The sequence below is a fragment of the Ochotona princeps genome, chromosome 5, assembly GCF_030435755.1.
Source record: "Ochotona princeps isolate mOchPri1 chromosome 5, mOchPri1.hap1, whole genome shotgun sequence".
Classification (NCBI taxonomy): Eukaryota; Metazoa; Chordata; class Mammalia; order Lagomorpha; family Ochotonidae; genus Ochotona; species Ochotona princeps.
In genome coordinates, this window is record NC_080836.1 from 80,845,966 (window position 1) to 80,918,054 (window position 72,089).

Sequence of the window (72,089 nt, forward strand, 5' to 3'; positions counted from 1 at the left end):
TAGCCGCTAGGCTAAATCAATCTTAAAACAAATGAACAAATACCATCATTGTAGCCCAGGGGTGTGTGTGTGTGTGTGTGTTTTGTTGGCTGCTATTATTTTGGGGCTTGTGTTCAGTGGGGCTGGAGGTGGTTACAAAAGTCTCCGGGATGAGGCAGTGGTTTGGGATGTTCTTCCAGACACGGTGTTATTTCCGTGCCTTCTCCTTCGATGGTGACAGGAAGTCACTGCATTTTCCCTTTGTTGCCTACAGTTTTGAATGTGTGGCTGACACATTTCGGTGAAAGAGATCAGAAGATGCCTCCTAAGGAGTTTTTCTCTTGTTTCCCTTAGCCTTCAACGGGAATCGGTTGGTCAGAGATGCTAGAAAGTTCTCAAAAATGTTCTGTCTGACATTTTTGAATGAAAAGGAGGCACCTGCAGGTTCAGTCAGTAAATGGATGAGTTGATGCAGGGAAAGAAATCTCGCATGTTCCCAGAACAACCCTAAATTGGACAACACATTTGTCTTTACATTTCGAAAATGGTTAGCAACAGTTCCTGGTGATGGCTTGTCATTCAGACTCAGGTTTAAGTGCTTGTTTTTTCTTTAAATATGTATTTTATGTCTTTGAAAGATGAGGTTTGAGAGAGAAAAGGAAAGAGAGGGAGGGAGAGAGAGAGAGATCTTCCATCCATTGGCTCATTCTGCAAATGGTTGCAACGATCCAGGCTGGTCCAAGCTGAAGCCAGGGACTAGGAGCTTCATCTAGGTCTCTTTCATGTGTAGCCAGGGCACCAAACACTTGGGCCATCTTCCTCTGCTTTCCCAGACACATCACCAGGGATGTAGATTGCAAGAGGAAGAGCTGCTAGCACTTGAAGCGACCCTTGTGAGCTGCCCATGTAGCTGGGGAGCTGCTACAGGTGTGACCTGGGGTTCTACTACAGGAGCTGGGAGCCCATTGGGTAATCTTAGAGTTCCTGGTAGTTCTAGGGGATGTTTGGTAAGTGGAGGATGTTCTGGGAGAGAACAGTGCAGCAGAAAGCCGGGAGGAGGATTCAGAGGTGAATGTGAGGTGTTCGGGTTTCTGAAGACATAGTTTAAAAGCCTCCGCAGTTTGACTGAAGTTGGAATTATTTAGCTGGTTTTCAACTTGCTAGTACAAGTTGAAATAATCAGTCTTTTGTTCTTTTTTGCTCTACCGCTCCCCTTTCGTGGGTTAATTCGGGGATGTCAAAGGAACCCTGAAAGGGTGAATGTTACAAAGAGAGTTGAGTGAAGTTTTTTTGTGAGCGGGACAGAGAGCGGACAGTGTGGGACTGCAGCGGCGAAGGAGACTGGCATTTCAGATGACTGAGGAGTTCTCCAGACAGAACTGGATCAAACAGAATGATAAGTGCCTCACATGGAGCAGGGGACAGAAGTTTTCCCACTGAGGGGTCTTCAGTGAAACCTGCTCTAACAGGGTGTCAGGAAGCCCAAATTCCAGCCCCTCATCCCTCTAACCCTGTCTCAGAGATGGTGGTGCTAGGACGGGTGAGAATCCACGCGCTGAGCACATCTGTCCGGAGAACTGGACTGGGAGTGAGACTGACAGCTGGAGACTCGAGGAGAGAGGATGGGATGCCCCTCCCCCCCATCACTGGTCTCTATCCAGATCCCAGTCGTTGTTCCTGGTAAGAACCAAGCTGGGTGGAGCACGCATTGGCCAAGTCGGTGAGAACCAGTTCATTTTCTTCAGAAACTACGGACAGTTGGGTAAAGAATTGGGCGCTGCTCCAATTTGTAGAGAAGTAATCTGGTTTATGCTCAAGGAATCAAGAGGCACAGAAATGAAGGCATGCAAAGGGGAGGCGCCCAGTGGCTGAAGGTGGCAGGGCAGGGATGCTCTGTGCTCCCACCCTCAGACTTGGCCCCGTGCATCTCTTTCTTGTGGTTCGTGTGCAGCCTCTCTAATATCCTTTGTAATAAAGCAGTGACTGTACATTTGCAACAGTCACAAAAAGCTTCTCCCGAATCCACTTTTGATTGTTAGTGACAATTGCTCAGCTGCTTCGGCTTTAATTGTAAAAATGAGAAGGGAAAACATGATTCCCATATTAAGTGGATTGGGGAGACATTTGACAAGGTTTGGAAGCCATGAATTGCTTTGGGTGTGATTCATTTGAAAGAATATACAAAGCAAATGTCTTTTCTGTGCTTTCTCAGTCCTGTAGGTGATAAATTGATTTTTTTTGAAGGTTTATTTGTTTATTTGAAAGGCAGAGCTACAGAGAAAGTGGGAGATACAGGGAGAGATCCTCCATGTTCTGGTTCACTGCCCAGATGGTCACATTGTGCTGGGCAAAGCTAGGATGAAGTGAGGAGCCAGGAGCGTCATCTGAATATCCCATGCTTTTTTGTGCATATTACCAGGGAGCTAGAAAGTGGAGCAGTTGGGATTCTGACTGGGTGCCCATATGGGATGCCTGTGTCACAGGGTACAACTCAACACGCAGAGCCCTAGCACCAGCCCCCCGAACTCACTGTTGAAGCTCTTAGACATGTATATGTTAGAAGAAGTCCTCTGCCCAATTGGTGTGGAATTGAATGGCATGAAATTACTGTAAGGGGGTCTGAGAGCTATCCTGGAAGTCAGGCAACTAATGCAGTTGTTGGCAGCTACTTGTGCTGATTTGGGACTATTTAATCCAGGCTCGCTCAGATCTGATTGCATATGTCCAGTAGGGAATTTTATTTTGCAAGATTTTTGGGGGGCTGTCCTTTCCATGGTGGATCCAATTTAGCTGCTAGAGTAACAAGTACAGGCTGCTTGAAGCATGTGAAGATGATATTTACTCTGAATGGATATTTCCTCATGTCATTGATGTGGAATGTGGAGTTGATCCAGATGGTGTACAACTAAGACGCTGAACCTTTTTATAAAAGTTAAAGATTTATTCAATTATTTGAAAGGCAGAATGAGAGAGAGAGAGAGAGAGAGAGAGAGAGAGAGAGAGAGAGAGAGAATGAATTTCCCATTTACTGGTTTATTTGCAAATGACAGCAGTCGCCAAGACTGGGCAAGGTGCGTGCCAGGAACCACGCATTCCATCTAGGTTTTCCACCTGGGTAGCAGCAGCCCAAGTGCTTGCATCATCATCAGTTGTTTTTCCCAGATGCATAAGAAGAAAACTGGGTGGGAAGAGGAGTGGTTGAGACTCAGACCGGCACCAAGGCATGCCTGTGTCACAAGGAGCTAATACACTACACCATAACCCTGGTCCAGGAGACTTAATCTTAAGAGATACCTAACAGTTCAAGATAAAGCTTACAAATAAAGAACTTTTTACCTTCTGGGCAGGTGCTGTGGCGCAGCACGTTATGTTGCCACTTGGGTTGTCCACATTCCCTTTTAGAGACCAGGATCAAATTACCACTTCTTAGCTTTTGATCCAGCTTCCCGGTAACGCATACCCTGAGAAGGTAGCAGATGATGGCTCAAGTTCTTGAGTTCCTGCCAGCCGTGTGAGGGACCCAGATGGAATTCCTTGCTTCTGGCTTCTACCTGGCTTAATTGCAGCTGTTGCAGGCATTTGGGGAGTGAGCCAGCGAACAGAAGATAATCTTCGTCTTTTCCCCCTTCTTCCTCCCTTTCACTCTGTCTCTCCCTCTCTTTCTGTCATTCTGCCTTTTACATGAATAAGTAAATCTTTAAAAATTGCATGCTCTTTTATTAAAACATATTTTAAATGGAGACTGGTTAAATTGTGCAGAAAACGTATCCTCAAATATTTGGTATGGAAATGGCACAAATCTACAATAGTAATGAATTACATTGAATTGATAACATTTTTGCAGGGAAGGAATGAGTGTCTTCTAGGCCATTCAATGAGTTTAATTACTGCCACAAACAAATCTCCATCAATGACAGACTGAGGGAAAATCAGATAAAACATCAGCAGTAATTACAGCAGTCCCTTGCACAGAAGGACAGATTCGCCATATTTCTCAGAACATTCACATTAACTGAAGACTGCAAGCAGACAAAGGCTTAAGAATTTCCCCCAATTGGTGGTAATACATCTGAAAATTCTGATCCTGATTGAAAGGGTCAAGGCAAAAAAAAAAAAAGCCCCACCCCAAACCTGTCAAATTAATATACAATTTTAGCCTTGCCAAGTACAGTGATATTTTTTTTGTACTTTCTCAGGATTGATTTTAGGTCTACAGATATTTGCTCTAAATGTTCTTTTCATTTGATTTTGAGCAAAGTCATATCACTGTTGACTGTAGTGTGTTATGCAGGAAACAAATGCGAACACGTTTGTGATTTGAGTCAATACGTTTAATGTTTCCAGATGAAATGGCTTCCACATTCAGAAGTTAAAAAAGCAGCCAGGGCTTGGTCACCGAGATGTGGTTAGGTAGCTTTGCCTGCGGGCAGGCAGTTATCTAAGTTAGGATCCTAGGCTCGCTCAGAGGATAGACAAAGACTTATCTTTTTGATAGCATCTGTAGCCTTGAGACCTGTGCTAGAACTGGCTTCTGAGATACAGAAGTTGCCCATGGCTTCTGTGCAACTGGGAGCCCATTTTAGTAAATGCTCTAAGTGAGGGAGACCAGGGGCCAGGCACAGGGTGTGTGTGCGCGCGAGGACAAGTGGTAAACTTTCCTGGCAGCTTTGAGCCTTCTCAGGCAGGCACTTCAAGGGGGACAGAGGTCATTCAGGGACGCAGCTACGCTCGAGTTGGGCAGGTGTCTGAGCACAGGGATGCGGGTGGGGCTGGTACGTGCCAGGAGTTCTGTGGCTCTTACTCTGTGTACCTTCATTATGCACATGGCAAGTTCATTGCATCCTGCACAGCCTAGTGCTCTTGAAGGCCTTCTCCAGATATGTCTGGAAACCCATTGTTCTCCTGGAGCCCTTTAGCCCAAGGTATACTCCCAGAATGCTCTTTTCCTTCATTAAAAAAAATTGTATTTACAGAGCCAGAGCTGTGGTATGACAAGTAAACCTTCTGCCTATATTGTTGGCATCCTGAATGGGCATGCGTTTGGGTTCCGCTTGCTCCACCTCTGATCCAATTCCCTGTTACCGTATCTGGGAAAGCAACAGAGGATGGCTCAAGTCCTTGGACCTCAGCGTGCATGTAGGAGACTTGAAAAAAGCTCTGGATTTGATGTAGACCAGTCGTAGCTGTGTGTCTATTTGGGGAGTGTATATGTAGATAGAAGATCTCTCTCTCTCTTTCACTCCCCCTATTTTCTTTTAGATCTATTATATTTACTTGAAAGGGAGAGCTACAGAGGGATTGGGGGAAGAGAGAGAGATCTTCCATCACTCCCCCAAATAGCTGCAGTGGCCAGGGTTTAATAAGGTGGAAACCAAGAGACTGAAACTCCCTCTGGTTGCTGGTTCCAACCAACTCCCCACTAATGAATGCATTAATGCACTCCTCTCACTGGCTTGCTTGCTGCCACTCTGCCTTTCAAGCAAAATACACGTTTTTGTGTTTGTTTTTGTTTTTTTAAAGCCCCAGCATTGTCATCTCAAAACTGTTGCTCTCCTCCTCCCGCCCCATCCCTGCAACTTTCTCATCTGGAAATCGTTTGTGTTTTCCTGCCCCTGTCTCCAAACTCTTCCGGCCATACACCTCCTTGTCTTGGACCATTTGGTAGAACCGTGTGTGATGCTGTGTGCTGCTGCTCCGAGAGGACTCGGCTTGCCCAGCTCCTGAATTGCAGGTTGTGAGATCACAGCCATCCGGACAAAGGAATCCCACAGCGGTATCCATGGTGCAGCAGCAAGCAGGCACACTGCGGTGCCTTCTCAGACGGCAGCTTCTGTCAATCGGACCGCCACTGAGCCCCTGGCAGTCCGAGACTCATCACTCCCATCTGGGTATCCTGATATGCTGTCCTACTATCGGCACCCATCATACTCTCATGTGACCCAGACTTGTTCGGGCAGATATAGTGGGAAGGAAGGATTTTTGAAATATGGCCCATGTTCTCCTAGACACAGGAGCATAGCATCATGTACAGCTGCTCAGGGAAGTGCAGATGAGCAGGCAGTGAAGGGACCTTCAGGCGGGCAACTTACTGTGATTGCTTTTCTCAGGAAGGAACAAGCAAATCAGGAGCAACAGGTGTAAAAGTATAGGACTAGGTAGTTTGAGTCATTCCCATACACTCTGGGTTATAGACTAGGCGAACTGTCTGTTGCCTAGTGCTGCAATGATTAGGACAGGGGTTAGCAACATGGTTCAGTGAGGCTTGTGGTGGAGAAGGTTGGGGCTATGACCCAGGGATTGGTTGGTTTGCAAAGCAAAGGCATGCTGACTGATCAGTTTGATCCCTGTAGGAATTAGCTAGCCCGGGGTGAGGTGGTTCCTCAGCTCTCAAAGTCTCCAGTTGCAAAACGGATACAGACAGTATAGTTAATACCAGCGGCTCTGCGCAGCTCTGACATTACAAAAATGTCTTGAGCTCTTTCCATATCATAATGTTTGAATGTTACCAATTAATTTCCTGAAATAGGGTCTGTAAAATTCACATTAGCCTCTAATTTTTTCCTTGTAACTGCTCATACTCAAATGGAGTAATTGGCTCTTCTCCCTGTCGCCTCGGACGCAATCGGCTGCTTCAAGACAAGTCCAATGTCCCCTCCCCAGCTGCTGGCTGCCGAGACTCATTAAAGTGGACGATGAATGTCAACCTCGTGCTCGTTATGACGAGCGCACAGCCAGGGACGTTGCTGTGCACGTTCTCTGAGAAAAACGGAAAGGTTCGGCGGTCTCCATCAGCCCTGGAAACAGCCAACTAGGTTTCCCCATGAAGCCGCAGGGTGTCCTGAGCCCAGCCTTGGCTGTGTCTGCCTGCTGCCGAGTGGAGGGCGCCCCGGTTCCAGACCCAGGGGAACTGGAGAAAGAAACTGCAAATCTCTCCTGGTTGCATTCTGGATGACAATGGCAGCATTTTCAATTTTTTTTTTTTTTTTTATGAAAAGAGTGAGAGAGAATGGTATTTCTGGACAGATCAATATTATATCCAGTGACTCTGTCGCCTGGGGCCCCAAAGAACTATGAGGATCTACAACCTTTTAATCTCTCTCAAGATGTGATGTCTGCTAATGTATTGTAAGAAAGCTGTTGCAACAAAGAAAATAGAAACTTATGATCAGGGACCCAGGATTCAATTCCTGTTATTCGGCGTTGTTCTGTAGGACCAGTGCTGGTGAACTGCCCTGAGCAAAAAGGACACTAAAAAAATGGGGTGAAGAAGATGGGGCCCAGCTGCAGTTTGTGATGCTGGCAATTCCCTATCAGAACTCTGGTTTGAGTCCTAGCAGCTCTATTCTCGATCAGGCTCCCTGCTTCCCACTAATACGTCTGAGAAAGCACCGTCCACGTGCCTGGGTCGCTTCACTGCTTCACCCGAGTGGGAGCCATGGACTGAGTTTTGGGCTCCTGGTTTCTGTCTGGCCTAACCCCTTCTGTTGTGGGCATTTGTGGGACCATCTATCTACATTTGTCTCTGTTGTCCCGGATCCCTTCAAATAAATTAAAATGAAGGAATAAAATATTATTTTTTAAAAATTGATGTTTTCATACAGTGCATTCATTAAGCCTTTCCCTCTACTTAAAATTTCCACTTGTTCATTTGCAATAATATAGAATTAATTGCTTTTTCTGAGCCCTAGTCTTAATTTAATTCTTAGTCTTTTTTTTTTAAAGATTTATTAATTTTTATTGCAAAGTCAGATATACAGAGAGGAGGAGAGACAGAGAGGAAGATCTTCTGTTCGATGACCGCAAGTGACTGCAATGGCTGGTGCTGCGCCGATCCGATCCGAAGTCAGGGGCCAGGAACTTCCTCCAGGTCTCCCATGCGGGAGCAGGGTCTCAAGGGTCCCAAGGGTTTGGTCCGTCCTCGACTGCTTTCCCAGGCCTCAAGCAGGGAGCTGCAGGGATTAGAACTGGGGACCATATGGAATCCTGGCATGTTCAAGGCGAGGACTTTAGCCACTAGGATAGGGCATTGCGCCAGGCCCTTAATTCTTAGTCTTAACAGTTCTCAGTCTTCACTGGACTTAGTGCCGAGGACACACCTGCCCAAGGTGAGCATGAGCAGGGAGTTGAGCCCAGCAGTCTGACATCAGATGCCGGTGTCCCTGGGTAGCCTGTTCATGGTTGCATTAAGCAAACTCTCCAATGAAATTTTTTTTTTTCTTCAAGATTTTATGGGCTAGTGTTCTGCAGTAGGTTAAGTTTTTGTTTTCAACACTACATTCCATATGGGAGTCCCAAACTGCTTTGCTTCTAATCCAGCTCCCTGATAACATGCCTGGCTCTTGGCTTCAGCCTGTCCCAACTTTGGCTGTCGCAGCCATTTGGGAGGTTAACCCACAGATCTAAGTCTCTTTCTCTCTTTCTTCCCGTCTCGCCCCCTCGCTCTTGCTTTTGTTTCTTGCTCAGTCACTTTGCCTTACAAATAAGTCATATTAAAAAAAAGGAATTCCTTTGGAATGCGGGAAGATTGAAGACATTCGTAGGCGGCTCTGCAACTTTAACCTGTATACGGGGTGTTTTAAAAAGTATGAAAAATTGGGCCTGGCAGCGTGGCCTAACGGCTAAAGTCCTCTCCTTGAAAGCCCCGGGATCCCATATGGGCGCCGGTTTTAGTCCCGGCAGCTCCACTTCCCATACAGCTCCCTGCTTGTGGCAGTCGAGGACGGCCCAGTCGAGGACGGCCCAAAGCTTTGGGACCCTGCACCCGCGTGGGAGACCCGGAAGAGGTTCCTGGTCCCAGCATCGGATTGGCGCATACCGGCCCGTTGCGGCTCACTTGGGGAGTGAAACATCGGATGGAAGATTTTCCTCTCTCTCTCCTCTCTGTATATCTGGCTTTCCAATAACAAAAAATCTTTTAAAAAAAAGTATGAAAAATTAAATTGAGTGATAGATTTGTTTTGGTGCAAAAAAAAGTTGAAATCCTTGCAATTTTTCTGTAATACACATTTCCATGAACTTTTTGAAAACCGATCAAATGTGTGGATTTCAACTTTCGTTTTTTATTTGTTAATATCAGTTTGCTGTGAGAGCTTTTGAGTACCCTAGAGTTTTAACTTGCATTTTCATCAACCTTTTTGTTAATACCAGATGACTAAACTGTAAGATGAGCATTGTTTTCTCTTCTGCATGAGTGTGATTTTTTTGTTTCTATTACAGTAATCAGCAAGACAGAATGGAGCTGTTCTCTGATCCTTCTGAATGGAACCTATGATCGACTGCTGTGGCCTGAAAGACAATGTGTATTTTGTAAATGCAACATGTGTAACATGAAGTAACAGGTAAAGTCAAACAGGCACTTGCATTCAGAGAAAAACTGACCAGAGAAACTTGTATTCTCAATATTCTGTTGCTGTGAAGAATTGGGCTCAAACACAGGTATGGATGAAAGATTTGTACATTTCTTAGTATTTGTTGAATTCTACCTTCTACATAAACATTATGTTTGAAAAAGACTTGACTATCTCCAGATATACTTCATCGTTATTGATATTTTGCAGAGCAGCTGTCCAAAGGGAAGAAGCTGTGGCTCTGGCTCATGAAACAAGTAGGGAACCCATCCCACACATCAGGTGGGTGTGGGTACTTGTTTGTGGAGTGTTACTAGAAGAATTTGTCCAAGGAATAAATTTGCTTGTGGGCCATCCTGCTCATGCGCATCAGACAGGGAGAACTATAGTGTTTCCATCCCAGCAAGGCAATGACTTAACCGTAAAAGAAAATATCATACAGTTTAAAAATGTAAACATCTTAAAAGAGTGTGTCACCATTGAATTTTCAGGAATTTTCTTATAAGCAGTTGACCCCATCCCACAAGTTTTTTGTTGGCACTTGCTTTCTTTTTCTTTTCTTTTCTTTCTTTCTTTCTTTTTTTTTTTTGGAAAATTAATTTAAAGAAGGAGTGGGGAGAGAGAGGTGTCATGTGCTGATTCATCCCCCAAATGCCCATGCTAGTCAGGTCTTGGCCAGGAACTCCATCCAGGTCTCCCGCGTACCTGGCTGTCACTTGCTGCCTCCCAGAAGCCTTAGTGGGAAGTTGGAGCCTGAGTCGTGGTGAGTAGAAGCAGGAACTCCGTTTGGGTACACCGACATTCTGAGCAGCTTTTTTTTTTTTTTTTTTTTTTGCTCCCTCCCGCTTTCTCTTTTTCCGTTTTCTTTATTTTTAAATTTTCTGTTAGTTTGAGAGGAGGAGAGACCGTCAGGTATGGATCTTCCATCTGTGGGTTGCTCCCCAGATCCTCACACATGCAGGGCTGAACCTGACTGAAACAAGTAGTTAGGGGCTTTATCCTTCTGTCTCGCTGTTTCCCTCTCCCTTGGGACAAAAGGTGAGACCATCTCACGGCGTCTTCCAGGTGCATCAGCAGGAAGATAGGTCAGAAGCAGAGGTGACAGATGATCCCAGGCACACTGATTTGATGTGGGATTGGGTCGGGTGGACAGCATTCTACCCAGGGAACTAGAACTCCAACCCCTTGGCTGATATAAACAGATATCAATGGTGGGTGGCCAGCTGACACCTGGGACTCGTTTTTCTTGTTTAATGGTGTTTCTGACCATATCAATCAGTGGACCACCTCATCGAGCGAAACTGGCAGTGACTCATAACTGGAGAACTATTAACTCCACTTGAGCACATATCTCAGAGCATGCCCCACATATGGGACTTGGGGTGGGCGGGAAACCGGGTGGGGCTTCTCCCTCAATATCCCCTTTTACCTCAGATACATGATGGAAACAATATGGACATAATAGCATTGCCCACCTCCCTATCCCCCTGAACCTTTTTTTTTTTTTCCTTCTCTTTCTTGATTTTCCTTCAACTATAGTTAACTATGTAAAGATTGTCAACAACAATACAATAAAATGGATTATATATATAAAAAAAATGGTGTTTCTGACTAAATCATAAGGGAGTTGTAGCTGACTAGCCAGGATATCAGGAATAATAACCAAATCATAGAAGTATTTTGTGTATGTGTTTGTGTGTGGGGTGGATTAAGTTTATAGCTTAACTGTCCAGATACAAATTCCCCAAATGCATTAAAAATAAATGTACTTGCTGAGCAATTTAAAGCTCCTAGAAGTTAAATAGCTTTTAGCCATTCTTGTTTCTTTTCTGCGAACCAGGGCAGTCTCTTTGGTCAAGGAAAATCTTCCTCTTTTCTTAGGAAAATCTCTCTTCATGTTCGACAAAATCCTATCTTAATCTCCCCCTCTTATTATATATTTTTTTTAGGGCTGTGGACTTAGCTGAAAGGAAGCCAATTGCAACAGCAACATTCAAAATTTTTTGCTGTTTGCCCTTACAGAGAGCAGAGTTGATAAGAGTGTGAAAAAAAAAAGTGTGTTGCAGAAACAGTTCCCAGTTTACTGCAGTGTTTTTTCTTTCTTTTCTTTTTCTTTTTTTTTTTTTACAGCAGGCAAGAAATGGGAGCCAGCGAGGTGTCCGTGAACTGATGAATGGATAAAGGAATTTTTATATATCGACACACTGAAATGTCATCAAGCCATGAAAAGGAATGAAATCCTGTCGTTTGTGAACACTTGGATGGAACTGGAGGTTATGTTAAGTGAAATAAGGCAGGCACAGAAAGATACCGCACGAACTCTTACATGTAAAATCTGAATAAGTTGATCTTCTCTAAGTTGAGAGTAGAGGCTGGAGGAGGAGAGGACGGGGGAACGATGGATGAATGGGTACTCAGGAGAAGTTCTGATGTTCTGTGGAGCACACAGTAAGGGGACTCTAGATAACCATAATGTGTTGTATGCATATATGTTTTTAAATCTGGAGGAACATACCCAAATGTTTTTGCCATAAGGAAATGATGATTTAAGGAGACAGATCTGTCTTCTGGGCTTGAACGTTACACAGTGTATGCATGTATCAACACTCCAGCTCCACAAAGTATCCTATCAATATGTGGTTTTCTGTAGTGAAAAATTCGAAATGTACACAGAGTGTGTTTTAGCACTCTCAAATAGCATCATCGTGGCTGGCTTATTGCCATGAGGGAAGGAGCTTGCCTTTAAAGAAATCATTTTTCCCCCTTCTAGGTGTGTGAAACAGCTAAAGGGGGCTATGAATCATCAAACAATTACAATATCCTAGGGTTGCAAGTGAGAAAAATGTGCTGGGGAAAGCGGCAAGACCTAAGAAATACATAGAATGGAAATGATGGGTGTGTGTATAGTGGGCAAGTTTGTTTTTTAAGGGACAAAAGCTTATCAAATTATTGTAATAATCATTGGAACAACAGTCATAAAACAAGGTAGCTTTCTGGGATTGTTATGACATTAAATAGCTTTCCAACGGGGACTGTCTCCCTTTTTGATAGCAATCATTTTCCTGCGCACAGAGTAAAAATACATATTCGCCGTGTGATTGATACACGTTTGTGTGTCCCCATTATACATAAAATGTTTTTTGTTCACCATTTGCTGTTCCTCATAGTGGGTAGCGCAGTGAATCTAATTGAAGGACCGAGTGTCTGCTTGTTAATATTCGTAACCCTTTCATGGGCTGTGGAGGGCTTTGAAAACCCTAACCTCCTTAAAGGGGCCTCAGTTTTCTCATTTGTCCAAGGGGGCTCACAATGGGATGCATGTGAAAGAGTGACCCTGAGCCAAAGACTGCCAAGAATAGACTTAAACCTGAAGCCCAGTGCCCAGCTCATTGGACTGCAGCTTTTGTGAGACGAAGTCCGTTGTTGGGCACACACGGGGACAGCGCAGTCCCCTGGTCCCCGGAGCCAGGTTCTCGTCTCCGCCTTCGTGCGTTGCTGGGAACTGGCAAGCCATTTTGGCTGGGGGCCCTCCAAGGCTAAGACCTCGGGAGCCTCGCTCAAGTCCAGACTGCGGTAAGAGCCTCCTCCTTGCCGGCTCCAACGGGGACTTGTTTCCTAGGCTCGGAGAGTGGGGCCCTGACCAGGGAGGCAGTGTCCGCTTTAAGAGCTCCTGGCGGGGAGGTGGGGGGCTCCTGCGCCGGGGCGGGCGGGGGAGCGGGTGGGCGGGCTGGCGGGGGGCGGGCCGCTGCTCCTGCGTCAGAAGGGGCCCCATTTTCGCACCTTCCCTGACGTCAAACCTGCATCAGGGGCTGCAACGCCACATTGCCCGTGGATGCCTGCGTGAGCTGGCCAGTCGTGACTTGGAGCCTGCGTCCAGCGAGACGCGCTCCTGCCTCGCTCCCGCTCCTCCCGGCATGACTGGCCGGGGGCTCGGGCTTCTGGCTCCGAGGCGCGCTGGACGGCTCGGGGATCCAGGCTCCGCCACGGCACCGGCGTAAGCCGAGCGAGCCCCGAGCGCGATCCTCGGTCTCCCCGGCGATCCGGAAGGAATCGGGGCAGCGTCCCGCGGAGGTGAGTGCCGCGGCAGGGCGGGCCGGGGCGGCGCGCGGCTCGGGCGACGCCCGCGGGCGGGGCCTGGCTTGCCCGGCGCCCCGGGCGCCTGCCGCTTTCCCTCGGGGGACGCGTGGACCGCTCGCTGGGCTCCTGCACCCGCTTCCCGTAGCCGCCACGCAGGTCTTCGGCTTTCCCTCACCCCTTCCCGAGTCCCTTCTGCCCCTACTTGTGGGAGCGGGGCTGACGTTTACCGACCGGTTCGCGATGGCTCAGGCGAGGGGAGAGGATGGGAACCCCAGGTCGGAGGGGCCCCGCGGACGAGGCCTCTCTCTGGCCTGTGAGGAGGAAGGCGGCTGGCCAGGCGGGAGGTGGATTCAGGGTTCTGTCCCCTTGGGGACTCGCTAGGGCACCTGTGGGGCCGAGATCGCAGCCACCTGTCCGCGCACCCCCTTTACCCCGTGCCCCGCAGTGGCGTCGTCGTCGTCCGCTTTCCCCTCACACCCCCATCGACTTCGCGTCCCCAGAGTTAGGCCTCTGGCGGCCTTGGGCGATTCGAGTTTTCTTTTGGAAAGGTGCAATGTCTGTGAAAGATCGACTTGCCTCCAGTGTGCAACAGTTGTGTAGTCTGGGCAGGCTCCGCCATCCCTCAGGGGCCCCTCCGCCGAGGAGGCCCCTGGCAGCCCTCACGGTTGTCTGACTGACACGGTGCTTCTCGTTGGTGGCTCGGGGTGGAAATGCAGAACGCGGTTCTGGCTCTCGGAACTAAAACGCACCGTCCCCACCCTCCCGTGGCAGCATCTTGGCTGGGAGGGCAGACACGAAGGCAGTATGGCCATCTCCGAGGTGTATCTACTGCTGATCTAGTGAGTCCACAACTGTGTATGGGAGCGTGTGTGTGTGTGTGTGTGTGTGTGTGTGCGCGCGCGCGCAACTAAGTGAGCTGTTTATTTTCTGCTTTACACCTCAGACGTCGAGGAGTTTTTCTGTCTGCAGTCAAAGTGTAGACGGCTTGGCAGGAACTCGTGGCAGGCTTGATAACCTATCGCCCCAGTAGGCTGGTGTGCACTGGATAGGAAAGAAAAGCTGAAATTCAGGGTGCCAGCCGGTTTCAACTGTTGTTTGCTCTTCATCATCTGCCACGGTGTTTGTTCAGACTGCAGTTTTCCTCCGGTTAGTGGATCGGGATATTAACTTGGTAAATCATGGTTAGCATTTTTTAAAAAAAATATAAGGTAGCAGAGAAAATGGCCAGAATGTATTGTGTGTAGTGAGGGTGGTGTTTTGTGGAATTTTGTTTGAATCGCACATCGCCGCTGTGTGTGTGTGTGTGTGTGTGTGTGTGTGTGTGTGTGTTGGCGTGTAATGTACAAGGTATTGTTTCCTGTGAGTTACACGAAATAAATTGGAGGGCACTGTCACATTCGGAAAAAAGAATATGAATTGAAGGGTCTTGACCATCAGTCTTACTGTCTTACTTTTTTTTCCCTTTGGAATAGTGATTGTTTATTGCAGCAAATGAAATTCCTAATTATTTGTTTCCACCTAATAGGAAAGCAAGCGATTGGCGCTTGTAAAATTAGAGTGAGAGCATGTTTTACAGAAAATGAGGGTTAAAGCATCAGATAGATTGTTAGGCTTGACCTCTGGTCAAATGCTAGCCGTACCTCCGTTTCTCAATTTGTGAATTGGAAATTCCGATGGCATTTCAGGCTGTCTGTTGTTTAGATGATGCCTGTGAAGCTGTCCACAGGGTGCCCAGGTCAGATTCAATACTAAATATTAGACGTTATCATTTTATGAAGAACTAGTGAAGGTGTCACAGATAATGCTACTCACCCGAGCAGACAGCACAGTGTGAATCTATAAGGAAAAAAAAAAAGCTGGAAAGTTAAAAAATTAGCCAACAGGTGTTACGTGAAGCAACTTGAATTATGCGGGTTTGTAAAAATATCATTTGGCTGTTGTTTTGCGATTGCTTTCCAGTTGTTTTCCTACTTTATTTGGACAGATAATTTAGATCATCTTATTAAAAAAAACAGATACCGTTATTGTCTTATTTTCTGTTAAGTTGATGTCTCTTTTGTCAGGCAATTAAAAAATATTTCCCCTGAGAATTCTAGATTTTGTTAGATCTTATTACAATGCAATAGTCGGCTTGAGAAACATGCACTACAACTCCAAAATCAATTTAACAATAATTTTGTTGGTGCTTATCTCTGTGCCTGCTACGTGTCTCAGAAGGAAAAGAAATATTCCCTAATAGCCCCCTCCCAATCCTAAATACAACTTTATTTCAATTTTGAGATAGTTGCATGGAAGTCTTCCTGGGGCGGTGCAGAAATCTCTGTTTACTGCCCTGGACTAGTTTATGAAATTTGTTCACTTAAGCTGATGAAATTAGAGGGTAAACACTGCCATTTAGAAAAGAATATTGTTATTTTTACAAAAATATATGGAATGTTTTAGATTAAAAAAACACATTTTTTTTTTGTTACAAAGTGCTTCACTGAGTGTGATAACTCTGAAAGGTTGATGATAAAATCTTCAACATTAATTGTTGTTCTGTTCTCAGATTTGAAAACGCCTTTAGATTTTTGATCTGCTTTAGGTGAATGAAAATAGAGACCCGCTGAGGATTTATTGCGATTGTGGCTTATGAAAAAAAATTGACGTTGAGGTCTAACCTGTCCAACAAAAAGCCATAGAAAATCCATGGAACAAAAAAGCCCAGCTTGACTTTTTATTAAAGAAATACATATTTATGTTTTAAGTTAAGTAAAATTTTGAGGTTAAATAGACATATACATTTTTTAAAAATGATCTCATTGACTAAAAAATTAACTCAGTAATGACTAGTTCTTGTCAGATCCGAAGGCTTTCATCTTACTCTGATAACATGAAATAAATAGTTTATTAGAATTATTTGAATGTTTAGGGATGGCTGGAGATAAAAAAGAATTATATGAATATATAATGGCATGTCAAGGTACCAACATACATGGTTATGTGAGAGGTTGGTTATAAAATGGACGGCACAGAGCCATCCATTTTTGTAAACGTGTTTAGATCAAATAAAATAGGATGGATATCAATGGTGAGGGGTAGAATTATGGTTGATTTTAATTCTCTTTTTAATTTTTCTTGTTAAATCAATGTTTTATTTTTGCAATAAAAATAAATAAAGATCTTTTAAAAAGAAAACAGGTGTGTTTCATTTACTGGCTTTTCAAACGTAATTGAGACTGTACTTTAGGATACTGGTTCTTTGAATCTGAGTATTTTGGGTATGAACTATTCCCCTATATTCTAAAAGATGATGTTGAGTAGTTTAATAGTGGTATTCCTTGCCCTGGGAAAAACTCCTTTGAATAGGAGACAAGCATTGTTCCCGAATTTTCCTAAAGCAACCTTCCATTATATCTCTGTATGAAATTATTCTGCCTAAAGATACACTCTAAATTCTTTAGTCTGCTCTTGACTGTTTCATGTCTAAAGTCAGTTTACCTTTCCTGTGTTTTTTTTTTCCTCTTTAAATTCTCAAGTGATATTTAGATTCACCTGGATTTGTTAGCTTATTATCTCCAAATGGCCTTTTTCTTTCTTCCTTTTGTGCTTTTACTTGTTTGTTACTTGGAGGGTTTTCCTGGCTTTTGTGTGAGCAAATCCTGTGTATTTTCCAATATCTGGTTAAAAAAACCTCGTCTGCTGGGACAGCCCTGACCACTCCAGCCACAGCCTGTTGAAGCCATTTGTACTTATTTTCAGTTAAGCGTGTGTCAGACACCGCTTAGTGCGTAGTCATTCATTTCTTAGTTTCCTTTCAGACTTCTTGAGGGCGAGGAAACTTGTCTTAGATTTGTGTCTATCCTTCAAGGCTACCAGTGTAGAATTCTGCACAGAATAGGTGCTTAATAATTGTCTCTTTATGATACAGTGCTATCACTTGCAATTTTGAGCCTAGATGGTGGAAACTTTTGAAACCAGGATCCTGGGTAAGGGTAAACACTGCTTATAACAGTGCACAAAAATAAAAACCCCTGATAGTTCTGTGTAAGTGTTCGCTGATATGCATAGGTGCTAAAAAAGTGACAGCATTTTACATTGAAACTAACATGATGTCTGCAAATTGATTGAGTAGACCAGGACCCAAAGTTAATTTTGTATGTATATTTCTTGTAAAAATTTCTCATGACATTCATTTTGTGTTTGAGAGCATTTTTATTTTTTTTTTAAAGGAAAAAAGATCTGTTTATTTGAAAATTACAGGCAGCAGGGGAGACACAAAGAGAGAAGGGTCAATCTGCCATCCACTGATTCACTCCCTACATGGCTGCATGAGCTGATGCTGTGCAGGCTGAACCCAGGGACCAGGAGCTTCATCCAGGTCTCCTAAATGGGTGGCAGTGGCCAAAACCTTTGGGCCACCTTCTGCTTTCCCAGACCATTAGCAGGGAAGTGTATCAGGAATGGAGTAGCCAGAGCGCAAACTGGCTTCCATAGGGGAACCTGGTATTGCAGGTGGTCGCTTGACTTCCTGTGTCACAACACTGGCTTCCAGCATTTTTGTTCTTAACCTTACAGTGAGTACAGTTGTGTGTTGTATTCTTTTACAGTTGCTACTCCAGGATCCCAAAGATCAAATGTGTTTGATGGTGAGTTCCATGGACTGTGAGCTCTGTGCTCTGAGGCACCTTAGTTCAGGTTGTGAGATTTGGCGAGTTACACTATGTCAAACATTTTCAACTCTAGTTAATAGTTTTTTCTGTTACTGAATGGAGTCACTTTGCAAACTTAAAAATGATTTGGGGGTACTTACTCCTGTCAATGGGAGACATGGGATACATCTTTGTTTTTTAAAAAAGTGCTTTATTTTAATTTGCAGATGTTTTCTAGGACTAAATAATAGGTGATGAAATACTTTCCCTTTTCTGTTTGAGGTGAATAATTTGTTACTCTATAAGAATGCCGGTTTTTTTTTTAAATAAAATTCAGAGTATGTACTCGCATAAAAAGATCCATTAAGTCGCACAAAATAACATCATAATTCCCATACCTTAAAGAAATGATCCCTTAATACAAGGGGATTCTATTAGTTCGTAAAAAATGGTGACTTCTGTTATTGGATCTGCCCACGGTCACCTTAGAACATTTTAAACATACCTAAATAATGTCAGAATGGCTTACTAGAGGAGCCACAACACAGGACAAAACACAGGATCAGAACAAAGAAAAAACACATACTGGAGCATGTGGTGCACAGTGCAATAGGGCAGTTGTGGGCATAGCAGAGCTATGGGAGATACTTGATTGTCCCGTGAAGAAGGGAACAGAGCACAACGTGTCAGTCGTCTCTTGAGATCAATCCTGAACCAGGATGGACCTTGCATGTAGGGAAAAGGATAATGCAGGAGGCCTACTGCAATCCACACTTGTGCCATGGACACTTGAAGTATCTGCTACTAGAGAGAATTGTGGCCCTCATGGTCCTGTGCCCAAGCTGAGGAGGTACTGGGCTATTACACTGCTAAGTTAAACTAAGAGAATCCAGCCTGTGTTGTGCTCTTCCCCACCTTGCTGGTCCATGATCTCATGAAGCAGCTGGACAGTTCCCCCCCAGCACTGGGGTTGAGCCAGCTCTGTGGACCAGTTTGCTGGGCCTGCCTGTGTTGTCATATCTCCACAGAGCAACAGCTGTCCTAAGTGACTAGGCTGTCGGAGGCTTTGAGAAACCAGTAGGTGGCCCTGCCCACCCACACTCAGCCCTAGGAGCAACTGGAAGAAGATGGCCCTTGGAGGTCCCGTGAAATCCCCTGTGAAGTCTTCTGATACAGACTGACATCTCCTCGGGACCTCCGGGTGCAGCCTGCCCCCTGTGTGGTGCTTGTACACTAACAGGCACCATACCCTATTACTGGGCACACCATGCCACACCTATGTGAACACTTTGGAACAGCTCTGCTCCCACTTAGCTGTTGGAAACTGGTGGACGCATTGTACCCACAGCTAAACCTGCATGTTTAGAGCCACTAGCAACCCCACACTGCCAAGAAAGCTGCATCCTAGTCAGTGGCACATTTCCACAAGTCCCATGGAGACATCCACAGACATGCGTGGGGATTACAGATGGAGCTACACTAAAGGACCCACCTAGAACCAAAGCCCACACAGTCTTTCTCGCTAGTCCCTCAGGACACATTTTAGGGGAGTCTTTTACTATGAAAGCCAACTCATCACTGGTAGAGGCGACTCAGGTGCCAGATGTGCAAGTAACAATTTAGGAACCTAAAAGTGAAAAAACAAGGTTACGTACCTCCAGAAGAACACAATCACTTTGTCAGTAGATCCCAAAGAAAAAGAAATAGGCAAATTGCCTAAAAAAGCATTTAAAATGGTGACTTCAAGGAAATTCAACAAGGTATAAGAGAATGCAGAGAAATGATTTAGAAAAATAAGGAAGATAATTCATGATTTGAATATGAAAGTTGGAAGAAATAAAGATCATGAAAATCACCCTGGGGCTGGCATCGTAGTAGCAGGCTAAGCCTCCATCTGCAGTGCCAACATCCCATGTGGGTGCCAGTTCAAGTCCTGGTGGTTCAACTTTTGATCCAACTGCCCGTTAAAGGCATGGGAAGGCAGTGGAGGAGGGCTTAAGTCCTTGAGTCCCTGCATCCACGTGGGAGATCTCGAGGAAACCCCTGGCTTCCGATCAACCCAGCTCTAGCTGTTGCAGTCATTTAGGGAGTGTACCATTGGGTGGAAGATTTCTCTGTCTGTAACTCTGTGTTTCAAATAAAAACATCTTAAAGAGAGAGTTTAGATAGAAGTCTTGGAGTGAAAACACTCCACAGTGAAGTAAAAAAAAAAAAAAAGGAAAAGAAAAAGGGTTTAAGAGCCTCAGTAGCAGACTACTGAAGAATTTCTCAGCTTTAAAGACAGTTTTTGTTTTAAATAAGCTGGTGCTGTGGCTTTTCCTTTCCAAACCCAAGCAAGAGTTTAATACCCAAAGGTACATGTTAGTGATGTTAGCGGGTGAAATTCAATGCTTGTTTTTAGAGGTGGAGCCTTGGGAATGACTACGTTTAAGTCAATAGCATAGATTCCCCTTGATTGAGTCTTGTTTGGTTGTTTAATAGAAAGAAGAGACAGAACAGATGCCTAGACAGAGCTGCACACAGATGTCCCGTAATGCCATGTGCTTTATTGGAACTGCCAGCAAGGAAGCCGCCTGTTAGGAGGTGCTATAGTCAGAGGGCTACCTCACAAGAATCTATGCCAGGATGTTGAGAGTCTCAACCTCCAAAACTGTAAACTAAGTTTACCTCTTTTCCTTATAAAGTTAGCTTGCCTGGAGTATTTTGTTACAGGGACAGAAAGTTGACTAATTCAACCAAAAAAAGATTCTCTTCGAGGTATATAATACTCAAACTGGCAAGATGATGGCATTAGGAGGTAAGCATCAAATCATTTGTAGGAAAATCCCCATTACACTAACAGCAGATTTATCAGCAGAAACCTTATATGCAAGGAGAGAATGTAGTCATAGTTCTACAGAATAAACTTGCCCACTAAGAACAAAGCTATCTTTGAGAAATAAAGTAACATTGAAAGTCTTTCAAAGACAAGCAAAAATTGAAGGAGTTCACCAATCAGACATGCTAAGGGAGTCCTACGCTAGAGGCGAAAGAATGAAACTACCGTGATGAAAGCACGTAATATTTTTCTAGTACAGAGCTTCCTAGTAAAGCAGATACAAAAAAGAATAAAATTTTTCTGAATATGGAAAAATACCAACTACATGATAAAAATGAAAAGATAAAAAGCACAAGATATACAAACCAAATTGAAAAAAATCAATAAAATAATGTGCCTTTTAAATTTAACAATTTATATATTTATTTAAAAGAGGTACAGAGAGAGAAGGTGAGACAGAGAGAACTTCTCTCTGTTCACTTGTCAGGTGGTGGCAACAACGGCCTGCTTTTTTCAGGCTATTCACGGGACTGGCTCAGAAGTGAAGCAGCTGGGACTTGACCTGCTTCCCACATGGGTGCTGGTGTTGTAGGTGGTGACTTCATGGGTTATGCCACAAAGTCAGCCCCAGGAGTATGTCTTTGCTTAATGACAATAACCTTGGAGATAAACAGATTATACATTTCAAAATTCATACTTCTAGATTGGCCAAATGGATCAAGAAACAAGACCTAGCTATAGATTGCCTTCTGGAAACTCATTTCACAAGATGCATATTACTGACAGTAAGGGATGAGAAAAAATATACCATGTGAACAGAAATCCCAAACGAGCAGTGGTGACTGTGTCTTATACAATTAAGTCAAAAACTGTGAAAAAAACATGTCACCATTTAATGGCAAGGGATGAGAGAGCTTCCACCTACTCTTTGTTCCCCAGATGCTCGCAGTGGGTGAGGCTGGGCCAGGCAAGAACTTCCTCTTGTTTTCCTCTGTTGAGTTGCAGGAACATTATTACTGGAGCCATCTCTATTGCTTTCCAGAGTCCATATTAGCAGGAAGCTGGTATAATGAATGTGGATAGTCTGATGTGGAATATGGGCGTCTTAACTATTGGGCTAAATGCCCACCCCAGCAATTATATGTATATATGCACATACTCCCAGTGCTGGTGCACCCAGTCATTATGCAAAGCAGACATCATGAGATCCCAAAAAGCTGAATTCTATTATAATACTAGTACAGAACTAGTAGAGAACTCACATTTTAATTAATGAACATATCATTCAAACAGAAAATCAAAAAGGAAACATGGGGGAGTGGTTGTTTAACCTAGCACTTAAAGACAACTGCATCTCACAATTGCCTAGATTCAATTTCTGCTTCTGCTCCCTATTCTGTAGGGATTCTATAGGATGCTGGACTGTCAGCCATTGTCTGTACAGGCAGTGTCAGGATGCACTTCAGCAATAGAATGATGGACTTGTGACTGCTTATGAAGGACTATACTATTGTAATAATTTGGGGAAAATCATTTGAGGGGAGGGAACTTGGGGAGGGGTTAAGGGAAATCCCAGAGTCTATGGAATTGTATCATAAAATTAAAAATAGAAGAGAGAGAAAATAATTTAAAATGAAACAAGGTAATGATGCAATTCAAGGAGCTAGGAAAGCATGAAAAACAATCAGACTAAGGAGGAAATAGCAAATATAAGAGATACTCAAAGAAATGAGTGATTTGCCTTTTAAAGATAAAGTAGATAAGCTTTAGCTAAACTCACCAAGAAAGAAGACTCAAATAAATAAAATTCAGAGATGAAAAAGGAGACATTTCCAATAGCATCACAGAAATGCAAAAGATCTTGTATGTCATAAGCAAGTGGAATTTTATCCCAGGGATATAATGATGATTCCACATGGAAATTAATAAATACAATACAACGCATCAACAAAATGACAGGCAAAAATCATGTTACCATCTCAGTGGATACACAGGAAATATTTGATGAAAATAAACATCTCTTCCTGCCACAAACTATGAAAAATGAGTTATGGAAGGATTACTTCCATACAGTGAAGACCAAAAATGCAAAGTCCACAGCCAGCATGTGCTGACTAGAGGAAAGCTGAGGTAATTTCCTCTAAAATCAGGAGCAAGACAAAATTGTCTACTTTTCTCTACCTTATTCAATATAGTATTGGAAGTTGGCCAAAGCAACAAGGTAAGAGAAGGAAACAGAGAATATTGGAACAGTGAAAGAGGTCAGACTGTCTATATTTGTAGATGATGCAATTCTGTATGTATAGAAAAGCCTTTGGGTTATATGCACACACACACATGCACAAACAAATCGTAACAGAAACGCTAAGATTGCAGAGACAACCTACAGAATGGGAGAAAATATTTGCAAGCTACACATCTGACAAGGGCTTAATATCCAGAATATGTAAGAAACTCAATGATAATTGTCAAATTAAAAATGAGCAGTAGATCATGGACATTTCGTGGAGCAAGACAAATTGCCAGCTGATACATGAAAAAATGCTCAATATCAGCAATCATCAGAGAAACTCAGAAACACAATGAAATATTACCTCACTCATGTGAAATTGGTTTTTATTGAAAAGATAAAATGATGCTGGCTGGGGAATGGGGAAAAGGGAGTCCTTGCACACTGTTGGTGGAAATGTAAATTAGTACAGACATTGTGGAAAATAACAGTAAGGTTTCTCAATCCCATACCTGGGTGTAGATCCAAGAGAAATGAAATCCATTTGTTGAAGAGACATTTGCATGCCCATGTTTATTATAGTACTCTTGGCACTAGCCAAGAAATTGAAGCAATGTAAATGTCCACCCCCTAATGGGTGAATGGGCAAAGAAATTGTGGTGCATACACAGTGGAGTACTATTCAGCTGTTAAAGGGTGGGATCTTTTTGTTCATAACAGCATGGATAGAAATGGAAGTTAAATGAAACAAACCAATCAGAGAAATGATTTTCATGTGATCTTACTTATATCATGGTGGCTGGGAAAAGGAAGTGGAGCCAAAGATGAAGACAGGTTTATCGATCAACACTAGTTTATAGGAATAAGACATTTGGGGTGCTCTGTAGCACTATAGAATGACTATGCATAATGTACTGCATATTTATTTCTCTATCTTAAAAAGCCTAGATTTTTAAAAAAGATTTTATTATTATTGGAAAGCCGGATATACAGAGAGAAGGAGAGACAGAGAGGAAGATCTTCCATCCGATGTTTCACTGCCCAAGTGAGCCGCAACGGCCGGTGCGCGCCGATCCGAAGCCGGGAACCTGGAACCTCTTCCGGGTCTCCCACGCGGGTGCAGTGTCCCAATGCATTGGGCCGTCCTCGACTGCTTTCCCAGGCCACAAGCAGGGAGCTGGATGGGAAGTGGAGCTGCCGGGATCAGAACCGGCGCCCATATGGGATCCCGGGGCGTTCAAGGCGAGGACTTTTAGCCGCTAGGCCACGCCGCCGGGCCAAAAGCCTAGGTTTTTAAAGGGATTTTGGATGCTTTCACTGTCAAAAAAATTAAATGCTGAAATGATAAATACATGTGTTTCAATTTGATACTATACAAGATAACCAGTGATGAAACATCACATAGTACTGGAGATATATACACAATTTTAAAAAGTGGGGATAATAGCAATAGAAAGCAGGCAGCAGCAAATGGCTGGTGCAGGTAGGGAGAAATAACTGTTAAATGCTGGTGATGGAATTTAAATTCAAGTAGCTTTTATAGAAAACACTATGGGAGCATCTAAAAAATCCTTGAAACAACTTTCATATGTCCTAGCAATCCCACCACTGAGTATTTGAAGGTGTTTCAGAAAGTTTGTGGGGGAGACTTGCTTGGTACAGTGGGGCAAGCCACCGTTTGTGACACATCTTCCCTTACTGGCGTGCTTGTTCTAAGTCTTGGCTGCTCTGCTTCCGATGCAATTCCCCACCCTGTTTGAGTCCCACTATTTGGATCTGGAAAGTGAACCAGTGTTGAAGATGCTGCTGGGAGTGCCTACATAGTGTGTTGCATTGCTTAGATTTGTGTCCAGACTGCACTCGTTATTCAAGCTTGCTGTTAATGTGCAGACTGGGAGGCAGCAGGTGATAGCTGATACTTGAGCCTCTCCACCCTTCCCTTCAGAGACCCAGACTGAGTTTCTGGCTCCTGGCTTTGGCGTTGTCCTGGCCTCCACTGTCTCAGGCATTTTGAAAATGATCTCAGTGGAGGAAGCTCTTTTTCTCCATATGTTTCTCTGTCTCTTTGCCTTTCAAACAACCGAAAAAACATATTTCTGTGCTTGTTCTTGCCCTCACTTACCCAAGGGTATTTTGATGGGTACATTTTGGTTGGCTGTTGCATGTGAGTTTTGAAAAGATTGGCATTTTCTGATTCACTGTGACTTGTGATCATTGTGGCGTCAGAGATAATGGAATGGCTGATAAAATCAAGTAGTGGTGAATGGTTAAAAAAGGCTAAAATAGGGCTCGGCAGTGTGGCCTAGTGGCTAAGGTCCTCGCCTTGATCCCATATGGCCGCTGGTTCTAATCCCGGCAGCTCCACTTCCTCTCTATCTCTCCTCCTCTCAGTATATCTGACTTTGTAATGGAAATAAAATAAATCTTTAAAAAAAAAAAAAAAAAAAAAAAAGGCTAAAATACAAATATATATAAAATGCTTAATTTTGCGTGTTTGAGAGATACTTGACTCATACTTTCATTTTGAATTTCGTTCAGTGAATATTTCAATTATATTTAAGCAAATTAGTAAAAGGTTAGATGTATTATGACTGAAATTTTAGAATAATGCTCAAGGGTTCTCTTAGTTTAACATTTGCCGTATCAGGGGACTCGGAGATGGGGAAAAAGTAAAATAAAATTTGCCTTATCAACATGTTCAACTTAAAAAATTGTTCCATTTTGTTGCTTCAGGTTGATAAATGAAATAAATTAGTGGAAAAAGGCCAAAATCTAAATAGATAATTTATTGTATGTTCTTTATTTCAGAGATTGTATCAGTTGACTTATTTTCCCCATAAATGTGAAGTCAGAAAATCTAAGGTCCTGAATAAAAAGTAATAGGTAAGTGAATACTATGATGATATTTTGACTTAATGAAGTTTTTATATTCTCATCTAATTGGCCTTAAGGCTTTAATTTTATTTGCGAATCACTGAATTTTAGTAGTTTAACTTCTTTATTGTAGAATTATCTTTTTATTCAGCGGTACTGATAATATCATAGATTCTGTTACACATTTTGTAGTGTAAGAGTGCCTAAAGTAATTTGATTTCAAAATATGACAAATTATTTGTAATTTCTATTTTCATTATAAAAACTTGCATTCTTTCCTTAAAATAATTGCAAATATATATGCATTGTGCCAGTTAATAAATTGACAATACATATAAACACATGGGAAATTAAAAAAAAATTCTGAATCCTGGGCTCACTGTTAGCTGTACTAGCTCAAAATTTTGGAAAATGATTTTTACATTCTGTCTGTTTGGGAGCTACTGTGGTATGTAATGTTGAGGCATTGGAGTTTTAAGATAGGTGTGCAATTAGGTAACTATTTGTCAGGAAATCTCAAAACTCCAGTAAGAATTCCTTATGTTTGCTTGCTTTATGTGCTTTCCAAAAGTGTCTTATGTTTCAGAGTTTGAATGAATTGTTTTGACTATTAGCAAATTATTTTAAAAATATGCCTCTCTGCGAGTTAATCAGAATATGCCGTGTGGTATCTTTATTAGTCATTATAATAATTAGTCATTATTATAAATGACCCAGAGAGTTCAGATAATCTGAGGTTTTATATAGAAACATGGTGGGAAAATTAATGAGCTTCATTCAAGTATGGTCAGTATGCCATGGTAATATCTTAGAACAAATTGACTATTATTTGTTACTAAATCAATTCCTAATTTTTAATAATGAATTATGAGAAAGCTGATAAGAAATATAAGCATCTGTTCTTCAAATTCTGGCAAGAAACTATTCTTTCACAATCTAAGGTGTTTCATCTCTATTGAGGTTTGCTGATTGGCTCAGTCAATTTCATTACTATTTTATGTAATAACACTATTACATAATTTCTAAAATATTACTATTTTAGAAAGAATAATCATCATCACACTCATCCTCCTCATGCCAGTAGGGAATTCTCATTTTTTTTGGCTCTTTTTCTTCTTTTTCCAGTTGGAGAATTCATGGATTTTCAGTATTCATAATGCAGAGAAAACAAGGGTACTGCAGCTACTGCCGAGTGCAGTACAATAATCTGGAACAGGTGAGAGCTTCCTCTTGCCGTGACAATGCTATGATTTTCTCTTACGTTGTACACAGTCCATTTATTGAACAGATTATACTAAGAATATATTAGTTGGCAGATTAAGATTCCAGGGACATGACCGTGCACAAAACCACACGGTTCTTTTTCCAAAGAGCTTATGCTAGTGTGGTAAGACAGGAAATAAGTAGCAACATATATCTACAATGTGATATGTCTGATTGTGACCCAATCTATAAGGGAAATAAAATAGCAATTAGAGTGCTATTTTAGGCTGGGTGGGCAGGTAAGGCTTTTTTGCTGAGGTTTGAACAGATTCACCAGGTAGAGAGAAAAGAGAGTTAGGTCAGGACGATACCTGAGACAGAAGAGTATTTGGGACAGTAATCCTAAAAGCCAGGAAGCCAGTGTGACTGTGAATGGGGGTGGGGAGATGTGTGTGAAGCAGGTTTAGAATTCAAAAACACAGATTCTCTAAGACATTGATAAGGAATTTGAACTTTATCCCAAGTGAGATAGGAAGCCATTTTCCAGTTCTGAGAAGAGGAATTAAATCTTATAACCTTTTCTTTGAATGCATCCTCTGACCGTTGTGGGTAGAATCTTTGGTATGAAGACTTTAAAATAATTTTTATTTATTTTTATTTTATTTTAAAGACAGAGACATAGATGGGGAGTGGAGAGAGAGAGAGGGAGGGAATAAGAAAGATCATTTTCCATCTGTTGGCTCTTTCCCTAAGTACTCACAATACGCAGGGTTGCTCCAGGGGACAAACATGATGTAGAACTGCTGGCATTTTGTATAGGTGCCAGTTGCTATCCTGGCTGCTCCACTTCCGGTCTGGTTCCCCGCTGATGGCTTGGGCAAAGTATCGTAAGATGGCCCAAGTGTTTAAGCCTCAGCTACTCACAGAAGAAACCCAAATAAAGTTCTTGGCTTTGGCTTAGCCTTGCACTAGCTGTTGACGTCATTTGTGGGGAGTAAACCATCAGATGAAAGACCTCTCTGTCTCCCCTTATCTCTGTCGCTCTTTCAAATAAATAAATCCTGAAAAAATGCACTTCCCAGCTTCATTTGCTTTTAGTTACTTCCTAAGGCCTTATCTCAAAATGTAGTCAGTCACATTGGGGATTAGAAGCCCAAAATAGAATTTTGAGAGTATATAGTTGTTTCAGTCTATTGCGATTACATTGATTTTTTTGGCTATTAAAGAAATCTTGCATTCCTGGAGTAAATCTCACTTGACTGTAATGCATAATCCTTTTGTATGCTGTGACATTTAGTTTGCTGATATTTTATCAAGGATTGTTTTGGGGGGCCTGTATAAGGAAAATTGGCCTATTGATTTCTTGTTTGGTTTGATATCAAGTTTGGATATTGTATCCAAATAAATCAGAAATATGTTAAGTAGACATGGATTTAATACCAGAGGTGACTAGCCAGGGGGAAAAAAAACAAAGAAAAAAAGAAGTTAAAATGATAAAAATTGGATCAGAAGAAATAAGGCTGCTTTTTAAAATATGCAGCCTGATTGTATGTACAGAAAATTGAAAGGTGTATTAGACAAGATACTATACTTATGCCCTCCCTCACACACTAACTTTGCTCTTTTTTCGTTTTCTTATTTTGTTTGTATTTCTCGTGGCTCTTGTTTTAGGACTTTCTTTTCCCCCTTTTATATGATTTTCTATCATGTGTTTGCTCAGCTAACTTTTGAATCACATTTTTTAATAAACATTGTGAAAAATTAAAAAAAAAAGTACTATACTTAGAGCTTATAGAGGTTGTTGGGTAAGCATAAAAGGGGCTTGCACTTTTATATGTAAATATTATGCAGAAAATGAGAATTTAAAATTTATGTTTACTTATTTTTAAAAGATTTATTTATTTTTATTAAAAAGGCAAATTTACAGAGAGAAGAAGGTACAGAGAGAAAGATCTTCCATCTGCTGGTTCACTGCCCAAATGGCCGCAATGGCTGGAGCTGAGCCAGTCTGGAGCCAGGAGTCAGGAGCTTCTTCTGGGTCTCCCACATGGGTCTAGGCTTCCAAGAACTTGGGTCTTCCTTCCATGCTTTTCCAGGACATAAGCAGGGAACTGGATAGGAAGTGGAGCAGCCAGTGCCTACTTGGGATCCTGGTGCTCGGAGGTGGAGGATTAGCCTATTGAGACATCACACCAGGCCCTTATTTATTTATTTCTTCATCTATTTATTTTAAAAGATGTACTTATTTGGAAGGAAGAAATGAACTTCCCATCCACTGGTTCATTCTCCATGTGTGGCCCCCAATAGCCAGGGGTTGACCCTACCAAAGCCAGGCGCTCCTTCCGGGGGCCCACATGGGTGGAAGGCCCAAGTATTTGGGCCATCATCGATGGCTTTCTAAGGTGCATGAATTTATAGGGAGCTGGATTGAAGTGGAGCAGCCAGGACTTGAACCAAAGGGGATGCCAGCCCTTAATCACTAAGCCGCAGTTCTAGCCCTATTGTTAAACAGCAAACGAGTTTGCAATTCTTTGTTATATGCCCTAATAAGCATTATATTTTTTTGCATAAATTATCCACATTTAAGATTCTTTCCTTAGGATCTGTTTAGAGAAATGCATTGACTGTATCTAAGAGAAAGATACCTTCACGGTTTTCAGATGCAAATTTTCTGCAAAATTGCTTTGTAGAAAAGGGATCATTTTCTACAATGAGTATATACATGAATGTACTTTGTGAAACTGTTGCTATACTGAATATTGCCCATTTAAAACTCTTCAGTTTCCCTTTTCTTCCTAGCATTTGTTCAGCGCTCAGCACAGAAGCTTGACCAGACAGAGCAGACGTCAAATGTGTACCAGTAGCTTGATGGAGCGTTTCTTGCAGGATGTGCTGCGGCACCATCCATATAACTATCAGGAAAACAGGTAACGTGGCCAAGTGGAGTGCTATTACTCTGTAATTCATATTTCATTCGATAGTCATATTGTAGTTCCAGAGTTTTTCAAAGTGATTTAAAAAAATCAAGAAACGCAAAATGCAAATTCAGGTAGTTATTTCCACTTGCAATTGTCAGTTTTTCTCGTCTTATGTCAATAATTATTTGTCAAAGAGGTGTTTTGTAAATATGTCATAGGATTATGCAGGAGGGTGGAAGGTGGAAACAAAAATATTTTTTAAAAGATTTGTAACAGGAAAGCTGGTGGCAAAAACAAGGTAAGGATAGAGTGAAAACAAAGTCAATCCCGTGTTCCTGGAGCTGTTTGCTAAAACAAGTGTCATCAGCTCTATTTATAACCTGCCAATGTCTCAACACCTTTTTTCATGTATAATTTTATTTTTAAAATTTAATGAAAAACAGCTGCATAAAATGAGATTAAATAGCATAGTGGGTTTGCCACTGCAGCCATTTAAGATGGGTACAATCCATTGGTACCAGCTGAGAGGAAAACCAGTAGTAAAAGATGGATAAACGTCTGCTTTGCAAGTTGCTAACCTAGAATTTAGACACGGTGAAAATATTGTAATGGACAGAAAGTAGAGGCAAGATAAAAAAGGTTTCTTGGCTGGCATCAAGACAGAATTAGCCTGTCATGCAGTCAGTACAAGCTGCTGGTTTGTAACTCATGGGCAGTGCTCCAACAACTATATTTGTATAGTGCAGGTATTTCTGTGGCATTCATTCCTAGAGTTTGAACAGTTTCTAGACCTTTAAAAACTTTTAAAAACTTTTTGCTTTTCCTTTGGAAAAATTCAGGCTTATGAAAACATTGCAAAACTGGCACAAAGAATTGTTGGGCTTCCTTTATCTGACTGCCCTGAATATGAAATCTGAAATAAGCACCACACAGTGTTCAGCACCAGGAAAGGACTTGGACAGCATGCTCTTCACTCATCTAGAAATCCTGTGAGGTCATGTCAGTCATCCTATTTCTGGACCAGCATCCAGTCTGGGGTCACACATTTCTAGTTGCCTTACCTTACAATTCTCTTTAATCTTGAACAGTTCCTTAGTTTTCCTTCACTTACAAGATCTTTTCAAAAGAGTACTGGGCAGTTACTGTATGAGCGGTCCCTAATTTTACTATTGTCTACTGTTTTCTCATTGCTTAATTTAGATGATTCATCTTGAGCAAGCTTCAGAATTGCGTAGTGACCTCCTCAATGTATGAATTCAAAGACAGATGATTTTGCTGGTGGTTTCAACTTGAGTCTCTTGATTAAGATGCTATCTACCAATTTATTCCTTCCTGAAGTGACGTTTTTTCCTGTTGTAATTGTTAAGAATCATGTGGGGAAGGACTTCCTGAGACTGTAAATGTCCCATTCTTCATGTTTCACTCACTTACTTTAAGCATCTCTTCCAATGGATGACTAGAATTAAGTGACATGAATATGTATAGATTTTTGGGGGCCTCATTATATTATTATTGGTGTCAGAATCAACTTCACAATTTTCCAAATTAGTATTAAGTTAGTACATTTATATGGGAAAGTAAAATTAAAACATATAAGTTAAGAAAGATGAGTTGCTTGTGATCCATATGTCACAAATATACACATACTAGTTTAGATATATGAGGCTTTTTTCAAAATAAAAATATTTAATGAAGTTTGTCTTTATAATTTTTACAGTCCATTTTAAAGAATACTTTCAAATCCACAGAAGAATTTAGATAGATCCTATCCTATACTGTGGCTCTGCCTAGTTTCTCTGTTACTGACATCTTGCATTAGTGCAGCAGATTTGTGTTAAGCAGTGGATATCTGCCGATGTTAATAGATTTAAGTCTGTGGGTTTATTCAGATTCCTTAGTTTTGGTGTGAATCAAGTTTTCCTGAAGAAAGATCCCCTAGTTTACCTCCTTGTCAGTTTGAGGATCCCATCCTGGCTTCCATGTCATGAGCATGTCATCTTAGGCTCCCCTGGGCTGTGGCAGTTTAATCTCTTTTTGAATCAGTCTAGACATGATGATGCTTCTCACCTTGAGCTGCAATTATTGTTTTGTGTTACTTTCTGCTGCTACTTGAATGCTTCTTGAGCGATAACTTATCTTTGAGTTCATATCAGTACCTAGCATAGGATCCAGCACAGCTTAGCTGGAGACAATTGGTGACAGTGTTTTTTTTTTTTTTTTTGCCTGTTCTGAATTATGAATTCAGGATTGATGGTATCATTAGGTAGGCAGGTTATGTGTATGGAAGAGTTAATCCTAAAATGGTTTAGATTAAGTATGTTGTTTTGATGCTAGTAGGAGAGATCTCCTAGGCTGATTTTAGGTTTTTTAAAAAAATAATGTAGCTTAAAATTTGAGTGGGAAAGATATACACATGCAAACATTAGCCTTCTTTATGTTCTTGCTGCAGCCATCGTGTTCTGTTCTAATCTTTCCCATCTACTTTACAGAAATGGTAGCATTCTATACACATTTGTTTTTTTCACTAACAATGTCTAAAGTCTTTGATCTTTATTAATACATGTAGACCTGCCTTATTATTTTTAGAACCCAAATTATATTCTATTAAATGCTATGAACTATTAAAACAATAGCCACATGGACTCTACTCATTGGCTATTGCAAGTAAAAGGCAATGAATAGTCTTATTTTCATGAGGAAATAAGCAAAGGAGGACATTTAAAATAAAAATGATTAGGTCAGATGATATGTACATTTTTGATTTTAATAGACATTGACAAATTGCTTTTCAGAGAAATGACCAGTTTACAGAGAGATTAATTAAGGATCTTCATATACATTACCTAATCCGTACTCCTATTGGCAGTGTATTAAAGAACTTGTCAAAATAATGCACTCATAGTAGCTGATATTTGTGAATGTTTATAATGACCCAGACTTTTTCTCATTAAAACTCTATAAATAACAACTAATTTATTTCTCCAAATATAAGGAAAATAGTATTAACATTCCCTTTTTCCAGAAGCAGAAGCTGAAATACACAATATTAGTTATCTTGTGTCGACCTTTTTTCCTAACTTTGATAACTGAAAAATGATGCACGGTTGTATTTGCATTTCCTCGCAATGAGAAACCAGTTGTTTATTCAGTAGCAGCTGGTGGGACTGCCTCCAAGCTCTTGTACTGATGACCTCACTGAAGTACCTAAAATGGACAGCCTGGTACAATTGCCTTGATTCTTTGCCCTCTAGGGATGGTACAAAATGGAAATACAATAGTAGCTATTAGAGTTGTATTTTAGCATTAAAAAAAATATTGGCATGTTTTATGTGTTTTTTCCCATCTCTTTTTAGATCAGTGCAAAATGAGATACCTACGAATGCCGATGAATCACCTGATCCTGAGCCTTCAAATGACTGCCTGCCTGAAGAAAACGCTGAGGATGCTCCTGGACCCAGCAGAGAGAGACCCCCTGAGGGTTCTGACCCTGGAGAAGAGTCAAGTTCCACACCTAGTAAACCTCCGGAACGCGCGGAGGAGGTGTCGGTTCGACCGTCAGTTATTCAGAAGCTGGAAAAGGGACAGCAGCAGTCCCTGGTGCTTGTTCCTAAAGTTGAGGGTAGTATGAAAAAGGTTAATCCAGTAGATATCGGCCAACCTACAAATAAAGGCAAAAACTTAATTCGACACCCAGTAATTTGTAACGCTCCCGCTCGTGGTCTGCCTGAAAGTTCTTGTACTAAACCGGTTATAACTCAAACGACTAGGTCACCAGCAGCAGGCACTTTGGATTCAGTTAACAAATGTGACCCAAACAAAGCTGACAAGCAGTCTAAACCACCAGATGGGGTCTCTAGGAATCTCATGTCATCATCCAACGTAGACACATCTGCAGGTTCCCATGAGAAACACAAAATAGGACAATCTTTATGTACCAATTTAGATAAATTGGTTATACAGAAGGGCACCAAACCTCAAAGTAAAATTCTGTCAGGTGGCTTTAAAGCTATGGGTGCTGAGAGCTCTGCCAGAGCTGAGTCTCCCCCTGAGTTAGCAGGAAACCCAGCAGAGAAGCCGAGTACTGCTGATATGCCTGCTAATGAAGGGATCATTGAAGCTGCCACCTCTAGGCAGCCAGAGGAATGCTGTTCCAGTATGGATTGTACTGAGGGAGAAAAGCATGTGGGTTCTGGCAAGTCAGTGATCTGGGGACAGAAGGGCTCAGTGAGTACTGAGATGAAGTCTGATTGTGACTCTGTGCAGTCAGCATCTGAGGCTGTACAAGACATCAGTCTGTGGAAGGAGAATGAAATTGACCAGGAAGATAAGAACAATGAATCTAGAGGTTCTGAGATGAGTCTTGATTGCGGTGCCTCTTTTCGTTCACTGACTAATTTATCTAAAATGGCTGCCAAAGAAATAAATCTTGCAAAGGAAGTACTTGCTGATTTACAGTATCAGAATATTAAGTGTTGTATTTCTGCATTAAGTTATGGGTGTGATGACTCTCCTCAGGAGGGCACCAGCCAATCTCAAGTGATTGTTAGAGATTCACATCTTAAAAATGCAAAATCTGTTAGCCTGGTTGACCAAAGCTATGACTCTAGTGATTCTGAAATGAATTTTGATTGTGATGCGTCCTTTCAAACAATTAATGACTATCCCCAGCAGTCTATGAAAGAGGAAGACCTTCCTCATGAGGTGCCCATTGTTTTGGTTGATAAGAACTATGGCTCTAGTAGCTCTGAAGTGAGTGATGATCTTACTGTCCCACATCAGTTAGTGGTTGACCGTCCCCCAGTGATTGTCACAGAAACAGCACGTTGGAAGAAGGCTCATGTGAGGTTGGTTGATGAGAGCTATGGATCAACTTGTTCTGAAGCAAGTTATGATTGTGATGTTCCTCTTCAGTCAGTGGTTGATCCTCCCCAAATGACTGTCAAAGAAAAAAAACCGAAACACAAACACTCTCGCCAGAAAAAGAAGAAGAAGAAATCCAAGAAGGCGAAAAGACGACTTCCTAACGATGTACCATTCGAGGCAGTGGCTGATGAGCCCCAGAGGGATCCTGAAGAAATCAATCTTCTGAAAGAGAAGAATGCTGACCTTATGGATATGAACTGTGAGTCTCATGATCCTGAGATGTGTTTTCATGCTGATGCTCAATTAGTGGCTGACCAATCTCAAGTAGCAGTTAACGAAGTCCACCCACCAAACGTAGATAATGACCTAGAGAATCAGAGTGTTCACTCTAGCATTTCTAACCTAAGTTTTGATTCTGATGCCATTTTTTATCAGTCAGTTGATGATCAGCCTCATGGGGCTTTGGGTGAAGTAAATTTTAAAGAGTTAAATATTGACATGGAACTTAAGAGCTGTGGGTCCTCCACTTCTGAGTTGACTTTTGATTCTGATACTCCCCTTCTGTCAGTTTCTAATATGAGTCAGCAGGATGTTGAAAGAATAAAAGAAGAACGCACTAACCCGGAAGATGGGAGCTGTGAGTCGAATAGTTCTGACATAACTTTTGAGTCCAATATTCCTCTTTGCTCAGTAGTTGACCAACCTGGAGTAGCTGTTTATGAGGCGAAACCTGTTGAACTGGAAAATAAAAGTAATGAGCCTTGTGTTTCTGAAATAACTCTTGATTCTGATATTCCTCTTCATTCAGGAAATGATCAACCTGAAGTAGCTGTTAAAGAAGTAATCATTCAGAAAGAAGAGTATATACACTTAGAAAGGAAGAATGATGAACCCAGTGGTTCTGAAATAAGTTTGGACTCTAATATCCCTCATCATTCAGTGATTAATTCTCCTAAAGTAGCTGTTAAAAAGCTAAGTCCTCATAAAGAAGAGCAGGTACCCTTAGAAAATAAGGAAAAGGAACATACGAATTCTGAACTAAGTTTGGGTTGTGGTACTGCTTTTCATTCTGTGACTGGACATTCTGAAGAACCCACTGAAGACTTAAACTTTCAGAAAGAAAAGCAGGTACACTCTGTACATAAATCTAATGAAGTAGGTGTTTCTGAAACACGTTTTGGGTCTGTTATCCCTCTTCAGTCAGTGATTCAAAAAGCTCAAGGCATTATTAAGGAAAAATGGCTTCAAAAAGAAAGGGCTGCTAAATTCCAAGATAGAGGTGCTGACATTCGTGGTTCTGAGATAAATTCAGGTTCTAGTGCTCCTCATCATTTAGTGACTGAACCTCAAGAAGTTGGTAAAAAAAAGAAGAGAAAGGAGAAGCATATTGAAGAGAATGACAGTGATAAATACAGTGGTTCTGGAGTAATTGTGAGTCCCAAAGTTTTTCCCTGGTCAGTGATTGAAAAATCTCAACTAGCTGTTCTGAAGGAGGACCGTGCAGACCCAAATGCTGAAAGCACTGAACCCCGAGGTTCTGAAGTAAATGTACATACTGATGTTCCTCTTTGCTCAGTCACTAGCCAAGCTCAGCTAGCCCCTCAAAATGAAAACCATGCTGATCTAAAAGATAAAAAAAACGGGCAACCTACTGATTCTAAAATAAGTTTCAAATCTGTTGACCCCCATCAGTCATTGACTGGACAACCTCGAGAAACAGTAAAAGAAATTGATATATGGAATGAAGAGGATATTGACTTTAAAAACAAGATTGATGAGCCTGCTGGCTCAAAAGTAACACATGGCTCTGGTGTTTCCCACCCACCTTCAGTTGATCAACCTCCTGTGACTGTTAAACAAATAAACCATGAGAATAAAGATGAGATGTCCTTGGAGATGAAGAAAAGCCAGAATAGTTGTTCTGAAATGAGTTCCCATTCTACTTTCTCAGTTCCAGCAATAGTCATTCAACCTCCAATGACTTTTTTGAAGCCAGAGCACACAGAGGTGGGAGGAAAACCCAGTCAGTCTCATGGTTCTGAAATGAATTTTGAATCTGATGAACCCCATCAGTCCGTGGGTAATCACCGTATGAAAACAGTTAAAGAGGGAAGTTTCTGCACGGGTGAAGTTGGTCGGAAAGATAAGAAGGATGAAGTGAAAGGTGTTAGCGTTATATGTAGTTCTAGTGTCCTTCAGCCAGTGATTGGTCAAACTGAAGAAGTAGTTAAGGAGGCCAACATTTTGAAAGACAAGGTTGTCAAACCTAATAATTCTGAAATAAATTTTAAATCTAGTGAATCTCTTCAGTCTGTGACTAATAAAATTCAAGAGCCTATTAAGGAAATTAATCTTCTGAGGGAGGAAGAACATGTTTGTCTGCCTGATAAGAGCGATGAGCCTGACGGATCCCAAATAATGTACGTTTCAAATAAGCCTCTTCAGTCGGTAATGGAGCAGCCACAAATTTTGGAAGAAGAATGTGCCAATTTGGAACTTAAAAGCAGTGATCCTTGTAGTCCTGAAACAGGTTTTGATTCCAGTGACCTTTTGCAATCAGCAGGAGACCAGCCTCAAAAAACTAACGGGGAAACAGAAACAAATCTCTGGAAGGAAGACCATATTTATCTGGAAAATATGAGCTACAAGCTAGGTGATTTTGAAATAAATTGTGATTCTGGTGTTCCCGTTCAGTTTGTTGCTGATCCGTCTTCTGTATCTGCCAAAGAAATGAACTTAGAAAAGATGTATCATAATGACTTAGAAGGTAAGGACTATAGACCCTGCGGGTTTGAAATGAAATGTGACTCTGAGATTCACCTTCAGTCAGATACCTACCATCCTTCATCGGCCCATGAAGAGACAAACTTTCAGAAAGAAACGCATCTTAGCATGGAAGAGAAGCTGAGTGAACCCAGTGATTCTGGAGTGATATGTGATGCTGATGTCCCTTTTCAAATAGTAGTCAACCAAGCGTCAGACAGAGAAGCAAATCATCCCGAGGTGTTCCTTGTGGACTTGATGACCAGTGATAGTGACTGTGATTGTGAAGTGGTTTCTCATCCTCACTTGCTGCATGACCCAGTTCATATGGCTGCCAGAGAACTCAATTCTGCAAATGTAGATTCTATAAATGTAAATGATTACTGCTATGACTCTTGTGGTTCTGCTGTTAGACATGTTTGTAAAGCCCGTTTTCAGCCAGCGAAAAAGCAATCTAAGGAGAGCTTCAAAATAATAAACCGGAAGAATGACTATATTATTCTGGGAGATTTAAGCTGTCCGTCTTGTGATTCTGAAACAGACTGTGATGGTGACACTTCACCATCCATGACTTACTACTCACAAAGACCTGATAAGAAACCGGTCAGATCTAGTGGTTCCAGAAGAAATTCTGCCATGAAAGGCACTTCTCAGCCTATGACTCACCAAACGCAGAGAGCTCACCAGGAAATGAAACTTGGGAAAGATCAGAATAATGTCGACCTGATGGATCAGCGCTGTGCATCTGGCAATTGGGCAGTTGCGTGGGATGGCTCTGCTGAGTCAGTGGCCCAAGGAGTAGCTCCTGGAGAACAACTTTTGCAGTTAAAACATACCGATCTAGAAAAGAGAGGGAAATCTTGTGATTCTGAGAAGGGTCGTCAACACAGACCTTCCATTCTGCGCAAACCTGACAAGTCTCAAAAAGCTTTGGGCAAAAAAAAGCCATTTAAGAAGGTCAGATTTGACCTGAGAGAAGACAGCCATGATTCCCCATCCAACTCTTTCCCCATGGCTGGTTCTAAAAGGAAGCCAGAAAAAGCAGAAGAGGTTGTTGAAGATGATCCTAATGAGCCAGTTCTTGAAGCCTTGCCCAATATGCCTCCCTCATTTGTAGGGAAAACATGGTCTCAAATAATAAGAGAAAATGACCGTAAGGTTGATGCCCTTGTGAAGGAATTTAGGGAAGGTCGTTTCCACTGTTACTTTAATGATGATTCGGAGCCCCCCAAAGACTGTTTGAATAAAGGAAAAAAAGCCACCCAGCCTGACCTTAATCAGGATACTGCCTCACTTCAAACTCTGTCAGATGACATAGCAGGCAGTTTTTCTGGTTTTTCAGAGAGCGATGACTTCTCTGTGGACTTGGATAGCCTAGGCTTTCATTATGCTCTAGCACAGCAGTTTCCCAACCACTTGTGGCATTTGACTTGTCGATGCCGATCAGTGAAAGTAAGCCATGCAACCCAGACCAATTTTGCAAATAACCAAGCGAACAAAAGGAAAAGTGACAGTTCAGAGGAAGAATCACCAGAAAGGAAGCATTTTCAGGATGACAGCAACACAGCCACTGTCCAAGGCAGCACTGATGAATTTCCTGAGTCAAGTCCTACCCATTCAGATCCTACAACAGCCTTAGTCCACTCTCCTTCATCTCTAAATGCAGAATCCAAGGATGGGGAATCCTCCGAGCTTTGCAGCATGGTAGCCAAGGGTTGTGATAATATGCCGTGTATGTGCAAGTGGGAACAGCATGCCTTTCATTGCAATGACCCCTTCCTAAAGCAACCTGTGACTGATAACGATGATGATATGCAATGTTGTGCTTCAACATCTGCCATGGCAAGATATGAATTAAAGTCATATCAAAGGAACATCAAATCTTCGATTCTAAAGGCAAGTCGCTTCCAGCTAACTGCCCAAGTCTTTCCCAAATCAGGTAGACGTGAGTTTTCAGAAAGTAAAAGGAAAAGTCAGGGCAAGAAGGTAGCAGCTAGTAATAAGATCAGTTTTCTCCAAAAGGTTTATAAATCAGTTACTCTGCCTCAGAAAAGCAGACCAGTTTCAGCGAAACAGTCAGTTTGGATCCGGACCAAACCAAATGATATCATTAGGAAGTACATTTTGAGGTACTCCATTTTTATGCGTCGTAAATACCAATCTAGGGCCACTTTTGTTGCAATGCTTTTCAGAAAGAAGCAGTCTGTTGTGAATAGGCTAGAGAGAGAGGAGAGACCTACTGAGATGCTCTTGGGTGCTTCATCTCTGCCAAATGGTGCTGAGGAGCAGTTACGAGTCATACCAGGTCCTCCGAAGCAGCCTGTGCAGGCTTCTCCCAGCAGGGCAGGGAGAAAGAGAAAGGGCCTCACACGTTGCCGCCGCAGAAGGAAAAAGTCCGGTATTGCTAGACCCTATGAGTTGAGAAGTGTGTGCACCATACCCGATTCTGGTAGAATGGTGACTCGGCAATCCAACAAATCGAGAACTAATGAGGTCAAACTGAAGTTTACATGTTAATTGAGGATTCAGTACTTTAATCTAAATATATCTGGTATTTAGTACTCATAGCTTTCCCAGCTTTTTTGGGAAAACCTTGAATATTTTGCTATAGATTTTATTTTTCAGAACTTTTATATTCATTTAAAATTAGTGTTTAGGGTCCTTTTCTTTAAGATTCAAAATTAACTTCTGTCCAACATTTTCTGTAGAAGATCTTTATCTTAATTTGTTGTTAATTTGGCAAAGTATATAGAATTTTTGTTCATCAAATCCTGTCTTATTTTTTATGACAATCATTCTCATACCAGCAAGTTATAACATTATGAGAATGAAGATAGTAAAGCTATGAATGCTTTTATTTTTAAAGATCAGAACAAATGCATATGTACTTACATTCTGTGTTTCAGAGTGGAATTGTCAATATAGTATTCTAACTGGATGATTAAATATAGGACACTATAATGAATTAACCTTTGGGTGAGGTTGACTTGAAAGATCAAACCTAAAATAGAATTTGTCCTTCTCTTTTAAAAGAAAATGTGATTTCCACGATCTTTAATCGAATTTTAAAAAAAGTGCCTGGTGACTATATAAACACAACACAGATTCCTCCTGCTTCTTTAAACTGGGTTTACAAGTCTTTTAACTTTCCACAAACGTGTACATACACATCTTGGTAGACTTTTCTTTAGCATCATTAGATCATAGGGGGAAAATGATAGTTGTCGGTGCGGTTAGGTCTTTTTAATTGTCTTTACTACCTTTTACTTGAAGAATTGTTGGTTTAATATGAAAAATCCATATTATTTTATACCATTATCTCTTAAAAATGTTTTTGACATCACTGTATGCATTGTTTAAGTGCTCCATCTGAAATTACTGATTTAATAAAATTATTTGAACAGCTCATTTTTTTTTTTTTTGCAAAGTCATGTAGTATTTCAAAAAGTGGAATAAAACTGAGCACCTAAGTGGAGGCTTATTTTGCAAGTGGAAAATCTTGATTTGCCTTGAACTTGTCAATTTCAATAATTCAAATAAAAGATGTTAAGATACCCAGTTTGCATCTGGGATACTCGAAATATCTTCAGATCCTTTATTGGTAGACACTGGTTGAACTAATACAGATGATCTCCTTACCCTGGTAAGCCAAAATCTTGGCTCTTTTTCTGTCATCAATGTTAAAGCAAAACGTGAATTTCAACTCTATTGTGTGACTAACATGTTTTATCGAAACTACAGTCAGTGTTAAGATGTATCTTGATTTAAGAGGTTAAAAAAACGTGTTACCTTAAAATTAATGAATATAGTGTAATGGTTTGCTTATGAATGTGATTTTATTTTAGGGGCCGTTATTTAACCTGTGGGTGTGCTATGATGGTGTTGTGTTGTAATTTCTTCTAAATTTAAGCAGTAATTACAGTGAAAAAATGAGCAAGTGCTTATATTTTTAGTTGCAAAAGAACGCATATAGCATTTCCTTCAACCATATTTCCATTTGCTTAAAATATCACTGTGGGCTACTAGTCCAGAATAATCCTCCCATTTTAGTTTAAGAAGAAAGCTCTGTCCCACTGATCAGGAAGTAAACAACTAGTTCTGTAAAATATTCTACTTGTGGTTATTGATGTCTTTTTTTTCCTGTTGAATAAACCATATAATTCCCTCAGGTACCATGAGGGAACTTCAAGAAGTTCTTGGAAAACAGATTATAAGATAAGATTATTTTGGTGCAAAAAAATTTTGAGATCCAGTTTTTTCATAGTAAACATTTTCCATGACCTTTTGGAAGATCTCTTATATTAATAGACACACTGCAGTGTAGGTTTAAAAACAAGACTTTATTTGAAAATAATTCTGTAAATATATCACATCTGCTGTGATCACATCATGCACAGTTGACAGTTCTAACTATCCAAGTGATCAAGATTTAAATGTAGAAAACCGTGACAACATTTTTCACATTGGGAGCTCTTCTAAGTCTCATTTTCAGGGTGACAGATTTATATTTACAGTCTACATTATTGAAAATATTAAATCATAATATGGGACTAATGATATTGGTTAACATGGAAATGCTATGCTAAGTTCTTATAGCCATTACATTAGGAAAGCTTGAAAATTTGAAAATAAGTTGGAAGGAATTACTTTCAGAGTTTGATAGTATACAGGATGTGCCCCTTTGTCTAAATAAATGTTGGTTTAATTTGCAGATTAGATAAAACAATTGGTGTTTTTGTGTGCTCAAGAATGCATCATATTGTTTTAATAGTAAAAAGTCAAATTATAATCATAATGAGTATTTTATTAACCTTGTCCATGTTTGGTATTTTGCATAGGTTTTTATTGTAGTTGTCCTGAGTTCTAGAGTATGTGAAACAATATTGTGCAGAGTGTGTTTTTGGCATTTGTGCATTTAAATTATTTATGTAACTAGGGCTCTGAGTAGCACTTTTTTTTTGCTTAAAGAAAAATTATATTTAAATATTCAAATAATTATATATTTCCATGTAAAACTAATGTGAAGCTTAATGTATTTTTTATAATGCGATTTAAATGGTAAACTTGTTTTTGAGGTTATCAAGATAAAGCTTATTAAACATTGAAATTTGTGTCTACGCTCTCATCGTGTGAGAAGTTTCTTTTCTGAAAATGCTCAAATAATCAGAGAACAATGAAAACTGCCGCATATTTGCAAATGGTCCAAGAGAGAATAAGTAAATGTAAATATTGCTGTTAGTGGGAAAATAGTTGAACAAAAAGGTACAGGTTGTAATCAGTGCAGTAGTTATTTCAAAGAATTAAAATGTGGCACAGGGTTGCTCTTTGTGACCCTGTGCTGAAAGGAGCCACGATGGACTGAGTTCAGGAGGCGGTACCCGTGTCACTATTGGACACCTGCTTTGGAAGGGAGAACTTTGGTACCTCCTAGACCACAGCATATGCTGGACAAGACAAGAAAGCATGGAGGAATGTATTAATTGGGGAGGGGGACTTCAAAAAGCCATGAGAAATGCACATTTTATCTTAAAAATCTATTTTTACTTGCCTGGAATGCAGACAGGGAGAGAGGTAAATTTTCCACCCTCTGGTTTACTCTCCAAATGACCTCAGTAGCTGGAGTTAGGTCATTCCTGAGGCAGGAACCACATCTGCCTCTCCCAGGTGGGTGGCAGGGACTTCATCACCTAGACCATGATCTGCCACCTTCACATACTCATTAACAGGTAGCTGGATCTGCAGCACAGCAGCCAGAACTCAAACTGGCGCTTCAGTATTGGATGCCAGCATCAGAGATGCAGCTTAAACCACTGGATCTCAGCTCTGGCCCCACACAAAAGCCGAGAGCCATGAACAGCAAGTCTCCCGTGTGAGTGGCAGAGCCCAATTACTGACCATAAGCTCTACCTTCTAGGGAGTGCGTTAGCAGGAAGCTGGAGCCAGCAGCCAGAACCAGAAGTCAAACCCAAGTACTTTGATGTGGGATGTGGACCTCTTTTTTTTTAATTATTTCATTTTTGATGTTGTTTACATGGTTGACAAGAATACACATCCCTGAGGACCACTAAATAGAATGGGGAGGGATCAAGGTATGGGGGAGGATGGGTGGGACAAATGCTTCCAATTTCCGGTTTATTCCCATTTCTCTTGTACCTTGGAGGTGGGGAGGGAATTAGTCAAGGGAGAGGGGGCTGCTTCCGGTACTCAGGGACCCAGGCTCATCAGTACCCACGGATTGGTGATGTCCACCTGATGTCATCTTAGAAATCTTAACATGGAGAAGAATGTTCTGAAGGTATCACTCAGGTGGCCTCGATGGCTCCGAGGCGCCATCCTTTTTTCTGTTCCAAAACTGAGAAAATCCTTCTAAGGTCTGTTGGCTGACCGAGTCTACCCTAGCGCATCTACCCATCCAGACACTTGCTGCCAAAGCTTGGTCAGGAGACTTGTCCAACATGTTCTGCCCTCCATCTTATGACATGGCACTCGATGTCCTCTGTAGCCCCAAATGAACTTGCCAGCATATCTCCTTTATGTACCTGGGTATTCCGTCCACTGCATAGGCATTAGCAATCGAGGAGGCTCAGTCCCAATACATGCATTCTAAGGTCAGACCATAAATCCTATGACTTTCTCTGTGGCCGGAGTTTTGAGTCCAGTGGTCCAGTAGTCCAGTGGGAGATTCCCCCAAGAAACTGCACCTAGAGTAATCCCAGACCTGACTCTTGCACGTGCCAGCCAATACAGGGGCTCTATAAGCCTATTCACACACTGCTAATTGTAGATGCCTGGTCAATTCCACACCCAGTCCCATGTCCCATGCAAACTAATTGGTGCTGTGGCCCTGCCCAATTCAGCATGCCACAGACCTGGCCCTTGCACACAGCAGGAATTGCAACCTAGTTGAGGGGAGCCCCAGCTCTAGTTCTTGTTTTTGCCAGACTAGTACAGTCCCTGTCTCATCCAAATTGGGCTCTTGTATGCATGTGTGGAAGTTGCAGCTCAGCTCAACAACCCAATTCACACATGTGCTGATACGTGCTGCTGCCTTGTCCAGCCTGGTCTGTCCCCAGTCCTGTCTCTCATGCACTCCAGCAGGAACCGCAGCCCAGCAGAGGAGTACCCTCAGTTTCCCTAGTAGTCCCACTTCCAGTTCCAGATCTTGCACTTTCCATGGAGTACTGCTGTCCAGTCTGACAGGACTTGCACCCTGTCTTGGCACTTGCTGGTGGATGCTGTGGCATAGCTTGGCCAGTTGGCACTTATCCTGGCTCTTGCATGCACCAGCAGATTAAGTGCCCTGGTTTAGCCCAGTCCTCCCCCAAACCTAGCTTGCATGCAGGCTGCAAGTTACTATAGGCCTGCCCAACCTGGTGTGTCCCAAGTCCTAGCTCTCATACTCACCAGTGGGAGTAATGGCCCTGGAGAGGCCCCAGAGTAACCCCCCCTCAATTTGCTCCTGGCCAGAGTGTTGTGTGTGCTGGAGGGTGCTGTGGTCCAGTATGGCATGGTTCGTCTCACCTCAGCATTTGCTGGCGGGTGCTGCAACCTGGCTCCATCTGTCCTGCCCCCAGTCCCAGTTCATACTGGGGGATACTGCAGCTTAGCTCAGTCTGGCCAGCCCAAGTCCCAGCCCTAATGTGAACTGCCAGGTATTGCATCCCAATCCAGCCTGGCCTGCAGCCTATCCTGACTCTTATACCTGCCAGTAAATGTTGCAGACTGCCCCAGCTGGCCCGCCCCTGAACTTGACCCACAGGTATGCATACTGTAGCCCAGCCTGGTCTGGAGTCTCCCTAGCCTTGGTTCTTGTGCTCACTAGCCAGGGCTGCATCTTGACAGGGGAGTTCCTTAAGCCTCCGTATCAGACCACCTCATGGTCGTGCACCGCACAGTGGTAGATGTTTGGCTCAGCCTACTTTGGCCCACCTCCAGTCCTAATATTCACTGGTGGGTACTGCAGCCTTGCCAGACCAGGGGATGCAAACCTTTTAACCAGCTGGTTTAATGCTTGTTTCCTCCATAAATATTTTGAGATCCCCTTCTTTAATTTTTTTTCTTCATTTTAGATGATGCTTACATAATTGATCATGGTGGGAAGGATAGAGGGCCAGTGAAAAGTGGATGTGAGCATTTCCGTTTCTTTTTCCTGTGTCTGGGGGGAAGGAAGAGAATAGGGGAGCCACACACAGCCTCCTAACCATCCCAATACCTGAGGATGGGGAACAACCATTCAGTATCAACCCAGGGTCCTGATGTGGTGTATGCTCCACCCAGGTGGTTTCGATAGTTCTGAAATGTTGTCAATCTCACTTATCTGAGAATGCGGGAACACTGACATAGTCCGTGTTAAAGTCTGCATTCATCCAGATATTTGCTGTCATTGTTGGGCTGGGGTAGTTATCCAATCTGTTCTGTTCTCCTTCCTCTGTTGTGGTAACAAATGTCTTCTGAAGACCCCAGTGGGCTGACATATCCTCTACGTGGATCTGGACCAGCTGTCCACTACTCTGTCTTTTCCATTGAGGAGGACCAGTTCTCTCTGGCAGCCCCAAGGGCCTGGGATAGCTGACCCCTGGGCCCACCGGACCTCCCATCCCTGGGGCTCATGGACTTCACACCCACCATGTAGGTGGGCCCAAGGACCTGAGCAAGGGGACCCAGACCCTGCCAGATACCCTGCCACAGTTGCTCATGGTCCTGGCACCCACTGCCCCCAGACTGGCATGAGTCTCTTCACCTCAGCATTGACAAGTGTGTGCTTCAGCCTGGCTTGGTCCAGCCTGCCCCTCATTCCAACTCCTGCTGGTTGGTTCTATAGCCTTTCCCAGCCCATCCAGCCCCCTGTGCCAGCACCAGTGTGAACTGGCTGGTTGTGGCCCAACCCAACCTTCCTGTACCTTGTCCTGGTCCTCAGATCTGCCAGTGGATGTTATGAACTAGCCCAGCCTGGCCCATGCTGGCCCACCCCCAAGACCTGACCCACATGTATGTTGGCAGGTACTGTAGCCTGGCCTGGTTTAGGCTGCTCCTAGCCTTGGTTCTTGCACTCACCTGCAGGGACTGTGTCCTAACAAAGGAATTCCCCAAGCTCCTCCATCAGGTCACCTCCCTGTGGCAGATTTTGTGCACACCGGTGGAGACCCCCTTTCTTTGTATGTCAGTGACATACATATTTCACCCTAGTGTCACTGACTTCTAGAATTCATTGGGATGTTATTGTCAGCAGGTGCAAAATCCTATTTAAAATTTGAAATATTTGTTTATTAAATTTATTTGAGAGGCACAGAAATCTCATCTGGCAGTTCACTGTCCAAATTCCTGCAGCATCTGGGGATGGAACACATGGTACCTGGGAGAACGAAGACTTGGTCTGATGTGAATGGCAGGAACTCAGACACTCAGGCCATCCCCAGCTGCTTCCCAGAGTGGAGCCAGGACATAAACCCACCCACTCTGAAATGGTATACAAGGTCCCAAGGGACTCCTTACCCTCTCAGCCAAACGCCTGCCTCAATATGTTAAACTTATAGCAAATATTACTAGAATGAAATGGAAATCTGTTTTTAGTAAAAGAATAGAAAATATGGAAAATACTAAAAAAAAAAGTTAAGTAGCCAGGAAGCTTCATACCAAATGCTAAGGAGGTCGGGCGTAGCTTAGGAGGCTGGAGACAGTCTCAGCATTTCTTTGTCATTTAACTCCACCCATGACAGATATAGCAAGATAATTTAATAATGTTTTCCTAAATTTTATATTGTATGACTTCACCCAAAGTGTTTTAAGCTTTTTATTTTGATTAAGTAGTAGGTCTAGAATATAGTATATAGCTTGTTGCTGAATCTTTGAGTAAGCATAAACTTACACTTTTCTATTTTTACAATTTATTACATATTTGTTAGAATTTAGTTATTATAAGTTTATTCCAGGTTTATTTATTTAATATTTAATGAAGATTCATCTTTTGAAAGATTTATTTACTTAATTAAAAGGCAGAGCTAGAGAGAAAGAGAGCGAGAGAGATTTTCCATTCACTGGTTCACTCCCCAAATAGTCACAACATCCAGATCTGGGCTGGACCAAAATCAAGAGCTTGAAAATCCTTCTGGGTCTCCCACATGAGTGGCAGGGGTTCAAGTATATGGACCATCTGTTGCTTTCCCGCACACGCCAGCAGGGAGCTGGGAGAACAATCACGGCTTGAATTGGTGCTCATATGGGATGCCAGTGTCATAGACTTAACCTGGTGGTTCTAAGCTTTATTTTCAGGTGTATTAAAATAAACTTGAAATTTACCTTCCATATTTCCAAGCTCTCTCTCTCTCTCTGTGTATGTACACTGTCAGTGTTTGTACACAATGCAGAACATTGCTGTAAGCTTTCACCTGTATTATTTCATTTCATCTCCATAGAACCGTTATGAGCCAGATGCTCTAGTTACCACCAACTCTCCAATGAGACAGTTGAATCACGGAGCAGTCCACGGTTAATTTCCATTCTCACTCCCATTCCAGATCACCACTGGTCCATTTTTTATCTTTATAGTTCAACCTTTTCTGGACAATTCTGGCATCTTTCATTTACCATGATGGTTTTGGTGCAGTCTTGTTGCATCATGTAGCAATATTTTATTCCTTTTTTGATGGAATGATGTTTATAATTAGTTTCTTTTTAAAAATTATTTTATTTTATTTTTTATTGGAAAGTCAGATTACAAAGGAAAGGAGACACAGAGAGAACGATCTCTGGTTCACTCTTGAAGTGACCACAATGGCCGAAGCTGAGCTGATGTGAAACCAGGAGTCAGGAGCTTCTTTCGGATCTCCCACGGGGGTGCAGGGTCCCAAGGCCTTTACATCTTTCCCAGGCCACAAGCAGGGAGCTTGTCGCCGCCCTGCAGTGACACTAAATGACGAGGAATATTCTTGCGGGTCCGGGAAAAAACTGGCAAAAGCGGCTGTGTTTAAAACCTTTTCTCCGCTGCTCCTGTCCCCGTCTGTCTAAGCTTTCCTACCCGCTTCTTCACCACCCTTCCTCCCGTTTTCCACCACCCTTCTTCCTAATTCTTCCCGTTTCTGTATTCCCCCCATTCCCCACGTAAGAGCCACCAGAATGTCACAAACCAAAGAGCCCTTTATTGCCGAAAGCGAGCTGCTTAAATATAGTTCTTCCACCAATCACTTCTGCATGTGGTCCACGGGGCGCTATCTGATAGGCCAGCAATCGCAGCCAGGGAGAATTAGCCTATCCTTGTGACTTCCTGCCTGCCCACTGGCGGGGACAAGTCCCGCCTCCTGGCACTCGGCCAGCCGCCATGTTGAAGCCCCTTTATCCATGTGGGGTCGGCCGCTCCCCACAGGAGCTGGATGGGAAGTGGAGCTGCCTGGACAGGAACTGGCACCCACAGGAAACCCTGGCACATGCAAGGTGAGGACTTAAGCCGTTAGGCTACTGTGCCCAGCCCCCTATAATTAGTTTGTAATGAAACTGATAACAGAACTCTGGGCTTCTTAAAACAAATGTAATAAAGCCAGTATGTTCCCTTTCTCACATTTGGCATTCTTGTTGCCCTCCAAATAAAACACTAGACAGGATAACTGCCTTTGCAGCATTCTTACCCCACACTGGAATGCTCTGTGTTTCCCGACTTTGACGCTCAGTCTCTTTTACTGCTGCATTGTCAGTCTTTGCATGATGCATCGTTTACAGGCGACTGAATCTGCTTGTGCCTCAGATCTAGGAAATGTTGTTCACTGGGAACTTGTAATGTGAACACTCATTTAAAATTACATTCCTGTATGGTCCAAGTGCTTAGCCTCCTGCCCCCACACGAGTGACCGAGAAGCAGCTACTGCCTTCTGGCTTCAGCTTGACACAGTGCGGGCGATTGTGCCATTTTGGATGTAAGAGCCTCTGTCTTGCCTTGCACCTCTCTTTCTAACTCTACCTTTCAAATAAATTCATCTTTTAAAACAGTTACGTTCCTCCGTAATCACAGTACATACCATCAAAATCAGCAGCAGCAACACTGATGTGGTAGGACCATCTTTTTTAAAGATTTCTTTATTTTTATGGGAAAGGCAGATATACATAGAGGAGGAGAAACAGAGAGGAAGATCTTCCATCCGATGGTTCACTCCCCAAGTGAGCACAACGGCTGGAGCTGAGCCAATCTGAAGCCAGGAGCCAGGAGCTCTTCCAGGTCTCCCACGCGGGTCCTAATGACTTGGGCCGTCCTCAACTGCTTTCCCAGGCCACAAGCAGGGAGCTGGATGGGAAGCAGGGTTGCCGGGATTAGAACCGGCGACCATATGGGATCTCGGCGTGTGCAAGATGAGGACTTTAACCACTATGCCACTGAGCCGGGCCAAGGACCATCTTCTTCTTCACAAATCTCATTTTAGATTCTGCAAACTATCCCAAACATCCTAGATGGGTGCAAAATCTGACCACAGATTATAGGCTGTCAGAATGCTTCTGTTTCCTCTGATGTGGAGCAATTCCTCTGCCTTTGTTTGTATTTATTATCGTATGACATTTTAAAGATAGCACACCAGTTTGTAGAATGTTCCTCAGTTTGGTTCAGTCTGTTTCTTTATTATCTATGCTTTTTGAAGGATGTGGGCTGGAATTCTATGTTCTTGTCACTGTATCATTACATGTGATGCTAGTTGGAGTAATGTGGTGTCAGAAGATATTCGTTGTTAGTCCTTATCTTAAAAGAAAAGGTTTTCCCAAACATAAATGGGGCAAACTCAATGAGGACAATGTGATTTACGAACAAAGCTAACTTTTTTTTTCTTTTGGTTAGAACTAAGTTTTGTGGTAGAAGTCGGTGAGAGAATTTTAGCTGTTGTGTTATCGTGTATTCATGATCTCTTGAAGTCATAGAAATTATGTGGTGAGTCCACAGACTTGTCACCCCAAAAATATCCTTTCATTCCCATCAGTTTGTGAAGGTGGATGATTGGATGCCTACTTGGCACCCACAGAGGAATAGGACATAAAGTAAGGATACAAGTAGCACAACTAGTAGAATACATCATGTAAATAACACTTACTGGACTTTGCTATTTGGTGTTGAAAATTGCTCAACTTCCTGAACTGACTATAAGGCATTTCAAATCATTATCTGCAATAATTGTTTCTTGTGTTTGCATTATAATGAATAGTCTCCCCTGTGTTGTTTTGATGCACCATGATTAATTGTTTTATAGACCCACTTAGCCATCTGTCACAGCACTAAAATGACTTCTTTTTTTGTTTTTACAGATTTATTTATTTTTATTGGAAAGACAGATATACAGACAGAGAAGGAGAGACAGAGATCTTCCATCCACTGATTCATACCCCAAGTGGCCGCAGATGGCTGGAGCTAATCCTATCCAAAGCCAGAGGCCAAGAGCTTCTTCTGGGTCTCCCATATGGATACAGGGTCCCACAAGCAGGGAGCTGGAAGGGAAGTAGAGCAGGTGAGACACAAAACAGCACACATATGGGATCCCAGGCATGCAAAGCGAGGACTTTAGCCACTAGCTACCATACCAGGTCCTTAAATGACGTTTTAAAGACAAGTTGATATATTCATCAAATGTTTAATTTTTGAGTTGAGATTTGCATTAGTACAAATCTGTATTCAGGGGCTGGAACCAGGGATGGAACCCAGCTTTTGAATGTGGTATGTGGGTATCCATATTAACATTTTAATTGCTAGGCTAAATATTTATCCCTGTCAGCTCTTTTGAGGTGGAAAAAGAACATTTTTTGGGGGGGAGAGGGATTAACATTATTGGTCCTAAATAATAAAGTAAGGTGATATTTATCATCTATTGTGCTAGAACTATTTTACTAGGTAAGTAATTACCCAAAATTCTGAGTTCTTTTTTTCTTCTTAAAATTTTATTTATTTGAAAGGGTTAGAGAGACAGAAAGAGATCCTTCATCCTCCAGGCCACCCAACAGATGGCCACAACAGTCAGTGATGGGCCAGGCCAAAGCCAGAAGCCAGGAGTTCCACCTGTGTTTTCCATATGGATAGCAGGGGCCCATGCAACCTTCCCACCCAAATCAACCTCCAGCACTTCTCCTGGGCCATGAGAAGTCAGTACACGTCTTGGGGAGTTTTCGCATATTGAGCTACAAACATTTCCACATGCTTACATCAACTAATGCTGGGCTGAGGCGAAAGTCAAGAGGCAGGATCTCAAACTAGATCTCCCAAATGCGTGACCAGAACCCAAATACTTGGGCTATCATCTTTGCTGTTTAGGGTCTATATTGGCAGAAAATCAGAGCCAGGAATTTAACCACAGTATTCTGATTTGGGAGGCACATGTCTTAAGGGCTAGACTGAATTACCACCCTGTTGTGGGATATAGTCAAGCATTGATGCATCCATATAAAATCAGACTCCACTAACTCTGGTAATTAATGATTTTCAGATTTTGTATGGTGTTTACTGGCTTTACACATCTGTAACCTATCAGACCTACAAGCTTCTTGTTCCTACAGAGAAATTATCTTTGGTTTACTATATGCAATGTGCAACGATCCTTTAAGTAACGAATTATAGTAACCCCCAAATGGCAATCATAATCAGTCAAAGTTACTTGTTACAGTATTTGGGACCAGAACATTATTCCTACTGGATGATTAAGTGAGATCTGTTAGGACATTAGGATGGGTGTAATTTGCTGATCAAAAAAGCAAACAAATAAAAGGAATCGAACCCCCCTTAAATATGAATTCCTGTTGAATGGAAGATGTTGGTGAGAATTGTTTTGAAGAAAAATGGGCATACCATTTTAAGTGGTTATTTAAGGATGACTGGGCTCTTCTCAGTTTCAGTCTTCTGTTTTGAATGATCACTTAAAGTATATGAATTTAAACTATTTGGAGTAAGCATATTTTTCTCTTGTACATCTCTCTTACTCATAAAATAACTTATTTCATTTGCCACAAGTGAAACTGACAAAATTTCCTCTTAGTTATGTGCAGGTGTGTTGTGGCTGCAGTACTTTTATGTAATATAGTAATTGCTTAATTTTTTTTAAGTTGTAGAAGTTGAGTTAAAATTACTCTATGGGATGATCATGAAGCTTGACTTCCTCCTTCAGCCCCTGTCCAGTGAAAAACCTATTCTGATTTAATCTTCACTATGGGACCTATTTTTCTTTGGAACTCACAAAAGACTTTGTAGTGTATAGTACTTGGGACTTAACATTCCAAACTAATTTGAAGTCAGTGGAAGCATTGAGGGCTCATTCTGACTAAAGGAATAAGGATTATTTTCTAAGCAGAGTCCATTCTTCCAGTGAATTGTCCCAGCTTCTCAACTGAACATGATGCAGTTGGGTCAGGGAGAATAACACAGCAGATTCATTTCTGTCTCATCATCTTTTTTCTCAGGACTCTATCCTAGTAACAAACGGTACTGGATATTTCCTTAACATTTCTCCCTCATCGAAACATCCAATTTAAGCTGTCCATCAATGGTAAGTGGACTAAAAGAATGTGTATGCTATGCCACACTATTCAGCTGTAAAAAAGTGAAATTCTCTCATTTGTGATAATGTGGGTGAACCTTAAGCACATTGATTTAAGTGGAACAAATCAGGCATGGAGAGACAAAGAATGGATTATACACTTCTATATGAAATCCAAAAAAAAGTCTAACTCAGAGAAACAGAAAGGAAGGGTGATTACACAGAGCAGGGGAACTGGAGTGGCAAGTAAAAGGGAAAACACAGGTAGGTGACACACAGGCATAGTTAGAGTTCTGGGTAAGATCTGGGTTCTGTTGTACAGCAAGGTGACAATAATCAGTCAAAAGGAGAGAATTTCAAATGTCCTCATCTTAAAGAATCAGTATTTGAGGTAATTGGTATCGTTATTCTGATAAAATCTTACTACAATATGCACACTAAGCTATTACTTGTTTACTGTAAATAAATAAAATTGCTATTTATCAAGTAAAAGTGAAAAAAATTACACTTACAGTGGGTGAATTCTGTTATGTCCAATTTAATTAATCTATAAAAAATTAAAATACCACTCCTATGTCCACTTGCTTTCAGCTTTGTCATCTCATAATTCATGTTAGAAAAGGCAGGGATTCATGGTGTGATGAAATGAAAACTTCCATAAATCTGCCCCTCTCTTCCTCAAAAACAAAAAACAAAAAAACTAAAACTAAAACTAAATTTCTCACAGAAACATTAGAAATCAACTTTTTAGAACTCAGAAAATCGACTGAAGTCTTATTATACTCTAAAATGTTCATTGAAAAATAAATTTGTTGAATTTCAGAAAGCACATAAGATTTTGTGGCCTTTTAACCAGCTTTGCTCTGTAGTTCCTTCCACTGTAACCTTGAAAACGCTTGAAATTGCAGTAACAGAAGCTTTTAGGCATCAAAGCAGGCAGTCTGTATACAGAGCTTTTCAAAAAGTCCTGTCCCTCTTAATTGACTGGGATGATATTCTACCAGCTCTAACTTCGGACCAGAAATGGTCTCCCCAAAAAACTGTTCAACCCATCTGGACAATAAGTAGCTGGACTCTATGCTTGGTATATGTTTGCAAGGAAAGAATCTTGATTGAATTTGAACTGTAATACTGCATCAAGGTGGAGGAATCCACCGGGGGGAGGGGAGGGGGAGGGGTGGGGGAATTCCCAGAGCCCATGGAACTGTCACATAATGCAAAATAATTAATAATAAAAAGTTCTGTCCCCAGAATATTAAAACAGTATATTTATTTATTTATTTAAAAAAGTTATAGAGAGCCCGGCATGGTAGCCTAATGGCTACCTTGCATGCACAGGGATCCCATATAGGCCCCGGTTCTAATCCCAGCAACCCTGCTTCCAATCCAGCTCCCTGCTTGTGGCCTGGGAAAGCAGTCAAGGACAGCCCAAAGCCTTGGGACCCTACATCCATGTGGGAGACCTTGAAGAAGCTATGGGCTCCTGGCTTCGGATTGGCTTAGCACTGGCCAGCCATTGTGGCTGCTTGGGGAGTGAATCAACGAACGGAAGATATTCCTCTTTGTAAATCTGACTTTCTAATAAAAATAAAATAAATCTTTAAAAATGTTACGTAGATAGACAGAGTGTGTTAGAGAGAGATCAAGACTGAATCTTCTGTCTTCTGGTTCATTTTCCAAATGGCTGCAGCAGCCAAGCCTAGGCCAGGCAAACCCAGAATCTAGGAGCTTTAACCCGTTGGGTGGCAAGGGCCCTAACACTTGGGTCATCTGTCACTGCTTTTCCCAGGTTATCGACAGTGAGTTGAATGGAAAGGAGAGTGGCTGGGATTTGAACCAGCAATTATACGGTATACTGACATTGCAGGTAGAGGCTTTACCTGCAATACCAGCCTCAAATCTCCAATTCTCAAGATGTTGACACTATTTATTCAACCTTGAAGATCTCTGGAAAAGCCCCCGTTTGAGGGAGACTTGCCATTTTTCTTTCCTGACTGGAGTTCTCTCAGGTGGAAACCCCTATTTTAAGGGTGTGTGTCTACTTAGCATTGCTGTCATCTGTGACTATGATTCCTGGTTGGGCAAACTAGAGCCTGCCTGGAACTTGAAAGGAAGATCTGGGGAACAAAGTGTCCACAGTGGCTTTGGAAAGCTCGGGTATAGTCCTTAGATCTACAAGTTGCATGGCTGAAGAAGGTTGATGGCACACGTAAGAATGATCTGAGCTGGCCCAGTGTCCCACCTCCGGCTGATTAGAACCACTGCAAAACAGGAGGTGAAGGCTAAAGCAGTTACAAGTTGCCTGAATATGTGGGACATGTCTGACTGCACATCAGAGAGCTTCTTAGGAAGAAATGAATGTTCATTGGTTCAAGGAAGGTAAGAAAGCCAATCAATTATTAGCTGCCTGCTGAGCTAACAGAGTCAAGAATTTAGAGATTTGAGCCCAGCTAGTGAGCTGAGTTAGGGGGAGATGAGCATGATAGAGGGGCTGGGGGCTCCCTTTCAGCTGTGACTTGGGGTAGACAAGGCTGGGCAGGGCTCACAGCCATTGGCCTGCATGTGAACTGGTTTGGGGGGGAAGCCAGACTGGGTTAAGTGATCACATGTATCCACTGCTGCGTGTGTGAACCAGAATAAGTGCAGGCTGTTTGGCCTTGCTGTAGCATCAGCTGGCAAATGTCAGGACTGGGGCAAGTCCTGTCAGGCTAGACCACAGTACCACCTGGAAAGAGCAAGATTTAGGACCAGGAGTAGACCTGGTAGCCAAACTGTGAACACCTCTCTGATGGGCTGCAGCTCCCACCAGTGAGCATGAGAACCAGGGCTCTGGACAGGTAACACCACTGGCATAAGTGTGGGCTGATTAGTTGGGTCAGTTGGGCTGAGCTAGGCTGCAGCAACCATTGATGTGTATGAGAACTGAACAGGATTTGTGACAGACTGGACCAGTCTGCTGCACATACTGGTATGTGTAGGAACCGGGGCTAGGGATGTGCCTGGTGGGTCGTTCTGACTAGGCTGGCGTAGTGGACAGGATTAGGCTGAACTGCAGTATCCATTGGTTTGTGTATGAGATAGGGCTGGAGACAGAACTGACCAGGCTATCACAACCACCAGTGTATGTATAGATGATGTGGGTGATGAACTGAACTGGACCCTGCATCAGCTGGCATGCACAGGAGTTAGGTCTGGGGTCACCTCTGTTGAGATTTCTTTGGGGACTCCCCAGTTGGACCACTGGACGTAGAACTTCAACTACATGGAAAATTACAATATCTGTGGTCTGACTGTGGAATGCATTTGTCAGAACTGGGTCTCCTTGGTTGCTGAAGTCTATGCAGCAGACAGCCTGTCCAGATTCACACGGAGGGGCATGACGAAAAGTTCATTGAGGCCTGCAGAGGACATCTAGTACCATGGAGAGCAGAACAAATCAGACAGCTCTCCCAGTTAAGCTTTGACACCTGCATGAGTGGAGACTCTAAGGAGAACTATGTCAGCTAACGGACCTTGGAAGAATTTCCTCAACCTCGGAGAAACAAAACCAACAGCATCTCGTAACTGTCAAATCTGCTTAAGCAGTATCCTCAGAACATACTCCACATCAGGGTCCCTGGGATGACATCAGTGGCCGTCCCCCATTCCCGGGTACTGATGTGGTTGGGCTGCTGGGAGCAATTTCCTTACCTTCTCTCCCAACTTTCTTCAGATACATGAGGAAAAAGGGAGATTGGAGGCAGTTGTCTGATCTACTTTCTCCCATTCCTTGACCCTCCCCACCCTAACCAGTGGTCCACATGAACATGCATCCTTCTCAACTATATAAACATCATTAAAAATAAACATATTAAAAAGAAATTTTGCAGTTGGAAAAAATTTTCAAATGTTTTGTGTAAAATATAGTTAACTTGTCTTCCTTACTAGGTTATTTAGGATTCTCAAATGAGTAGTAGCTCTTATGCAAATGACGTTTTTGTCTTTCAATATGTCTGGAGTAATAAATGATCTTCTTCTATTTAACATAATTTGTGATTATATTTTATATTATGATATATATTTATAAATACACATATTTATATATTATATGCCTATTTTTCCCACTAGCATAGAAACTTCATGAGAATGGAGACTTGTCTTCTGTATTCATCAATATTTGTCCAAAACCTGACTAAAAATCTTACTGAGAGTGAATTTAAAAATACTCATTGAATAATGAATTATAGAAGGCTGCGTGATTCATCTTTTGATGACCTCTGATGCATCCTATTCTGCTAGATTTAGTTATTTATTTATTGTCTATTCTGCTAGATTTATACATATGTCATGTAAATCAGTCTTTTCCATCACTCTAAGAAATGATTAAATATCATTATTCCTATCATCCAAGTGCCAATTTCCTTATCTTTCAGGTGGAAAAGACTATTAGTTAAGTTGGCTTGATTTGCATGCTATTTGTAGGTTCCTAATCCCAGGATCTCTAATCATGGATCTTTGAGCTTTTGGGTGAGCAATTGATCACCTCCTATTCTTTGCAAATGAGAACACACAGAACTCCAAAAAAATTGAGTTTTTACTATTAGATCCCCAATGATAAAATCCATATGGAGTCTCCACAATGGCACACAGGCATCCTTGCACATAACCGCATAAGCCACAGAGACAAAGGCTTGAACCACACCTAATCTGAGAGCACAAGGAAACGGCAGGGCTGTGATCAACATCTCTGAAGGAACCTCCCACTGAGTCTCATCACTGCCCAGGTTCGGGTTCGGGTGAGGTGTGATGATTTCTGCTTGGTTCCTTTGGAATAGCCGCAGATAGTAAAACCATCCGTCTAAAGACTAGAATTAGTTCCACAACTTCGGTGATAACCACCTGACCACCTTGTTTCAATCATCTTTTTTTTTTTTTCACAAATTGATTAAATAAACTATTATTTATTTTATTTGAAGATTTATTTTATTTTTATTGGAAAAGTATATTTACAGAGAGAAGGAGAGACAAAGAGAAAGATTTTTCATCTGCTGATTCACTCCCCAAGTGGCCACAATGGCCAGACTGAGCTGGTCCAAAGCTAGGAGTCAGGAACTTCTTCTATGTCTCCCACAAGGGTGCAGGGTCCCAAGGCTTTGGGTCATCCTCTACTGCTTTCCCAGGCCACAAGCAGGGAGCTGGATGGGCAGTGGAGTAGTCAGGACACGAACTAGTGCTCATATGGCATGCTGGAGCTGTAGGAGGAGAATTCGTTTGTTAAGCCACCATTTCATGTCTAAATCAATTTTATTATCAAAGAGAAATAAATGGCTCAGTCCTTAGGCAGCCCTGGCTTTTTATAGCTTAAGGTCTTGGATAGTTCATAGGGGGACGAGGAATTCTGAGAGATGGAGGAGTGGATGGAGTTGACATAGCTTTTCAAGGCATTTCAAACTAAGTGGAGGCTACATAGTTGGGAGGAAATGCAGAGGGTGGGGTGGGGAACAATACAAGGCATGGACTGGAAGCCGTAAGATTCTAGGCAGCCAAGCATGTAGGCCTCTGACAGAAACAGTTTCTGGAAAGTGTATGACTCCTGGAGGATACCCTCTTCTGGGATTTGGACTTGATCCCGGCCTCTATTTTGGTCATCCTTTTTGTTGTCTGTGATGGTGACCATGGAGGCTTGTGATTCTAGCTGTGCTTTGTCTGTAAAAGCAATGAGTTGTCTAAGTCTCCAAAGGGCTTGTGTGTGTCCCCTGGAAGAAAATGCTGGCCTGGCCTTGGTCTTGACCTTGCTTGAAACCCTTTTCCTGGGCCCCTGCTCCCAGAATGGGGATCCTCTTAATCCTGTGGGAGCACCTCCTTTTGCCAGGCTATGCCTCCCTTCCTCTATGGAACATGGTCCATAGATTTCGAAGTCTATACCCTCATTATTTATTCTAAATACTTTTCAAATTTTTAATATTTTGGTGTAGGAGGTAGGTTGATTCCCCCCCCCAATTCTGAAGCTGAATCATAGAAGATCCTGATCTACCGAGGGGAACATTCCCTGGGAGTCTGTAGGACTTGGGATGACAGCTTACAGATTTTGTGTTTTTATGATTAGCCTTGAAAACATTTTTGCACCTCTAAAATGCTGCAATTTATGCATATTAAATTTCAACATTTACTACTGGGATTCTAAAAGATTAATCTCATATCAATTCCTGTACTGTTTTTGGTTTCTTACACATAGTTTTTTTTTTCCTTCATTACATTTTGTTTAAAAATCAACCCTAGTAACTTGCCATTTTAGTTGTTCCACCAAAAGAAATGCTGTGGAGCTCTCTACATGACTCCTCAGGAGATTGGCCCGTAATGGAAGGCCGAGGCCAGTTATTCTGCTGTCATGTTGTGAGATGCACTTCCATCTCAGGGGAAAAAAGCAATATAACACAGACATGCATTATCTAGCGATCATTTTATATCATCTGTCTGCCACCATTAGAATGTAAGTTCCACAGAGAGGCTTTTTTTTTTTTCTATTTAGTCACCTCTGCATTCTCAGTGTTTACCAGAATGTCTACAACAGAGCAGGTACTCAAAAAATAATTATTGAATGAGTGAGTGCATGGCTTGGGGCTGTAGTTACGAATGCAAACTGAGATTATTAATGAGCACTTTTATTGCATGCTGTTGGTGGTGAGGTAAGAAATATAAGTCAAGTTTATTATATGGATAACTTAGAAGAACATGATTACCACACATGTTAGTTTAGGTCTTCTAGAAGGCACGCGTTGGGATGGTGTTCGAAATGCAAGGGGTGTATTGCGAAAGAGGTCCGTCAAGACTGCCTGTGAAATGTAAAGAGAAAGGGGAATAAGAATAGGCAGGGAAAGTCTCCAGACAGTGCAGCCGTCACACCTGTGAAAGGAGAGGGGGGAAGAAGAGTGTGGGCTGAGAAAAGCGACAGACAGTGGTGCTGGTCTGAGACAACCCCAGCTTGCTCACAGATGCTTCAGTACAAAAATTGTTAGCAGATGAGTTCCACGTTGGGCAGTAATGATTTAGTCATTGGCTGAAGGCTGTCCAGAAGGATCAAAGTCTTCACCCAAGCGCTTCACATTCTGAAGGGGCTACAGCTGACTTCTGTCAGCTGACTGAACTCCCGGCTGTGGACCAGCAGGTTCTTCTTGCAGAAAGACCCAGGATGCACACCTCCAAGGCTGCCATGAGTCCTTTCCTTGCGTTGTGCAGATCTATACACACTTAGAAACAGCTTCTTCAGGGTTTTATGGAGTATTGCCTCCAAACTTTACCTTAGCAGGCCATGTCACAAACTCTAGCAGATTCATGGCATTTTTCAAATTCAGAGCTACAGAAAATGAGGGAGGTCTTTCATTTGTTGGTTTACTTTCTAGATGACCTCAGCAAGTAAGGCTGGGCCAGGCCAAAACCAGGAGGCAGGGTTCTCTTGTAGGTCTTCCACAGAGGTATCAGGGGCCCAGATACTTGGACTGTTCTTTAATGCTTTCCCCAGGCCATCAGCAGGGAGCTGGATGGGAATTAGAACATAAATTGATGTCCACATGGGATCTTGGCATTGCAGGTGGCAACTTTATTCACTATACCATAACAATGGTCCTGTTGGTGACTTTTTGGATGGTGTTGTGTTTGATGTGTCCAGCAATCCCATGGTCACAGGACCGCTTACTGTATGTCCGATTGTGTGCCTGCAGATCAACTACTCCAAATTCTAGATAATGGTACTGGAAGAAAGGATGGAGGAAAGGCCAAGACCTTACCTGAAGTGTCTCAGGGTCAGCATTGTGGCATAGCAGATAAATCGCTGCATCTTTTCTGGGCAGTAGCTTCTCTCCCAGCTGCTTCACTTTCAACACTCTTTTAGTTTAACCTGCTGGTCATATAGAGAGTCCCTTAAGGTCAACGGAAGTAACAATAGAAAATATGAAGCTTTGTTTACAAATGTATTAGCTCGGTATGTGCAGAGAAGCTACAACTGGGTGCCTGTGACATGGCACAGTAAGCTTAACTTACACCTGAAGTGCTGGCATCCTATATGGATACTTGATTGTGTCAGGGCTGTTTCACTTCCAACCCAGTTCCTTGCTTATGGCCTGGGAAAGAAGGAGAGGATGGCTCAAGTCCTTGGGCCCCTGCATCCATGTGGGAGACCCAGAGGAAGCTTCTGGCTCCTATTTTGGGATCAGCTCAGGGCCAGCCACTACAACCATCTGATGAGTGAATCAGTGGATTGGAGATTCTCTTTTTCTCTGTAAATCTGGCATTTAAATAAAAATTGAAAATGAAAAAAGTCACAACTAAATGAAAGTCAAAATATAGTTCCATTCAGGGATGACTTTGAAAGACTACATTGGCAGAAACTTCAACTGGTACATGTAGTCATTTACTTTGTAGAGGAAAAGATGGTCTAAGATATGTATTTTTGAATCATGAGCAGCAGTGCATGACCTGGTAGGTTGGTCAAGGACCAGAGGAAAACTCCTGGAAAATTGGCACAAGGAATTCTAAAGTAGTGGCAACTAGAGGGATAGATAAGAATGGGAGTCGAGCGCAAATTTCAGCCCTCACACACTAATACACAGCAAGAAGTATCTGCCACATCAAGGGTAATAGATTCATAGACAAAATGCCTGAGCCTATTGACATTAAGTGGCCTTCATCGTTAATCTCTTGAAAGTTGGAAACATAGGCACACACTTGGGATGTCATTGTGGTAAAGATGCCAACTCATTTGTGTTTTTATTATTATTATTATTATTGGAAAGCCAGATATCCAGAGAGGAGGAGAGACAGAGAGGAAGATCCTCCATCTGATGATTCACTCCCCAAGTGAGCCGCAACGGGCCGGTATGCGCCAATCCGATGCCGGGAACCAGGAACCTCTTCAGGGTCTCCCACGCGGGTGCAGGGTCCCAAAGCTTTGGGCCGTCCTCGACTGCCTTCCCAGGCCACAAGCAGGGAGCTGGATGGGAAGTGGAGCTGCCGGGATTAGAACCGGCACCCATATGGGATCCCGGGGCGTTCAAGGCGAGGACTTTAGCCGCTAGGCCATGCCGCTGGGCCCTATGCCGGTTAAACTAAAGGAGTGTTGAAATGGAGTATAGACTCTTCATTCAGTTTCTATGTACTTTCTGGTTCAGCTTGGCCTTGGTCCTAAATGTACCTTTTCATCTTAGGAAGGGCTTCTTCTGGATGATTAATTACCAATACCTGGTCTCTGCTACTTCAGGAATTCACTAACCATTGCTATTGAGAACCTCCTTACCCTCTGAAACTGTCTCTCCTGCTATCCCAGCCTGTGCAGGAGTGCCCTTGAATTCCTTTGAGACACTGGTGCTCCCCTCACCACCGGATGTTTGTTGACTTCTATGTTTGTAGCCTTCAGCTTCTCCTGTCCAGCATAACCCCCTTATTGGTACTTTGGCCTCATTTCATAATACATTTCCCAGAATTCCTTTTCTGTTGTGGCATTTGAAGTTCACTCAACATGTGACCTTGATTCTTTCAGATTTTTAAAAGCCATTTTATTAGTGAGTTTGCCCCATCCCTTTGGGTGCTTGCTAGGAATTAAGTCTTGTGTTCTGAGAGACCGTTTCCAACTCAGTGAATTCACAGTACAGGACTTGATCAAGCATACTGAGAATCCAATCCTCTGGCTTCTGCTATAAGGATTCTAGCTCCTTGCAGTTACTTTAGGATTGCATCTCTCTTCTTGTGACCAATTCAGTTGTTGCTATGCTGAAATTTAACCCTAGTGATCAAGCTGGCGGCTAGGAGGTGAGTGGGGATGATTTCTGAAGGAGGATTGGTTGTCTTGCAGGGAGAAATCTCTGTAGCATCGTTCATCAAAGAGGGAGTGCTAGTTTGAAAGAGGGCTTTAAGAGGGCAGGAGTTTAGCATACAAGTTAAAGCACCAGATAGGACATCCACCCACATCGCATATCAAAGTGGCTGGATTTGATACTTATTTCCAGGGCTGAAACATTCTGCCAATGTATTCTTTCATGCTGTGCTAGATACTGTGAAAGTCAAAGATTTGTGGAATCCATATCTACACTGTGTTTCAGTGTCCCAGAGGTGCACATCAGATCCTTAAGCTTTGCATACCAAACCTACCCTGGATATGCAGTCAATATTCAAAGTTTGGCTACTCAGAATTTGCTTCACATCTGTAACTGTTCCTTCTGCCACAAGATAAAGGTATCTTTGTAAGTTGCCAGAGACATCCTTTGGCTCTCGCCATAGACTCTTTAACGTTTGTTAACTGTCTTTAGTTTCCTGTTATCACTTTGGATGGCACCAATGCCATGGACTAATACCCAGGTATTTTCGTTGTCTTTTTATGCAGTGTTCACCCTCAAATGTCTAAATGATTGCACTGGCCCAAGAAAGTGCCTCTACCAGCACACCCTTCTGACTCACCTATGGTAAAATTCACAAAACAAGTCTCTTTCTGTGCTAGGGATTTTTCATGTCCCAGGGACATGGAATTATCATTTCAACCTGGGGTGTAATAACTTAATCCTGCAGTTCCAGCTTCTTACTCTCTTGGATCACACTTAGTATCAAAGGATTGAATTTGAATTCCCCCAGAAAAAGGAGATGTTAAGATCAAGTTGGCAATGCAAGAGATTATGAGAGATATCTTGTGAAATATTACATGTAGATGGAATAGGAAAAGACAGGTAAGGAGAGAGAGAAGAAAGATGGACTAAGTAGGAAGTGCTGAATCTCAGCCAATCCACTAGAGAGCTGTGGCATAAAGGCTATTGCTGGACAAGTGATTAGCTTGCTCGTTGGCTATACTCAATTATTAGATTAGGGTTACCCAAGAAACATGTGGTTTCTGCCTAAGTGATATATCACATCTTAAAAGTACTGTAATTGGAGGCTGCTAGTTAAGTGCACATTATGATACTGACTGGCAAGTTGTTTATTGAAGATAAATGCAAGTGACACACATCTAGAGCTGCCATACCACCTCTGTTATGTATGTGTAAACCGAGTATGAGAGGTTTGTAATTACTCCTGATATGTGATACGTCCACTTCCCCATTTCCAGAATCTGGGAACATTACCTTATTTGAAAAATGGGTCTGTGCAGCTTTGGCTAAGTTAAGAACCTTGAGATGAAATTGTCTGGGTGAGCCCAAAACGCTACCCCAAATATCCTTGTTGGAAAGCACAGAGGTGACATGCATACAGAGGTAGAAACACTGCGAGACAGGGGAAATGTAATCAGAGAGTGTTCCAGCTGCCCAAACTGGAAGACAACTTGCAGGGGGAAAACAAACTAGTGACAATTTGATTTCAGTTTTGGCCAGAAAGTCTGTGGAAGAATGCATTTTTTGTTATATATGGTTGTTACAGCAGTCATGGAGACTTACTTATACTTTCTCATCTTACATAATTTTTAAACGGAAATATCATCCACACATCCTAAAATTTATTCTTCGAAGTGTATGCATAGGTGATTTCTAGTATAGTCACAGATGATATAACCATCAGTACTCCTGCCAAAGTGTTTCCATCACTCTCCGGAGAAAGCCGATACCCATTACCTGTCACTTCCTACTCCCCTTTATTTCAGAACCTAGCACTCATTAATCAGCTTTATAGATTTGCCTCAACTGAGCCTTTTGTATAAATGGAATCGTGCCATAATCAGCTTTTCAGTCTTCTTTCTTTTACTTAGCATAATGTTTTCAAGATTCATTCATGTTGTAATAGATAAGTCAGCATTTCATTTTTATGCTCAAATAATATTTCACAAATGGACCTACAATATTTTGCTTGCTCATTCATCAATGATGGGCATTTGCGAAAATTTCTAGACTTAAGGTTCCTGTTGGGGAAAATTTCTTTTTTGAATTTTGTGTCTTTCACATGTCAATTTTAATCAACCCTTCTGTTACTATTCTGAATAAATCCCAATCCCCATGTGTGGAAGCTCCAAAGTGCCCTCAAACTTTCTACACACGTTTGAGTGGAGGAAATGAAGAAAGTTGACAGTGTCATGGCCACCTCTGGCTGCTGCATTCTGTAGTTGCTCAGATTCTGTTCTTGGTTCTGAAGATTGAGCTGATTGTAGGGCTCTGATGTGATGTACCTCAGAACTTGAAACTTAACTCCCCCCCCCCTTTTTTCCCCTTGTATTAGTTCTGACTTCAGATACAAGTAAAAGAGAAATGAACTCAAACTGGTGTAAACAAAATGAGAATGAGCAGTGCTTCTTAAGCTTTTTGGATTTAGGACCTCTTTGTACTCCTAAAAAATTATTCAAGGTCCCAAAGAACTGTGTCTATATGGGCTACATCAATTTATACTTACTGCATTAAAAGTTAAAGCAGAAAATTTACCAACGCAATTAAAAATAGTAATGACAATCTTTTTACATGTTGACATATATGACAAATTTAATGATGGGTATTTGAGAAAATTATGGGTGAAATACAGCTATGTTTTCAAAAGCAAAACTAGAAGAAACCTTGTTTTAGAGCTTTTAAACTTTTTAGCATTTGCTTTAGTGGAAGACTATTAGATTTTCATATGTCCTTTCTATCTGTGACTTTGGTTGAGTTCTGATGGCAATTTGGCTTCACAGAGGTATAAACTGGAATGAATGAAGGAGTACTTAAATAGCCTCATCAGGTAACTGTGTGCTCTATTCTTTGAAATCATAACAAAACTTGACAAGTGGTGGTTTCCTGAAGATTAGTTAGTGTGGAGTCGAACACTATAATGATCATCTTCTTAGACTTGGTAATGTTTTTTTTTTTTTTTAAAGATTTATTTATTTTATTACAAAGTCAGATATACAGGGAGGAGACACAGAGAGGAAGATCTACCATCCGATGTTTCACTCCCCAGTGAGCCGCAACGGCCGGTGCGCCGATCCGATGCCGGGAACCAGGAACCTCTTCAGGGTCTCCCACACGGGTGCAGTGTCCCAATGCATTGGGCCGTCCTCGACTGCTTTCCCAGGCCACAAGCAGGGAGCTGGATGGGAAGTGGAGCTGCCGGGATTAGAACCAGCGCCCATATGGGATCCCAGGGCGTTCAAGGCGAGGACTTTAGCCGCTAGGCCATGCCGCCGGGCCCCGACTTGGTAATGTTAAAATACACTGGTTTGAGATGACACTGGCCCAGTGGGTTATATTGCAGCCTGCAGTATCAGCATCCCAAATAGTCACCAATTTGAATTCTGGCTGCTGTACTTTCTGTTCAGTTTCCTGTTAATGTGCCTCGCAAGGCATCAGAAGATGGCTCAAATTTTGGGGCTCCTGCACCCACATGGGAGACCTGGATGAAACTCTTGGCTCCTGTCTTTGGCCTGGTCCAGTCCTTGCTGTTGTGGCCATTTGGAAAATGAACCAGTAGATAGATCTCTCTCTGTCTCTGTCTCTCTCTGTGCCTTTCCCTGTCTCTCTGTAACTTTTTCAAATACATAAAAATTTTAAAAAATATGGATTTTTCTTGTACTTACTCTAAGAAACTTATTTATTTGTAGTTGAAATGCAGAGTGATAGGGAGAAAGAGAAACAGAGAAAAAGGGAGATCCCAACCCATTGGTACATTCCCCAAACACCTACAACAGCTGTGTCAAGCTGAAGTCAGGCTCCTAGAAGCTAGATTTAAAGTGAAGCAGCTGAGACTGGAACCAGCTCTCATATGGGATTCCGGTTCCACAGGCAGTGATTTTACCCATTAAACTATAGCACTGGCCTCATAGTATAATTTTGGAAAAATAATTTATTTCAGAGGAAGGGAAAGAGAGTGAGGGAGAGCAAAACTGAGAACCTTCATGCCTGCTTCACTACTCAAATGATTATAACAGCCCCAACTGGTGCTGAAGCCTGGAGCTGAGACCCTAACCCAAGGATAACAGGAACTCAATCACTTGAGCAGTTTGTACTAGTAGAAAGGTCCAGTCAGCAGTGGAACCAATATGAAATCCAGGCACTGAAGCATGGAACACAGGTGTGTCAATAAGAATCTTCATTGCCATGCTAAGTGTCTGCTCCTATCTTATATCTTCAATGGCTCTTTCACCTACGTATTTTTTGTAACATTATGCATTAGTCATTTGGAAATGCTGCTTCACTTAGTTGTGCAAATCTTTTAAAAGTTGACACTTTTCATTATAGAATATTAAAAAAACACACTTGCTTATATTACAATGTATTTTATCAGAAATGTCTTTAAGTATTGGTGAATCATTATGCTCCCAGTGCTGGGTACAAGTTTTCCAAAATTCTAATTTCCTTTGGAAGCTTGCATTTATCATTGGCAGTAGCACTGACAGTTATTTCACTTGAAGTGAAAGGCTCACTTTATTCATTTTCAATGAAATGTCAGCTGAACATCCAAATCTGATTAAGTATATTTCTCCTGTCAGATGTTCTTTCAGATAAAATGGGTTACATGAAAAAGCAGCTAGTGCACTTGCAAACCTGTGTTTGTTATAGAAACAACTATTTTGTTTTAGCAGGCAGCAGATTCTTTACTGGTACTTTTCTCATTTCATCTCATAGAGTGTTAAAAAGACATGTATTTCACAATTCAGATTAATCACCATTAATACTGTTTTTTAAGCTTCGTAAAACCATGATTAAATTCAACCTGCTTCTCCCATCCAATAAGTACATTTCATGAAGGAATATGATGCACAGTTGGGTGCCACTATCTCAATACATGCTCAGGCACCAGCAGTTTCATCCATTATTGTTTTGTGTTAACAACAACAATGAAGATTACGTCTTAGTCATTTTATCTTCCCGATTCCCAGTGGCCCACGTGTCATGCTTTGAGAACTGCTCCTTTACAGCATCATTTTCTTCACCTGCAGTGCTCTTAGGAACTTGCATCATCATTTTTCCTTAAAGCCAGCCATAGACAAAGAGGCTATGAATTGTTTAATCTACTGACTACCTATCATCTGCCTTTATTTCTTGTTTACTTGTATCATTTGGCTCATATGGCTCCTATTTTAAACTATGACAACAAACTCAACAAGGACATTTTATGAATATTTTCTAGTTGGTATAGAACAAATAGATGAGAAGGGTTCCTGCAGCTTGAGATTGTGGCTGTTCAGGTTCTCTGGAGCTCTGCACTGTTCAAGGATAAAAGGCAGAAATTAATTTGGCTACCTCATACTGCAAAAGTGTATTTTTACATTCCAAAATTTATTACCATTCTAGTAGAATCTAAAAGGAGAGCACTTTCAACAGGAATTCTGTTTCTACCATTGCTGTTGAAAATAGAAAGCATTTATCAATAAGCAACTTCATAGAACACACAAATTCTATGTTTTTAAAGCACAGATTTAAATTTAGGCCAGTAGCAGTTTAAGGAACAAAATAAAAAAAAAAACTGTTATATGGGTGGAGAGTTATCCAAAAATTTTTTTTGGAATAGTCCCAAGCATATTTATATCTATCTATCTATCTATCTATCTATCTATCAATTTCCATGATTTGAAAGACTTTTATTCATTAGTTGATAGCCCGTGAGCAAAAGCATAAATCTGTCCTATTTTTTTTCTTTCAGTGAGCAAAGTGAAACTTGTTTACTGCAGAAACCTCCTGCTATAGCACCAAGGAGAGCAGAGTGCACTGCTTTTCTGCAGGAACCAACATGTGGCATGGAGTTACCTTGATGGGAAGATAATTGGAAGGTTTTGATCAAATCTCTGCTAAGTGCTATGATCCTAAGCATTTAAAAATCTCATCAAGGAACTCATTGAAAGCAATGACTTCTCATACAGTGACGTGGTTCATTCACTCAGAAAACACTTTAAAAAATAGGGCATCTTATAATTGCTCTGATAGAAATTTATGAATATGTAGTGAATCCACATGTCAGAATTAGCCACAGCGATGGTTTGACACAAAATGATCTGGTACAGGAAAAGGTAAACAAGACCTGAGGTTCATTGCACACATGCATTTAGTTCTCTGCAACACATTCACCTCCTGTCACTCTGATTAATCCCAACATTCTCCGTGTGTCAGTTTTTCATTCTCTAAGTGAATCTTGGCATTACACTCTTGTTCTCCTTTTAATTCCTTTATTCAAGAAATGTTTAATGGCCATTGCTTGTATGCTAGGCTCTGCGCTAAATAGGATCTGTCCATGAATAAATCATATAGGTCTATTTCACACCTGTAGTCTAGTTGAAGCCACAAGTGGAAAGATAATTTGCAGGTAGGGTATTGTGATGCAGTGTTAATTCACTGTGTTAGATGCCGCATTGCATACTGGAGTGCTGTTTTGAGTCCTGGCTACTCTGCTTTCGTGTCAACCACATGAACATGCAAGACCTGGATTATGTTTCCTACTCCTGGCTTTAGCCTGTTGTGGAATCTCTCTCTCTTTTTGTCTCTCAAATGAAGTCAATCAATCTGTTACTCAACAGTGTTGAGTAGATCACTTCCAGGTATCTCCATCTCAGCAAGTTTTTCATCCAGTGGAAGACTCTACACTCCTTTGGAATTAAACCTTAAAGAGGTGTCTGGCAGTAAAATAGAATTTCCCCTCCCTGCTATCTGAAGGGGCAGTTCTTGAAATGTGTGGACACAGTGAGGTCTGAGTGCAGATCTCTGCCATGGTCCAGAACGGCATTGGAGATGTGTGATATCTTAAGCCCAGTAAGACTTCTCTCATGACAGCGGGAGCTGTGGTTAAATGACTTTACTATGGTTACATCAATGGTTGAAAACGAGGTGATGCAGATCTGGTTTCCCTGGAAACAGACTCAGAAACAGAGATTCTGTGGCAGATGATTTATTAGGGCTTTCTCTTGGGAGCGAGAAAGGCAGGATTGTGCAGAGAGAAGCTGTTGCAGCCTTAACCCAGACGTTGCAAAATAATGATGAGTGTCGGAGATTTGTAGATGGAGACATATGCCGGGCCCACTGGTCATAATAAGCAGGGTGACCGAGGAAGAAGACATGACATCCTGACTGGGAGCATTTTGATTCAGCTGAGGCAACAAATATGGTGCCCCTTGGTATCCATGGAAAATTGGTGCCAGTACTCCCTGTGGATATCAAAAGCCATGGATATTCAAGTTCCTTCTATAAAATGGCATAGTATTTGCATATAAACCACACACATCCTCCTGCATAGTTTAAATAATCTGTTATTTACAATACTGATTATTATGCAGATGCCATGTAATTGTTGCTATACAGTATTGCTAAGTGAATTATCATAATGAAAAAGTCTATACATGATCATTACAATTTTGGGGGGAATGTTTTCTCTGAGGCTGAGTGAATGTGTGGATGTGGAGTACATAGACAGGGCCAATGAAGGAGGAACCTGATGTAGCATATCAGGTCTTAAGATTTCATTTCAGTGATTTCATTACACCATGTGTCACCTTTTTTTATCAAGAATTGCCTTAGACATCTGTAAGCGCCTGATTTAGCACATAATTTAATAAATTTCTTGGTTCCAGAAAAATGCTGATCAATAACGTAAAAATCATAATGTTGTTAATAATGAATGAACCTGTAGAGACAAATGGAATTTAATTACTGGTTAATGCTTTCACGAAAAAAAAATGCTGATTATCCTAGGTGGGATATGACTTGCAAAACGTAAACTGTGTTGTGCCCATAAGCAAAGAACCAGACATTTCCAGAATGCTACCACTTTCCAAAACCAAATGGAAGATGACATTTCTCTGCTCGCTTTGATGTAGCCTGCAGGCCTCAAGAGAATTTCAGCACAAAATTAGCAGAAGTGGAGAAACCATGACTAAAATTATAGTTTAAAACAATTTACATTAATTATTTTTCCTTTATAATATGTGTCTATGAAATTAAGGTTTTAGGATTCTACTTAATTTCGTTTTTCTTCAATACTGAATAAAACACTTTATAAAATAACAAGGTTTGCATTTCTTCATATAAAATTGGTACTTTATGATTAAATCAGTTATAAACAAAAGCTAGATAATTGTTTTATGCATCCAAATTTGATATACTGCAAACGTAGAATAGCAGCCTCTAAACTGGAATTGCCTAGCAAGAGGCTGGTACTTTGGCTTAACCTTTAAAGTCACTACCACCACCTGTGATGTCAACATCTCATAGAGGGGCTGGTTGGAGTCCTGGCTGCTCCACTTCTGATTCAGCTCTTTGCTAATGGAAAAGCAGAGGAGGTTGTCCAAGTTTGTTTGCCCCTCTATCCAACAAGGGCGAGGAAGTTCCTGGCTCCTGGCTTTGGACTGGCCTAGCTCTGATTATTGTGGCCATTTGGGGAGTGCACCAGTAGATAGAAGACCTCTGTCTCTCTGTAATTCTGACTTTCAAGTAAATAAATCTTTAATAAAAAGAGGGAAATGCTTAGGGAGCATAAGAAAAATGTTCAGCCATACTATGCACTTTAAATTAAAATGTGGACATGAGTCCTAGAGTTAATATTTTTAAATTGAACTCCCCCAATTAGTTTTTAACAGATTCAATGTGATGTGTAGATACAATTCTAAGCATGTTAATATTCCCATCCACCCTTCCCTTCTTCCTACCTCCCTCCTGTTTTTGTTTTTTAAATTTGGTATGGAGGAAGGGAGGCATGACTAATGTTTTATTTCTTTCTCTTCTTGTTTTTCCTCCTTTGCTCACAGAGGGAGAAGGCAAGGGCCCTGCTCCTTGCCGTCAGACTACATCATCACACAGGGATGATCATTTAATGATGTGTCAGAGACCCTGATGTGGGGAAGAATGTTCTGAGTAGGCTTGATAGTTCTGAGATGTTGGTTTCATTACACCAGGGTTGAGAAAATCTTTGCAAGGTCTATTGGCTTAGTGTAGCCACAAACCCAGACACTTGCTGCAAGGCTTGACCAGGAGAATTGTTCAGCCTGCCCCACTTTTCATCTTCT

The 72,089-nt window shown here is 41.8% G+C and overlaps 1 protein-coding gene across 4 annotated transcripts; it reads left to right on the forward strand.

Annotated features, from left to right (window-relative positions):
- Positions 1-13,107: 13,107 nt before the first annotated feature.
- On the forward strand, positions 13,108-42,808 carry ZDBF2 (zinc finger DBF-type containing 2). Of its 4 annotated transcripts, none has more exons than XM_058664903.1 (5): positions 13,108-13,397; positions 25,891-25,965; positions 27,082-27,172; positions 29,941-30,086; positions 33,431-42,808. In XM_058664903.1, exons 4-5 carry the CDS (start codon positions 30,010-30,012, stop codon positions 40,218-40,220), a joined length of 6,867 nt encoding a protein of 2,288 aa, XP_058520886.1. In that variant the 5' UTR covers positions 13,108-13,397; positions 25,891-25,965; positions 27,082-27,172; positions 29,941-30,009; the 3' UTR covers positions 40,221-42,808. The 4 variants fall into 4 exon arrangements, with proteins under 4 accessions (XP_058520886.1, XP_058520883.1, XP_058520884.1 ...); XM_058664900.1 differs by having other exon boundaries at positions 29,959-30,086; XM_058664901.1 differs by lacking the exon at positions 13,108-13,397 and adding an exon at positions 13,427-13,559 and having other exon boundaries at positions 29,959-30,086.
- Positions 42,809-72,089: the final 29,281 nt, after the last annotated feature.

Bases quoted from the DNA above. Each gene is read 5' to 3' on its own strand.
- ZDBF2 (XM_058664900.1), top strand. From the start codon at position 27,113: ATGCAGAGAAAACAAGGGTACTGCAGCTACTGCCGAGTGCAGTACAAT. The intron at 27,173-29,958 runs GTGAGAGCTTCC...TTTTCTTCCTAG, and splicing joins AGTACAATAATCTGGAACAG to CATTTGTTCAGCGCTCAGCA. The intron at 30,087-33,430 runs GTAACGTGGCCA...ATCTCTTTTTAG, and splicing joins TATAACTATCAGGAAAACAG to ATCAGTGCAAAATGAGATAC.